General features: G+C 39.3%; 1 long non-coding RNA gene across 1 annotated transcript; it reads right to left on the reverse strand.

Annotated features, from left to right (window-relative positions):
* Positions 1-15,902: 15,902 nt before the first annotated feature.
* LOC131188501 (uncharacterized) lies at positions 15,903-25,902 on the reverse strand. Its single transcript, XR_009152788.1, has 3 exons — positions 25,765-25,902; positions 17,651-17,776; positions 15,903-15,964 (listed from the first exon to the last, which is right to left on the reverse strand). It is a non-coding gene; the product is annotated as an uncharacterized LOC131188501 (long non-coding RNA).
* Positions 25,903-72,089: the final 46,187 nt, after the last annotated feature.

Raw genomic sequence — 72,089 nt, forward strand, 5'->3', positions numbered from 1 at the left:
GACCTTGGAGGCCTTCTAGTCCAACTCCCTGCCCAGGCAGGAAACCCTACACCATCTCAGTCAGATGGTTATCCAACATTTTCTTAAAAATTTCCAGTGTTGGAGCATTCACAACTTCTGAAGGCAAGTCGTTCCACTTATTAATTGTTCTAACTGTCAGGAAATTTCTCCTTAGTTCTAAGTTGCCTCTTTCTTTGACCAGTTTCCACCCATTGCTTCTTGTTCTACCCTCAGGTGCTTTGGAGAACAGCCTGACTCCCTCTTCTTTGTGGCAGCCCCTAAGATATTGGAACACAGCTATCATGTCTCCCCTAGTCCTTCTTTTTGTTAAACTAGACATACCCAGTTCCTGCAACCGTTCTTCATATGTTCTATCCTTCAGTCCCCTAATCATCTTCGTTGCTCTTCTCTGCACTCTTTCCAGAGTCTCAACATCTTTCTTACATCGTGGCGACCAAAACTGGATGCAATATTCCAAGTGTGGCCTTACCAAGGCATTATAAAGTGGCACTAACACTTCACGTGATCTTGATTCTATCCCTCTGTTTATGCAGCCCAGAACTGTGTTGGCTTTTTAAACAGCTGCTGCACACTGCTGGCTCATATCTAAATGGTTATCCACTAGGACTCCAAGATCCCTCTCACAGGTACTACTATTGAGCAAGGTACCACATATACGATACTGGTGCATTTTGTTTTTGGCCTAAATGTAGAACCTTACTTTTTCACTGTTGAATTTCATTTTGTTAGATAGCGCCCAATGTTCAAGTCTGTCAAGATCTTTCTGTAACTTGAGCCTATCTTCTGGAGTGTTGGCTATTCCTGCCAGCTTGGTGTCATCTGCAAATTTGATGAGTTCCCCATCTATCCCCTCGTCCAAGTCATTGATGAAGATGTTGAAGAGTACTGGGCCTAAAACAGAGCCTTGGGGTACTCCACTGCATACTTCCCTCCATGTGGATGTAGTTCCGTTGAGGACTACACGTTGAGTGCGGTTGGTCAGCCAGTTACGAATCCATCTGGTGGTGGTGCTGTCTAACCCACATTTTTCTACTTTATCTAGTAGTAGGTTATGGTCTACTTTATCAAATGCTTTACTGAAGTCCAAGTAAATTATATCGACAGCATTCCTCTGGTCTACTAATTTTGTCATTTTGTCAAAGAATGAGATAAGATTAGTCTGGCATGATCTGTTTTTGACAAACCCATGTTGGCTTTTGGTTATTACTTTGTTTGCTTCTAGGTGTTCGGTGATTCGTTGCTTGATTATCTTTTCCAGAATCTTCCCCGGTATTGAGGTCAGACTGATAGGTCTGTTGTTTCCTGGATCTGTTTTTTTTCCTTTTTTGAAGATGGGAACTACATCAGTTCTTTTCCAGTCCTCTGGCAGCTCCCCTGTGCTCCAGGATCTTTGAAAGATATAGTTCAGTGGTTCTGAGATCACGTCTGCCAGTTCCTTCAGAACCTTGGGGTGTAATCCATCCAGTCCTGGTGATTTGAACTCGTCTAGGGTAGACAGGTGTTCACTTACCATTTTCTTCCCTATTTTAACTTGTGTTTCTAATCTGTTTTTTGTAGTGCTGTTTTTGATAGGTTGGATTGTTTTTTCCTTTTGTGTAAAGACAGATGCAAAATATGAGTTAAGTAGATCTGCTTTCTCCCTGTTGCTTGTCATCTTCTTGCCACTTTCTCCCAGCAATGGGCCAATTGTTTCCTTGACTTTTTTCTTGTTTTTAACATGTTGGAAGAAGCTTTTTTTGTTATTTTTTACTTTTGTCGCTAGCCTTTGTTCATTGTGAGCCTTAGCTTTCCTCACTTCATCTTTACAGGCTCGGGCTATTTGCTGATATTCTGCCTTAGTTATTTGCCCCTCTTTCCACTTTTTATATTTGTCCTTTTTGTCTTTCAATTTGTCAGATAGTTCTTTATGCATCCATGCTGGTTTCTTTTGAGATCTACTATTTTTCTTCTACTACTATGCTACTATGCTTACTTAGTTTAAAGATAGAATTGGAATATCACAATTTTTAAACTTAGGGACAGTGAAATGAAGGAATAGCAATCTATCTCCTTATTCAACGTACTAGTTTGTTATGTTTAATCATAATTTCATGGTATTCAATTTAAGAAATTTCTGCTTCCTTTTCCATTATTTTTTCAAAATAATCAATATAGTATTGATTATTCCAGGGGAAAAAATATATTTTAAAAATGTTAGAAGAAAAACAAACTGATTAGACTGAATCAGAGGTAGGTTTCAGCAGGTTCTGACCAGTTCTGGAGAACCGGTAGCAGAAATTTTGAGTAGTTCAGAAAACCAGTAGTAAAAATTCTGACTGGCCCTGCCCCCATCTATTCTCCACCTCCCGAGTCCCAGCTGATTGGGAGGAAATTGGGATTTTAAAGTATCCTTCACCTGGAGTGGGGTGGGAATGGAGATTTTACAGTATCCTTCCCCTGCCATGCACACCAAGCCACACCCACAGAACCGTTAATAAAAAAATTTGAAACCCACCACTGGACTGAATCATACAAAGTGATCATACAAAAATCATATAAAGATAAAAGAGCTAAGTTAACATAAGAGGGAAGGCTTTTACATTGGGCTCAATAGTTTCTTCCCTAACCCTAGACTTGCATCTCAGAGAGAACATGTTGAAGTTTCATTGCTAATAAATCATTTCTGAAGACAGAAAGAACTGTTTTTACGAAATTAAGGAACTAGCAAGGAATCAAGGAACTAGCAAGGAACTACCTGAGGAGAAAAGCATACCCTCATCAACACTGCCGGGGGAAGTCACTGTATATAAACAGGGAGAAAACCAGTGGTGGGATTCAGCCAGTTCGCACCACTTCGGGAGAACCGGTTGTTAACTTTCTGAGCAGTTTGATGAACTGGTTGTTGGAAGAAATCATTAGGGCAGAGAACCAGTTGTTAAATTATTTGAATCCCACCACTGGAGAAAACCCCATACTCACTAGCACTGATGGTATTACCAAGTTGGGTAATGAAATGTCTGCAAGCAAACAATCATGGTTAGAGAACACCAGCTTAACAGTTTTAAGGAAGTAAATAGAGAGGAAGCAGAGTTTTAAGAAGTCTGATTTGAAATGAATGAAGGCTATCAAAGTTAAAAATCACCATCTTGAGTGGATTTAATTATTAAATTAGATTCAACCTTTCATTTAGGAACATACTGTATGGTTGTTACTGCCCCTTAATTCCTGTCCTCACCCAGCAATAGACCCCTGGGATAGGTTGTACTTGAGAGACAGAAATTGATCCAGAGGTCCTGAGTAAGCTTCCATGATTGAGACTGGGCTAGAACCCAACCTTTGCCAATCCATTATCTTTATTGCTACAATATACTGGCTCATTTTATGTCCTCAGACAGAGTTGGCAGTTATATTGTTTCAAAAATAATGAAATTAATTCCCTGTGTATGATCTGGTTACCACCAATTCACTTGTTTACTTACAAAATATATATTCATTATAAACAGCAACAACTAAGGCAATTAATTGACTAAGCAAAGTTTAGAACAGGCACACCTATAATGCCCTATAATGCCCTGAAGATCAAAACTCTTAGGCATGTACTGGGCCCACTTCCTAGTAAAGGGTTCACTGCCAAATCTTTTTGCAATTAGAGTAACAGAGAGAAATGCCGTTTGTACATTGTTGATACAGTGTCCAATATGCCAGCTGATTTCACTTAGCAGTGGATGTTGAACAAAATGGCATTCTGTGACAAATCAATACAAAAAAGATGGGTCATTTAACACCATTTGCTGTGATTACTATTGTTAAGTTCGGGCAATGACGAGGCAGGAGACGATACAAGTGACAACAGCTCTTTGGTTTATTGTGATCCCAGCGAAAACCAACAGGCAAAACCCCTCTTTAAATAGTATTTTGGCTGAGGCATCAGCCAATCAGCAACGTGCATGTTCCCGCCCAAATTTCCCTCCTAAAGTTCAAATACATTACACTCCTCCCCTCCCAGAACGCATTGTACCACTATTTATATAGAATTTGCATGTTATTTTTCCATGTAGTCACGCAGGTAGACAGGGCGTCTCCTAATCCTTTCGGACCTGCACAATTCATTCTCAGGGAGTGAGTCGAGCTGGTCGGAGGGACTGTTTGTTCCTCCCAGCTCCTCCTCCGGGCCATCCGGCCCTGGATTATTGGCAGAGTAATTCCTGCTATTCTCAGGAGGAGCCGGTTGGCGTCGCTGGACTTCTTCATCCTCAGCTAAGTCATCCGATCACCTCGGGGTTGAGCTAGCTGTTGGTTCAAATATTGGGTAGTCAGGGTCTGGCTGTTTGGTTTCTGGGTTACTGTGTACTCTTTTTCGTAACTGATCTATGTGGCGTCTCCACATTTGGCCATCCCCCATGTCCACTACATAGGATTTTGGACCTGTTACTCCTATAATTGTTCCCTTTAACCACGCTGGGCCTTCACTATAGTTATGTGCCCATACTGGGTCACCGGTTGTCATTGCTCTGGTTTTTTCATTTGTACCTTGGTACCCATCAGGGGAGTATGTTGGGTTTAACCGATCTAGGGGGCACCTGAGTCTCCTACCCATCAACAACTCTGATGGGCTGCGGCCGGTGGTCACGCAGGGCGTTCTATGTTGTACTGCCAAAAAGGTATCTATTTTAGATTGCTAATCTCCTGTGCTTATCCTAGATAGTGCTTCCTTTGCACTACGAATGAAACATTCTGCAAGTCTGTTCGTCGCCGGGTGGAAAGGCGCAGAGAGGACATGTTGGATGCCCTCTTCAGCTAAGTACCCCTCAAACTGGGTGGCCGTGAATTGTGGGCCATTGTTGGACACTAGAGTGTCGGGCAACCCGTGTGTTACAAAGAGATGCCTCAATACTGTGATTACGGCTTCCGCTGTTGTTGTTTTCATGAGCAAAATTTCTAACCACTTCGAGTAGGCATCTACCACAATTAAGAAGGTCTGCCCATGGAACGGCCTGGCAAAATCTATATGGATCCTGGACCAAGGGCCCTGGGGTTTTTCCCAATGTCTTATGGGAGCTGTTGGGGGTAGTGGCCTTGACTCCTGGCATGCTTGGCATTTCCCCACCCGGTCGCTAATGTCTTTATCCATTAGTGGCCACCACACGTAACTTCTCGCTAGGCTTTTCATTCTTACAATTCCTGGGTGGCCCACATGCAACAATTCCAACACATGCCCTCGTAATTTCTCCGGAATAACCACTCTACCCCCCATAACAGACAATGCCTTTGTACCGACAGTTTCGAATGTTTCTTAGCAAAGTCTTTGAACCGATCCCCCGGTGCAGTGGGCCATCCCCGCTGCACCCAACCAATCACAGTTCGTATGATAACGTCTTTGTAAGATGCCCTGGTCACTTCCTTAGATGTGACTGGGCCAGAGTCCAAAGAGTCAATTAGTAAGACGGGCGTCCCTGGAGTCGGGTCTTCTACAGTCTCTTGTAAGGGGCATCTACTTAGAGCGTCCGCATGCCCCAACTCCTTTCCCGGGTGGTGGAACAGTTTGTACGAGTATGCTGCCAGGAAAATAGTCCAACGGATCAGCCTGGGCGATAGTGCAACCAGTGTCGGATGGTCTCCCGCCAAGAGTCCCAACAATGGTCTGTGGTCTGTGACTATTTCGAATTGTCGCCCAAATAGGTACTCGTGGAATTTTTTAACCCCAGAAACTATGGCCAGGGCCTCCCTGTCTAGTCGGCTGTAGTTTCTTTCTGCTGCAGACATTGTGCGGGAAAAATATGCTATGGGGGCTTCTGAGCCGTTCGGTAACCTATGGCTGAGAACAGCCCCTACCCCGTAGGGTGAGGCATCACAAACTAGCACTAGCGGCAGCATCCCATTGTACTGGATTAGGAGGCTATCGCTGGACAAGAGATTCTTAACGCTCTCAAATGCCCTAGCCTCAACCCTGCCCCAAGTCCAGACAGTTTTTTTCGCTAGCAGTTTATGTAGCGGTTCGGCTACTGTAGCCTTATTTTTTAAAAATACCGCATAGAAGTTTACAAGCCCCAGAAATGCTTGTAATTCTGTCTTGTTTTTTGGAGCAGGAGCCTTTTTAATGGCTCGCACTTTGCTCTCAGTTGGGTGGATTCCTTCTCTGTCTATCCGGTATCCCAGGAATTCTACCGATTCAACTCCTATCTGGCATTTGTTGAGTTTAACCCTAAGTCCCGCAGACCTGAAAATGCTCAAGACCTTCCGTAGTTTGACCCCTAACTTTTCTAAGGTTTCGGCTGACACCAGTACATCATCGAAATATGGGACTACCCCTGGTAGACCCTGTAGGAGTCGTTCCATCAGGTTTTGAAATAACCCGGGGGCTACGCTAACTCCAAACTGAAGTCAAGTGCATTTAAAAGCGCCTCGATGTGTGACAATCGTCTGCGCTTCAGCTGTGTCGTTGTCTACTGGTAATTGTTGGTAGGCTTGAACCAGATCGAGTTTGGCGAAAATCTGTCCTTGGCCTAACGAGTGCAACAAATGTTGCACTACTGGAACGGGGTATGCACTCTTTTGTAAGGCTTTGTTAAGTGTTGCCTTATAGTCAGCGCAAATCCGAACTGATCCGTCCGGTTTGACTGGGGTCACTATTGGTGTCTCCCATTTTGCATGGTCGACGGGGACTAGTATTCCTTGGCTTACTAGTCTGTCTAGTTCCCTGTCAATCTTTGGCTTTAGGGCAAACGGGACCCTCCTGGCTTTTAACCTAATAGGGGCTACCTGGGGGTCCAAATTGAAAGAGATGGGGGTTCCCACGTACTTGCCCAGGCAGTCTTGGAAGACGTCCTCGAATTTGTTCAGCAATTCGTCCTTCAGGCTGACTCCATTTCGGTAAACCCCTGTTACTTCCATGCCCAAGGCTCTGAACCAGTCCAGACCTGGCAAACTGGGTAGGCTTCCATCTACGATGGTGATCGGCAGGGTTTTCTTGAATTGTCCATATTTCACTCTGACGGATGTGACTCCTCGGACAGGGATTCGGTTTCCCTGGTAGTCTTGCACTCTCAGCTTTTGGGTTTGCAGCTGGCGTTTCGCGACGTTGGGCAGGTCCCTCGCGATGGTGTCCCAAGACATAATCGTAATTGATGAGCCGGTATCCACCTCCATCTTACATGACACCCCTTTGATGTAAGTCTTGGTGAATATCTTCTTTTCCAGCCGTGTCGATGTGTGGCCCACTCTTACAGTGGTCTGATTCAATTTCGCGCCTTTTTTGAACGGACCAATCCCTGGCCGTCTCGCTGGGACGGCGCCCTGCTGATTGGTCGGTTTGAATTTTTGGCGGGAAGGTTAAGGGGCTCGGCAGGCCTGAGCTATGTGTCCTTTCTTTTCACACCGCCGTCTTTGAACCTGCAATTCTGTCGTTGGTGTTGGCCTCCGCAGCTCACGCACTCGTCCCGGTCGCTTCTCTCCAGCTTCCCGGTGTGGAAGACCTCTTCCTCTTCTTCACCCTCCAATTCGGCCCGGATTTCCTCGCTGTGGACTGGCGTCGTTTTCGCCGCGACATTTGGTGTGTTTGGCTTTTGTAAGGTTTCCGCCACTTTGGTGGACATCTCGTGTGCCCTGGCCTCATCCAGGGCTATCGTCAGGGTTAAGTTGCTTTTCGACAGCAACCGCCTCTGTAGTCGGATGTCCCTGACCCCACATATGAGTTGTTCTAACAAAGAGTCCTCCAAATCTCTGTACTCACAGTGGTTTGTGGCTTTCCTTAGCACGGCCATATACACGCTTATCGATTCGCCCTCTTGCTGAACCCTTTGCCTCAACTCGAACCGTTGTACAAACTTTGATGGCACCGGCGTGTAGTGTGCTCGTAGTTTCGTCTGTAACGTTTGCCATGGCACCAACTGTACCGGCGTTGGTTCCGACAGCGATTCGGCGGTATTGAAAACTTCTGGTCCGCAGTGGCTCAAGAAGTAAGCACGTTTCCGATTATCCGAGACTCCTTGCAGTTCATTTGCTTTGAGGAAGCACTCGAAACGAGCCATGTATGACCCCCATTTCTCCTTGGCTGGGTCAAATGGCGCTGGCGGCGTATAGCTTGACATCGCTATGTTTCCGCCCTCAATACTTGCTGGGTTTTAAGGTTCGTTACTCCTTCAGCTCTTTTCCTAGTCTCGCTGCCTCAACATCCCACCTTCGTCGCCAATGTTAAGTTCGGGCAATGACGAGGCAGGAGACGATACAAGTGACAACAGCTCTTTGGTTTATTGTGATCCCAGCGAAAACCAACAGGCAAAACCCCTCTTTAAATAGTATTTTGGCTGAGGCATCAGCCAATCAGCAACGTGCATGTTCCCGCCCAAATTTCCCTCCTAAAGTTCAAATACATTACAACTATATTTGTTATCACTCATAAAACTGAAAGCAACATTTTTTCATTCTCTATATTTTGGGGGAGAGGGATTAGTGCCTTTGACACCTATAAAGACAACAGCATGGTGCCATTTGCTAAATCTCAAAGTTGGGTAGTCATTTATCTGTAAGAATATAGCTGGAAAATATTTAGGCAGCATCATCTTCTGATGATGGACCCAATTCTCATTTCACATTGATCTTTTTATATGTGCAACAGTTTTACACATGTAATGGGAAAACAGATCACAACACATAAGAGTGCATTATTGTAACAATTGAGCAATTAATGTAATAGTGGCTTTCTAGTTTCTGATATGTGCCTGTTCAAGCATAAACAGAAGCAAGGGATATGGTGTGTGTTTGATGGGATATGGTTGTGTTCCTATTAATGTACGATCCACTAAAAGAAAACAGGAGTGGCCCTTGGTCTATAATGTTTGACATATTAGCATGAATATGGATCCTATTAGCAGCGATATATATTCTTCCCAGTCACCGAAGTTTGATTTTTAGATTGTGATATTGGTATTAATAAAAGCAGAAGAGCATATTAAAGTCTGGTATCATAAAAAGTATGTAGAAAGAGACTTTTTGTAGGAACAATTATTCTCATCACCACACAACAAAGTTTACTCCTCTACATCTTTAGCAGGAAGATTTTATGCAGAGGTGGGCTGCTGCCAGTTCGGACCAGTTCAGGCAAACTAGTAGTTCCGACCACCGGCTGGGCCCGACCATCTGCCCTGGTGCTATCCCATCCTATATATCTCACTCTGGCTTGCTTGCCCCGCCCATGCAGCCCAGCTGATTTCTGCACCTCACCTGCTCTACTCACTGCAGCTGCCCAAGAAGGTGTGCTGGAAGTCGCGTGCAGGAAATTGTCGTGTGTTTGAAGCCCTGCGCGTGGTCACATTTTCGGTTCTGCACTAGGCAAACCAGTTGTTAAATTATGTGAAGCTCACCACTGATTCTATGTAAATATTCATTACTTGGCAACTGCAGCATCCAGTGTCTCATTGTATCACCTCGAGTGTAAGGATTTCAAGTGAATAATTTCACACACCCCTGTGTCAGTGATTAGAAATAGATAAATAATAACAACAGCTCTTTGCCTCATTTAAATAATGTCACATCATTTTTTTCAATATGAACTTAGATTGCATTAAATCTTTATACTGTAAGAGTCTATCCTAATCTAGCTACAGTTTATATCTTCGGAATACTTTTAGAAGAATCCATATGACACTTTAATATGATTGAATAAAAAATAACTTTTGATACACTGGAAATTAGGCTAGCAAACATTCCATTTTTGTGCAGTGCTCTGTCTGCAAACTAGCTAAGAACTATTTCATGACTTGCTATACCTCTATATAAGTGTGATTTGGAAAAATACAAATGTTGATGATTACCAGTAATTAAGACCATTAAGAAATGTCAGGAACCATATTTATTTGTGCATTTGTTGCTTTTTGAGGTTTGCTTGTCTGCTCCATTCATTGCCTTAATTCTTTTTCCATTACCAAAAGAGGAAAGAATTTACCAAAAAATGCAAATAGGCTTGTAGCCAAAATAGATTGTGAGAAGCTGTATACACAACATCCCTCTGGATGCAATCTCACATAACTCTTGTCCTGACAAAATGCTTCCAATTGACAATCTTGGAAAAGAGGCTGCGATGGAATTTAAGTACCTTGAATCTGAGAAAGGAGGCAGTCTCTAATTAAATCAAACTGGGTTCCGCTACTTCAGATCAACACTAAATGAGGAACATTGCAAGAAACAATACCAAGATGAGCATTATTTTGAACATAGTTTCTTACAACAGCCGCTTGAGTCTACTAGGACCCTTCAGTGGTCAAAGGATTGTATTTGATCCTAGAACTAATTTAACCTGAATGAAGTGGATGAAGAAGATCCTAGAGGAATTATCCTTCCAGTCAGATCTGGGAAGGGGTAGTGTGTCCATCTTTGTTCTTGAGCATTGTAGCATTGTATTGTGTTGATTTTCCTCCCTCCTGGGCCAGTTCCTGTCAAGGTTGATCAGGAATGAAATGTCTTTCTCCCTGCTTCTCTTCTACAAGTTCCTTCAAAGTTCAGTATTTTCTCCACTCCTGATTAACATCTGTATGAAGCCAGTGGACAAGGTCATTTGTCACCATAGGTGAGATATCATCAATATGCTTATGATTCCTAAGAGTACTGGTGAATTCAGTTCCAGGGACTTAACATTCTTGGAGCTGGTGCACTTGCAGCACTGATGATGTTCATGAATGAAGGTGAATATATATGTCCCAGTATAAAGTTTTAGGATCCAATTTGGATTGGTTACCGGAACAAGGGATTTTTCTTCTTCTGAGTTTTCGGACTTGTGCTGGAGCCCATCTTCAGAGAGAAGTTCCCTGAAGATGCACTCCAGCATGAGTCTGAAAGCTCAGAAGACAAAATCTCTGGTCCCAGTTACTGACCCAGATTGGATCCTGTAACTGATGATGTTGTCTAATTTGGCAATGAAATGTCTGCGAGAAAATAACTGAGTTAAAAGAGCATCCAGGACCCCTCATTTCAACCCTAAGTTACAGATTCTCCTCTATCAATCCAGCTATTTTTGGAGCCTGCTAAATGGCTGCATTGATTGACACATAAGTTGAACTTGTCTGCCTATTATGCTTCCTAGTTTCAGATTCTGGTTTTAAATTCTGGTTTTAACTGGGTTTTTGTTCTTTTTATTTTTTTATTGGTTATGTTGATTGTTTAAGTATGTGAATGAATGAATGAGGTAAAGGCCTCATTTTCTTCTTCACATCTCTAGTTAAAGGAATTTTCAGGTAGTAGCTTATTTGAAGGTTCTAATAATGGAGCGTAACTATTTTATATTCCTGAGCAAAGAATGTTATATTCTTATCTGAGACCATTCTGTGCAATTATGCATCCAACTTTGGGAAGGATGCAAAAGATCAAGGAATAAAGAAAAGGGTTTAGTTAGCTTGATCAGAAAATGTAATCATAGAAATCTATGAAATAACAGATGTTGCAGACAGATTCATGTTGGGGGAAAAAGAGAAGGTGTCAGGCCTGGAAACCATACTAGGCCTAAGTTATTGAAAAAGCTATTGGTTAGTGTGAATATGACTTGGCTAGAATTTTATTGGTCTGATTCCCTATGAAGAAATCATTATTGCAGTTCTTAATTTGTTGTTGGGAGGTTACAGATTATAAACATCTTTAAAAAAAACTTGTAAATGACACTTAATAATTCATACCAGCAAATAAAGTCAAGTTTCAACAGTAAATTAAAGTAATTATCTAAGTATTTAGTAATTAGTAGAGTGTGTTCATTTTTTGATATTACTGACAGAATTCATGGCTTTCTGGCTTGTTACAATTGACTTAGACTTTGTATTTATTGTAACATATACATCATCACAGATTTTTCATACTACCACCTGTTTGCAGATTGATTTATAACAGTCCAAAGGAAGATTGGAACTATCATCTGTTTTCTGTACTAGCAAAAAGTTCCTTTCCTAGCAATCCATCAGGATTCATTTTTTCCTATTCTTCAGAACATTTCTTCTGAGACAAGAGTGACAGATTCCCATGAGAGGTCATGAGGACACTTAATAATTTCCATCACATAAATGGAGGGTTTTCTTTCTGTAACATCTTCAATTCCATCGTCAATCTGATTTAGCTCCTTGAATCTCCTGTCCACAACAAGATAATCTAACTGCACTGCTATGGAAATTCTGAAATTCCTATCTGTATCACCAGCAACTTTCTCACATTTTAGAACTTTTCTGGTGACACAGATGGGAGGTTCAGAATTTTCATAGCAGTGCAGCAATCTAATTCCAATCCATATAATTCCAATACAGAGCAAACATATGTGCAGAAACATATTGAAAATAATGGGCTCAGTCAGTTATAAATAATGGATTCAGTTATAGTTACAAAGGATTTCAGTTTGTGGAACTGGGAAAGATCTATGCCTTCAACCTTTGAAAGCCATGACCAAACCTTAATTTCAAGCAAATTCCTATGTTTAACTACAATTATGTTAAAAAGTACTGAATCACTGAAAGGTTCAGCAAGCATTTTTTTCAGTTCTAGCACTGTAGTCTATTATTAGACAATAATATTATTAGTTTCTAAATGTTAGAAACTATTAGCATTTATCTTTAATCCTGCAGCATTATCGTACTTCCTGTGATGGAATGTGCTGGAAAAGGTGGGGGTGAATCCCAGCAGGCTCACCAAGGAGGTGACAGAGAAACTCAAATTAAGACATTGCAAAATCCTGAACTGGGGTGGTGGGGGAGGAAGAGGTTCAGAGTAGAAACACCCCAGAATCTCTCAGGTTATATCTACTGTATTAGAGTAGACAGACGTAGCTTTAGTTTGTCAAGATTCTGTCTATTAGGTGTAAGCAAATAAAGAATTGGACTTGATTATATTTCACTGTGTCAACTTTGGGTGTGGGCCTGACAGTTCCTGTCTTATTGGCTGGTAAATCAATCCAAGTAATCAGGTTCCTGATGATTAGCTAGCTAATCTATCATTGTGGTTTTTTCCCCCTTTTGCCTTTGAGACAGTTTTGACTCCTGGCAACTACATTGATAAGTTAATGCAATTTTCTAGACAGCCTTTTCAGAAGTGTTTTCCCACTGCATTCTTCCTCAGGGTGAAAGGGAGTGACTACCCAATCATTACTTAGTTTGTTTTCATGCCTAAAGTAGGATTAAAACTCCAGGTTTCCTACTTCTCATCCAGCATTTTAACCACTAGACCAAATCATCCTCATTTCTTTCTTTACCTCTTAAAAAGTTAATCCTAAATAGACATCCTGCAAATTAAATATTTAAGCTTCACCTGAATTAATTCCATGTTCAGGAATCATCTTCCTATCTAGAAGAAAATATTAAGAGCCATGGTGGCACAGTGGTTAGAATGCAGTACTACAGGCTAGTTCTGCTGATCACCAGTTGCCAGCAGTTTGGCAGTTCGGGTCTCACCAGCTCAAGGTTGAGTCAGCCTTCCATCCTTCCAAGGTCGGTAAAATGAGGACCCAGATCGTTGGTGGTAAACTGCTTAAAGAGGGCTGTAAAGCATTGTGAAGTGGTATATAAGTCTAAGTCCTATTGCTAACAATATACAATCACATTGAATAGGAAACCATAGGATAGGATTCTATCTATGCAGGCAGTAATAGATAGAATTGCTAATTGATAGCAATTCTGGGAAGGCTGATCTTTTCTCCCTTTTTGTTAGATTTCTCATTTTCATAGTCATGTGTTCTGGCTGGCTCCATTTCAAAACTGACTTGCATATTTGGCCAAACAGTGTGCAGTTGTATTGTATATGTTTTCATAAATACTATAAATGGACATTTTGGAACTGTGCAATACTTTGGATTTGATTTTTTTTAAAAAATCAGTTCTTTTCAGATGTGTTTATTTTAAGGAATTGGAGGCAGAACGATGTTTGTGTCCTATGCTGTTGTTTCTGAATGCTATGCAACATGACATTACATATTATATCCAGAATTTACCAGCATTTTTAATAGAAGTTTTCCTTAAACACATGGATCTCTTGTGTATAATTTCTAAGCTGCAAAGCAGGGGTCAAAATTCTGAAAAATGCAGATTTTTTTTTTAAAAAAAGAACATGGCACTCTCGGTTCTCTTTCATATTAGGGGTCAAAAACTTGGTCTAGTTCTCTAAAAGTCCTGATGGAGCAGTTCAAAGCATTATAACAAAGTTAGCCTTTTCTCTAGTGGTCAGAGATTCTTGTAAGTAATAAAATAAGCTAAATTTGAGGGTGAAGGTTCATACTCCAAGCATGTGGATTGGTTCCCAAATGTTTCATTACCAGGCTAGGTAACATCTTCAGTAGAGTTTGGGGGGTGTCAGTGTTTTTCTGTTTATAAGGGCTTCGTGTGGTCAGTAGCTCTTGTGATGGGTCAGGTGTGAATCTTCAGTGGGAGTTTTGTGATAGGTCTTGTGATGGGGAGATTACATCAGGTGAGAGTCATTGGCAGATGAAATGCTGATGCGGGGGGGGCTTGCGTGGATTGGTTGAGGGTTGGTGTTGTTGCTGGTTAGCTGTGCAGTTGATTTGGATTCTGAGGGGTTCGTAGGCTGGTTTAGTTCAATGTGTCTGTTGATGGAATTGCTTCTGGGGTGCCAGGCTTTGATAAAATCATGAACATGGCAGATGGTAGCATGGCTGATGTTTTTTGTGTTGCTCTAATAGAGCTGGTGCTGTTTGGTGTCGGTGTGAGTAGAGATTAAGGATTGGGATCCTAGCGTTTGACTGCCAGCCGGTGTTCGTGAATCCTGTTTTTTTAATTGATGTGATGTTTGTCCCACGTAGAATTGGTTGCAATTGTTACAGTTGACTTTATAGATTACATTGTTTCTTTTATCCTTCTGTATATTGCCTTTGATTCTGGATAACTCCTGGTGGAGTGTGGTTGTGGGTTTGTGGCCTACTGCTATTCCTAGAGATTGGAGGATTCTGGCTGTCATTCCTGACACCCCTTTTGTGTATGGTAGGATTAGTTTTTGCATAGTGGTTGTCTATTTTTTTTTAATAGTGGTTGTCTAAGTTTTGTGTTGAGGTTTAGGTGCTGTGTGTTAGAATACACAGATTTGGGGATAAGCTAAATTTGTGAATTTAAGTCTACCACTTTAAATAACTTTAGATAAAGGCAAGGAAGGACACTGAAATGTCTTTCTGAACCTACAGAACTGTCCTGGCACTACTTAATAGCTGAATCATAGTCCTCTTGATGATATTCATTTGTCATGTCAATGTGAGTCCAGTCTTGATGATTTATGTCTGTCTTGGGTCTCTCTTACAGTAATGAGGACAACATTGGTGGCATTATTAAAAATAATGTGTACTCAAATGAGAACTTTCATGCTTTTGAAGGCACAGCTCTGAAATTAGAAGAGAACACGTTCAGCAATTCCTCTGCTATGGGAATGACATTGAACAAACCGAACAGATAATGCAAATACATATAGCATTTGGAGTTACAAAGAAAACTGTAACTGTGTTTAAAGGCAGAAAAATCTGCAAGCGAACTATTATAATATGATTTAAGGAAGGACAAATGACCCTTGATGCTGAAGACGTGTGATTGAAGCCTGAAATTGCATACTGCTTCCCTAGCCCACTATGATATATACAATAGTTTACCTGGATTCTGTGCAGGGGTGAAATCTACTTACCTTCCCTTACGGTTTAGAAGTGCATGTGCCGTGCACGTCATGTGCGCATGCCAACCCTCTGGCATGCACAAACCCTTCTGTGCATGCACAGAGGGTAAAAACCAGGTTACCGACCAAGTCGGTGGCTGGAGCCTCAAGTCACCATTGCTGCTGGTTCTCTGAACCACCGGCCATCATCGCTACTGGCTCGGCAGAACCAGTCCAAACCAGGAGCATTTCACCCCTGATTCTGTGGCATGTTTACTTACACAGAATGCTTATGAATTCTCTGTATGATCACTCTATTCAGGATGACTCTAACTGACCAAGCAGAATAGGAACAGCAATGCTGTGGAGAAAGGTTTGGGAGAGAAATTTCATTAGAAATTTTATTAATTAAGTTTGGTCTTTCCAACCACCCAGTTGCACATGATAGTAGTCAATATACCGAGGGCTAAAAACAAATGGGCATGACAGAAGATGGCCCATATTTTATGTTTGTTCATTTGTTTTTGTTTTTTTCTGTATGGTTAACATCTGCTATTGCTTGACTCAGGCTAGAAGTTTTAGTGCTAATATTTGCTAGGTTAGCAAACAGCTCCACAGGTTTTCCTTCAACTATAATCCCAATCCAATGGCAAGGATTAACTCCACCAGGCCTATCCATCACTCAAAATAGCCTAGAGTGGCTACTTTCACTGGTATTGCCTACACTATCTCCCTCCCCATGTCAGTCATGGATAATAGAGCAAGATGAAGTGCACAAGAGCAATTTTAACTAGCATTTAGTATAGCAGCCATGACAGCCTTGGGAAAGATATTCAGTTGCTGTCATGCATGTATACCTACAAAGATCAGAATGGTGCAAGCCATTATATTTGCTGGAACACTCTATGGAAGCAAAAGTTGGACTTGAAGATGCAGGCTAGGAGGAATATTGATGCCTGTGAACTTTGACATTGGAGAAGACTTTCTGGAAACCATGGACAGAAAGCAAACAAACAGGTCATCAAGCAAAACCACTTGAGGTGCAAATGATCCAATTTTGGACAAATGATGCAAAGAACTGGTTCCCTAGAGAAGACTCTAATTCTGGGAAAGGTGAAAGGAAAACAAAGAAGAGGATGATCAGCAGCAATGTGAATAGACTAGTTAAATGGCAATTGATGCACCATTGGAAGACCTAGAGAAAATCTGTCTGTAGGGTTCTTAAGAGTCAACACTGACTTGATGGCACATAATCAGTGAGGTAGTCATTCAGCAATGGCATGCTAGTAGCATCCACCCCAGGATGGGAGAGAGGGAGGGGAGTGGCAAAATAGGCAAGATGGTGGTTGCAGAATCTCATTTAAAGTCCTGCCCGTTTTGTACATATGTCAATGTCAAACACACACATACAAAGGATCAGGATTCAATTCTGATGCTAAAAAAATGAAGATGAAACTTGAGGGGAAAACTGTGAAAGGCAGTCCAGGCAAGGCTTTGAGCACATCTAAATAAAAGAAAATAAACTAGTACATTCTGCAACACTTAGCTTTCCATCTAGACAGCTTTCTGGTGTTGATTTTCTTTTCCTAAATCTCAAAACATTCCTGGAGTGGGTGCCTTCTCTTCCCCAGAGCCACATTGTACTTTCTCCAGGAAGATTCCAAGATGAGTGCCTCTAGCATGCTCCTCTTTCTCAGCTAGTTAACTTCCAGGGAGGAGCAAAGTTGTGGTTTCAATGGAATTTAGTGAAATATTTTCCTCTGGGTTTCCTTACCAAAGATAAATATAGCTGGCTACGGACAATCGCGTGTGCATTCTGATTGAATGAGGATTTTAAAAATGTCTATTAGACATTGGGGGAAAAACTCTCATTTTCCCATTGTCATTCCATTGCAATGGCAACCATGTCAGGTGCAGAAACTGAAAGATTTAATTCCTATATTTCTAACGGCTACTGGATTGGGTTGACTAGTGGAATCCTGTTATGGTAGTATATCAGATCCCAGAGATCTTGGAAAAAACAATTTTTCCCAAATTCCCAAAATACCTGTAAGTTTATGTTGCTAAGGTTTCTGGGATGTATGGTATTCCTCAAGCCTCTCATCTGTGTCAAGGTTGTTGGCATCTTGGATTTTTCTCTCCCCACGAGATTACTGATATTACTCCTTCAAAACTTTGTGGTAGACATGAGAAGAAGAAAAAAGACAGATATGCAAGATTGTTTCCAATATCATTTCCATTATCAGAGCAGTGGGAATGGGCCCAGATTACTTAGACTTGTAGACTGTACCTAAGGAGCTAATAGAAGGATATGTTGAGGGATGTTCAGACTCCTCTGCCTTTGAAACATCAGGAATTAAAATAGGTTTAGGAGATTCCGTGGAACTGTTTTCCAGGGTTTTGGAATGGTGAAATACTCTTGCAAATCAAGCTTGTTGGAGTTTTACCATTTCAGTTTTTGCCATCCAACACATTGGCTACCTGAAGTTGAGAAGTGGTTGTTTAGGCTGAGGTGATACAAGCATTTCGTTTACAGCAGGAAGAAAATTATATCTCTCTAGAGTTACTGAATTACAATGCTCAGTGTTGATCACTATACTGGCTAGCAGTCTTACTCTGCCACACTGAGTGGGACTGCCAGGAATTGTAGTTTAGCAATATCCATCACATACAAAGGCCACTCTGCTCTCATTATATAGGAAATTTATCCTGGAATATAGCAGTATCAGTTTAATACACAATCAAACTCTTTCATTCATTCCCTCAGTAGATTTCTGAAACATTTGCAGAAAGAATGTAACAGTTAAAATATACAACCCCCCCCCGCCACCCCAGAGGTCTTTTTTTCCATCACTAGCTGCTGTTTCCATGGAAACAGATGCTAGTTTCACAAAAGTGGGGTAAGTACTTTACAATGGTAGATATTAATCACCACTACAATCATGCTATTTTAAAACATTATTGCTAGCAAAGGAAGAAGAGCTGTTTTTTGTTTTTTTAAAAAAAAAGATTTTTAGTGATTTGCACCCAAACTAACCCATGGCCAAATCTTATTTAAAACATTTGGATTAAAAAGATGTTAATCAGGTACATAGCAAATCAATATGAACAGGTCAAAACCTATAAGTAGCTGAATAGTGTTATACGCATGAAAATATTCATCCCACATAGTCAATAAACTGTAAAATTAAATAATCACCTCAGCCTTTTGATTAAAAGACCAAAGAGCTGAGCGGAGATTTGTTAAGTATTCTTAGAAAATTACTCTTAAGCTTGAAATATCTGTGTATCTTTTGTTCATGGTTGACAGCTCTGAAGAATGCCAATCCAACGTAAAAGTATGTATACAGACACAGCAAGACACACATCTGAAAGAGATTCACTGGAAAATGTGACCTGTTGCTTGGTAGAAAACCACTATAAACGACGCTATAGAGCACTGCACACCAGAACAACTAGACACAAGAACAGTTTTTTCCCGAAGGCCATCACTCTGCTAAACAAATAATTTCCTCAACACTGTCAAACTATTTACTAAATCTGCACTACTATTAATCTTCTCATCGTTCTCATCACCAATCTCTTTCCACTTATGACTGTATGACTGTAACTTTGTTGCTGGCAATCCTTATGATTTATATTGATATATTGACCATCAATTGTGTTGTAAATGTTGTACCTTGATGAACGTATCTTTTCTTTTATGTACACTGAGAGCATATGCACCAAGACAAATTCCTTGTGTGTCCAATCACACTTGGCCAATAAAAAAAAATTCTAAATTCTAAAATTCTAAATATCAGCACTGCATTTCCAAACTTTCAACCACTAGAATGTCAGTCATTTTCAGGCTCTGTTTTGTTTGGGCCATGTTGAACATTATTCTTCAAATAATTCTTCAAAGTTTTGCTATCTGACTTCACAACTGGACCACATATAGATGTACTAATTTCAAAATACACACTTCTGTGACTATGGAGATTCTCAGTCATCCAGGTCATTGTTGTCCCAAAGGTGCTTTTTCAAGAGGCAATTGGATTTCTTGTTTTTCTTTGAAGACATTTCACTTCTCATCCAAGAAGTTTCTTCAGCTCTGACTGGATGATGGGGAATGGAAGGGTTTATGCTCCTTACAGACATTGAGTCATTGAGGCCACTTGGAGATTTATCTGTGTCATCAGGATCACCTGAGGAGTGCAAATATGTGTGGAGCCTTCTTGGAACAGCTGAAAGGACTGTGTTGTACTGTGTTGTACTCTCTAAAAGAATGCAAATGCAAATGACCAGCTGCCTATAAGGAATATAAAGCCTTCCATTTCCCGCCATCCAGTCATCCATCCAGCTGAGGAAGCTTCTTGGATGAGCAGTCAAATGTCTAAAGAAAAGCAAGATATCCAGGTGCCTCTTGTAAAAGCACCTTTGGGATACACACTTCTATAGTCATAAATATAAGCCACAGGTATTGTTACATGTTAGAAAAAATCAGTTTGAGAAACCCTTTAAATAAAATATTAGGTTTAAATGATTTGATATCTATGTTTAGTGTAGTGATTCACAGATCACTGGGTGTCTTCCATGTCATTTCTGGATTATCTAGAAAAACAGAATAAGAGTTGAGTTGCTCAGTTTGTTGAGTTTTGGGTAAAAAGATCTAGTGATGATTTTTGTTTGTTTGTTTGGAAACTGTACAATAAGTTTCTTTTTCTTTGGCTGGGGAAAAAGAAGAAGTGCAGTCTCAATTGTGTTTCTCCAATTTCTTAAGTCTCTTAGGACAATGTACTCACAAGTGAATGATGTTCAGGAATTTCTTATTTTTTTCCCTCAACACAAGGAGCCTTTAATATAAAATATTGGCTTTCAGCATTTATCTAGACATCTAGACTGTTCTGGATCATATACTGCCTTTTGAAATCAGAGCAGCAGTTTTCATCAGGAGCAATAAAATATGAAACCCTTTTTAATCCGATCCTCGTATATATCTTATATATCTTTGAGAGACAGAACATCAATAGTCTTAACTACCTTTAGCATAAAGAAAGAAACCTGTTGAATTCAGTGACCCATTTGCTCAGACTGAACTCTTGAATGACTCATGTTATTAGTAGATGGGCCATAATCAAAAGTCAGTGAGGTCAGAGTCCAATGTAGTTAAAATTACTCCTTTCCTGCTACCTCCCTTTCCTTGTTGTCTTTCTGCCCTCTCCTTATGCCTGATGAGCTATCTCAGAGAGAAAAAGTTACTCTTGAAGATGGTTGAATAGATTTTTCAAGTCTTTGAAGGATCACGTGAACTTAGTCTGAAAGCTAGGCATCCCTAGGAAAAAGCTTGTCTACCCCACAGGCCTTTAAGCCCCGGGACACAACTGTATAGAAATCGATATGATTTGAAGAAAATCCTCTTAAATAAAGGGTTTTTCCTTCCATTTAAAAATGTCCCCTATTGTCAATTTCAGAAATGAATACAATCTAGAGCAGGGTTGTCAAACTCGTGACAACACATTGTTGTCATGTTAAATGTCACAACTTTTTCCCCTTTTGCTAAACTGGGGATGGGCATGGCCAGCACATTCTCCATCTGGCCCATGGACCACAAGTTTGACACCCCTGGTCTGGAATGAATTTTCTGCAGTCCAGATCTAGCATCCAGCTGCCTTTCAGCTGTAATGTCTCCCATTATCCATGGGATGTCAGTTTGTCATTCCTTACCCGGAAGCATCAAGGCTGGGTTTATTGATTGGTTGATTGATTTGTTGCAGTCTTATTCAAACACATGCACACACAAAAAGGTAGGCAGACTTATTTAGATTCGTTTAAAGGAAGATTTTATGGAAATTTAAAAGAGCTATGTTAAACAATTTTTTAAAAGTCTTCAAGTTGTACAATGTAACATCGTGGACCACTTTAATAACATTATTTTCAAGATTCGTTTCTATTTTAAAGAAAAGGGTGAATCATCTATGTGATCCAACTGTGGACCCAACATGTCATTTTCATCACTGACCTTTGAATTTTAGTTTTCAGTGAAGTGAGCTATTCTAATTAGAATTGGTCTTTTGTGAATAATGTTTAAAAGTAAGAGAAGCAGAGAGGGACAACTATTTTAGAATGGCTTTCTCAGTATAGAAATTGATCTTTTAAAGGGCAGTCATGTTTTACATTCAATTATGTAAGCAAAATGTCTCTCCAGTACTGAAATTACTAGTGCAACCATTTCTAAACCAGAAGAGTTGACACCAGAACAGAAGAAGCTGGTTCTAAGTCTTCTAGGTGAATGTTTCAACTGTACTCTGTTTTCTTTAGAGGTGTTCATGACAGAGTTTAGTTTTTCCTTTAAATTACTACTAATGTAGAATGAATGCATATATTCTGTTTTTGAAACCATAGTATTCTTACTTCTTCTCCTTTGCTTTAATTGCCTTATTTTTCCCCTGCTGCCTGGAATTTTCATACTTCGCTGACCTAACAGTTTGAAATCTTCCTACTTAAGAGCTACTTAATATTTAACAATTGGTTGAGTTTCAGTTATCTTTCTTTCTTCCCTTACATTTCCTGAGCATCTCTCTGTGATATGTGGAAGCTATTGTAAATAAACCTGTCTATGCAATGGATAATTACATGTCTCCCCTCTCATATCCACAGCCATGTTATCATGACTTCAAAACCCAGCAGTGGTCAGAGACACACAATAGCTGTGGAACCAGTGGTTCTGAAGGAGAGATTGAAGACCTTTCAACTTGAGGTTTCATAAATCTTCACTTGAAATCCTAGTACCTGATTCTTCAGTACCACGCTCTGAACCTAGCTATACCTATGAATAATAACATCTCCCTCCAAGAACTCTAAGGGGACGCGGTAGCTCAAGGGGCTAGGATGCTGAGCTTGTCGATCGAAAGGTTGGCAAATCAGTGGTTCGAATCCCTGGTGCTGCCGTGTAATGGGGTGAGCTCCCGTTACTTGCTCCAGCTTCTGCCAACCTAGCAGTTTGAAAGCACATAAAAAATGCAGTAGAAAAAATAGGGACCAACTTTGGTGGGAAGGTAACAGCACTGCATGAGCCTTTGGCATTGAGTCATGCCGGCCACATGACTATGGAGACGTCTTCAGACAGTGCTGGCTCATTGGCTTTGAAACGGAGATGAGCACCATCCCCTAGAGTCGGGAACGGCTAGATGTATGTGCGAGGGGAACCTTTACCTTTACCAAGAACTCTATCAGTAGAGCTGGGACACCGTAGGGCTCCAGACCAGGCAGCTAGCTTGTAAGGAAGGGATAAAGTCTGAATATGAACTCTGGTTCCCCAAATGTGGCAAGTCTCAGTCATTGTGCAAATTGCTTATTCAGAACCAGTTCAGAACCATTTCTGCCATGAGTATAGTACTGTGCTTTTCATCTCAGAATCAGATCCATGTAACCTTATTGTGCATTACAAACAGAATCCTTTTATTCTGTCTAAAGCAATGTAGTACATGTAAAATGAATATGAATACTGGTTCATTCTATTGAATATGTATGACATCTCTAATCAAAATTGCTTTCTGTCTGTGTGTATTTTAACAGTGCATACATGTTCATCTGTAATGAAAGAGGTGAATGACAGGCTCATTTCCCGAAACCTCCATTATTGGTGAAGATGAAGCAGCTACTACCATCAGGAGATTAGGATAGGCGGAACACTGAATCTAAATATTCATCCACCACTTTCCTGATCCATCACTTGGAGCATCTATACTACAATGTGCTGAAGGAATTAAATTCCCTGGAACAGCTTGCCACCCTGCTGGCCAATCTAATATTCTCATGCCCAAGGACTCTTCAAAATGTTGCACTGTTGCCATGTCCACTTGACAATCTGTCATGGGGTGAGTCAAATGGGAATGATGTCTGTAGGACAGCCAACTGCATTTTGGTGCAGATTGAGTGATCCTACTTGAAAAAGAGAATATGAGAGGGAATGGGATGAGTGGTGGATTGTAGCTGCAAGGGGAAGGAGAGAACGTGTTTCACTTCTGGTAGCGAATCTCCTTCAGTTCTGCTGACTAGATATGGTTAAAAAGCACACTATGAAATGTTACCAAAGACAAATGTAGTAGGCAAATAATAAACAAAGGAATTTAGAAAGCATGAGGAAAGCTAAAATAAAGCTGCCTTTTCACTGAGCTTTAAAACTGGAAAAACTAAGAGAGAATCAAAATTCAAAACTCCTTAGCAAAAAAAAAAAAAAAAGCTGCTAGTTGATTTGGTGGCACAGGACAAAAAGCATAAAAGTTAATTGAAATTGTGATGAGGCAATTGAAAAAGGGGAAGCTGAAATATTAAACAGAGGAAATGTGGTATAAACAATAACATTAAACCACTCTGAAAATATACCCCAAATTAACAAATTTCAACAGAGTGAAGAAAGGTTTTTCTTTAAAGTACTATTTAATCTGGGAGTCTATTACAACTATATAGCACCCAGAAGAAAATGGAAAGATCTGTTTCTGAAGTGAACTCTCTGGAATAGAGCAGAGGCCTAAAGTGAACTGGTTGATCAGTTTAAATTTATGGGAAAATGGCTTCCAGCCATTGGCCAAGATTGCCCCCTTTAGGTTGCTTGCCTACAACGCTGTGAGGAGACACCAGGAGAAACATGTTCCTTTCGTGCAACTCTTCAGCAAGCTATCTGAAGGTTTTCATCTTTGGGTCTCGCATTCCTAACTGACAAGCTCCCTCAGAGCTGGACACACACCATTCAAACCATCTTTGTCTCTGCTTTTCTTTCCTGTCAGAAGAAATTATTGACATCGTCTCTATAAGGTCTACTTTTTTTCCCCAGACTAATAATTTTTGAGTTTTCTATCTTCAGCATTAAATCTGATTGTCATATCTCTTAGGATCAGGTTCTCTCTTAGCCACTCAACTCGGGAAAATAAGAACATTCCCTCATGCGCACATATTCATGGCCAATGGTAGTCTGATAAAATTTGCTCAGAGAACGGTTTCTCACTGGTCTCATCCTGCTATATAGTTCACTGCTTTTTCAATCCTCCTGTTCCTTCATTAGTTTATAGCCTTTTTCTTCAATAGTACTTTCTCTGCTTATTTTTCTTTTGCAAAGGTAATACCTATTAACCTATCTGCATTCTATGAAATTATCAGCAGACATATGGAGAGTTGAGAATTGCCACATTGTTGTCCTGGCTCTTCAAAAAGTCTCTAACAAAGGAAGCTCAATGATGCTGAACAAAGGTGGTATACTTGACTTTCTTAGAATACAAGGTAAAGTACTCTTATGAATTGGTATCTACTTATATATTAGGAAGTATTAATAAAAATATACAGATTTAGCCCTAAAGGAATATAAAAAGTGGTTTCCCCTAAGCTCCCCAGAAGAGTGGGCAAATCCATGGTTTTATGAGAGATCCAGGCAGCATTCGAAGGAATATGACAAGGATTATGAATTGGCAAGATGCTATTATCGTTCAGTGTATGCAGTGGTGGGATTCAAATAATTTAACAACTGGCCAGGGGGAATGACAGGCAGCACTCAGCCTCCTGCATCCCCAGGGAGCAAAAACGGGCTGTGGGGGGCACTGCCCCCACCCCTTGTTTTAGGACTAATAGGCCTCCCAACAGCCTATTGGGAGCAAAAACAGGCCAGGGAGCACCGCACCCCATTTTGGGCCTAGTACGCCTCCCTGCACTTACCTGTGAGCCAAAACGGGGTGCATGGGGACTCCTGGAAGTCGAGGGGAGGGGAGGGGTAGGGCCAGCCAGCAATTTAACAACCGGTTCACCTGAACCAGCCTGAACCACCACTGAGTGTATGGATTGAGCACCCTCAGAACACAAAGTTACACTAAAGAAGCCTTTGGACTACATCAACTCTACAAATTTTTTTAGGTTGTTTCCATTGCTAAAAATAAAAATAAAAAAAAGAGATGGGGTTTCCTTTAAGAATAATTTAAAAAGACTGGATCATTGTTCTCGTACTTAATTTCCAAGTTTTCTTTCTAAAAGTCTTGCTTTTATCACGTGGTGCTGTAGGAGTCTTTGGGAAAAAAATAAAAAACAGTGTTAAAAAAAAAAGCACTGAACTCTGAACAAAAATCTCCACATGATCTCTCTCTTAAGCTGCCCTCCCTTTATTTCCTCTGACAGGCTTTTGTTGCACATTCCTACCTTGATATCCCATTCAAAATTCCATCCTCATGATGTCAAAGATCTTCATCCTTCTCATTCAGACACCAAATATTTATCCAGTTGCCATCCAACATCCACTAAAATGTTGTAAGTGCCATTGGCAGACCGAGCTGTAAAAGAAATGTTGAATTGTGAAAAAAGGCAGAAGAGTCCTTGGTGAATTGTTAGTAAAGGTCCAAAGGTCAAATATTTTCTGTCTGAAAAAAAGGGGGAATACATTTTTGACCTAAAATGGAAGGACTCTCTCTGTCTCATAGTAGTTATTTTTCTTGCTAAGGGAATCAGAAATATTTCATTTATTATACATTGTCATTATGACAACAACAACAAATATTCAGAAAAGCAAAGGAATTTCACTTGGAGTTTTTTGGGACATTTAAGGTCTGAGAAATCAATCCTTCCAGGCATGGGAAAGAATAAATTGTGTTACCCTTCCCTTCCCTTTGTATCCTTATCCTTGCTTTCAAATTGAGCTGGATTCCAGGTGACTACATGAGAATGACCATATTATTATTTTTTTGACATAAAGCAATTTGCCATTTACTTATTTATTTAGTTAACTTGCCACCTATCTCATAGCTCAAGGCAAGTGAGCAACTTACAATGTAGATACCAAAGCAATTATAAATATAAAACCAGAATAAAATTACAAAAAAAAATTAAAACGAATGAAAAAGTATCATGAGTTTAGAATGGAGAAGCAATAGTGCCTTCTCTGTTACTGTACCTGCCACCTCCAGTCAGCAGCTTCTTCTTTGGGGGCCCAATACTGTTAAGGCCTTTTCTGAAGGCCAGGGGGCCATATCTCTCTCCTGGGGCAAGATTTTCCAAAGGGTGGTGACTGAGGCAAAAAAGGCTCAGACTGTTCTTCAGATATGCTGGACCTATCCCATAGAAGGATTTAAAGGTAATAACCAAAACCTTGAATTGGACCCAGAAGCAGACTGGCAGCCAATCTTGTTAAATATCTCCTTGTTTCCCAGTCTGGGAAAGACATTGGAACATCTTTCCAGATGAAGTTATCATCAGTTGATTCAGGAGATTGGTCTAACAAACACCCATTTACTTTCACCCCACTGGATAGTTTATTTCCAACTCCTGCCATCTTAAAACTCTTAAAACTTTCCTACACCAGCCTTATAACAGGGATTCAAATAATACAGAGACTTCTCATCCAGGAATGCATAGAGAAGGAAGAATATGGGTAATCCTTGTCACTGAAAGAAGCTCCAATAAAGAAAACAACAAAGCAGCTTACAGTTTCCCCCTTGAAAACATTGGCAATATTTTCCTCCCCATAACAGCAGAAATTTTTCTATAAATTTTTCTATAAAATTTCTATAAATTTTTCTATAAAACACACACACACATGCTCACACACTTTGAAAACAAACAAAAAAAACTAATGATGGAACGAATACAAAGTGAATGTATGTATGCATGTGTACATATTCATATTCATACACACACATTCAGTAAAAGGAGGAGGAATTGGGAAATTTCAGCCCAGCTTTAATTAAACAAGCACAAACTAATGCACAAACTCAGAGACCTTTTTACCTTTAAATCTGTAAGTGCACCAGCTTTTTGCTGTATCCACTGATGCCTTGATGCCTTGAATCAAGGAAGGAACAGCATTTCTTGTAATAGGCCAGCAGTGTTGAAGTTTTTCACAGAAAATGATGCTGAACACTTGTGGCTCTGGGCAGCATCTGCATTCTTGCAAGAACTATGGAGCATATGAATGTGGGGTCTGGCACATATTCTTTGGTGGCTAACATTAGCCTCCAAGACCCCTGTGCAATTGCCATGACCCAGAGAATGAGTAGCTTTCACATTTAATGGCCACTATATACAGAATCTCAGCAGGACTCATTTACAATAGAAAGATTCTTTATGCTTTATTCACACAATGTATTTCAACTGTTTACTCAATTAATATTTTTCTTATACATTTTTAACCTTTAATTTGATTTGCATTTTAATTTTAATTACATTTCCTATAACATGCTAGTCCACAGACATACTCACAAAAAGAAGTTCAAATCACCAAGTACAGGTGTCCATCATTACAAGCCAATGATAACATGTGTCATGGTGTCCTTGTTCAAATGGCATGACCATGTGGATCTATGACAATTCGCTATGGCCAACTCACCATAGCCAACTTGCCAAAGCCTACTTGCCATGGCCAACTTGCCACAGGACAATTCGCTGTGGGACAAGAATAGAATAGAATAGAATGGAATAGAATTTTTATTGGCCAAGTGTGATTGGACACACAAGGAATTTGTCTTGGTGCATATGCTCTCAGTGTACATAAAAGAAAAGATACGTTCATCAAGGTACAACATTTACAACACAATTGATGGTTAATATATCAATATAAATCATAAGGATTGCCAGCAACAAGTTATAGTCATACAGTCATAAATGGAAAGAGATTGGTGATGGGAACTATGAGAAGATTAATAGTAGTGCAGATTCAGTAAATAGTTTGACAGTGTTGAGGGATTTATTTGTTTAGCAGAGTGATGGCCTTCGGGAAAAAACTGTTCTTGTGCCTAGTTGTTCTGGTGTGCAGTGCTCTATAGCATCGTTTTGAGGGTAGGAGTTGAAACACTTTATGTCCAGGATGCAAGGGGTCTGTAAATATTTTCACGGCCCTCTTCTTGATTCGTGCAGTATACAGGTCCTCAATGGAAGGCAGGTTGGTAGCAATTATTTTTTCTGCAGTTCTAATTATCGTCTGAAATCTGTGTTTTTCTTGTTGGGTTGCAGAACCGAACCAGACAGTTATAGAGGTGCAAATGACAGACTCAATAATTCCTCTGTAGAACTGAATCAGCAGCTCCTTGGGCAGTTTGAGCTTACTGAGTTGTCGCAGAAAGAACATTCTTTGTTGTCCTTTTTTAATGATGTTTTTGATGTTAGCTGTCCATTTTAGATCTTGCGATATGATAGAACCTAGAAATTTGAAGGTTTCTACTGTTGATACTGTGTTGTCTAGTAGAATAGAATAGAATAGAATAGAATTTTTATTGGCCAAGTGTGATTGGACACACAAGGAATTTGTCTTGGTGCATATGCTCTCAGTGTACATAAAAGAAAAGATACATTCCTCAAGGTACAACATTTACAACACAATTGATGGTCAATATATCAATATAAATCATAAGGATTGCCAGCAACAAGTTATAGTCATACAGTCATAAGTGGAAAGAGATTGGTGATGGGAACTATGAAACGATTAATAGTAGTGCAGATTCAGTAAATAGTCTGACAGTGTTGAGGGATTTATTTGTTTAGCAGAGTGATGGCCTTCGGGAAAAAACTGTTCTTGTGCCTAGTTGTTCTGGTGTGCAGTGCTCTATAGTGTCGTTTTGAGGGTAGAAGTTGAAACAGTTTATGTCCAGGATGCGAGGGATCTGCAAATATTTTCACGGCCCTCTTCTTGATTCGTGCAGTATACAGGTCCTCAATGGAAGGCAGGTTAGTAGCAATTATTTTTTCTGCAGTTCTAATTATCCTCTGAAGTCTGTGTTTTTCTTGTTGGGTTGCAGAACCGAATCAGACAGTTATAGAGGTGCAAATGACAGACTCAATAATTCCTCTGTAGAATTGGATCAGCAGCTCCTTGGGCAGTTTGAGCTTACTGAGTTGTCGCAGAAAGAACATTCTTTGTTGTCCTTTTTTAATGATGTTTTTGATGTTAGCTGTCCATTTGAGATCTTGCGATATGATAGAACCCAGAAATTTGAAGGTTTCTACTGTTGATACTGTGTTGTCAAGTATTGTGAGAGGTGGAAGTATGGAAGGGTTTTTCCTAAAGTCTACCACCATTTCTACGGTTTTGAGTGTGTTCAGTTCCAGATTGTTTTGGTTGCACCACAAGGCTAGTCGTTCGACCTCTTGTCTATATGCGGATTCGTCATTGTCTCGAATGAGACCAATCACTGTTGTGTCATCTGCGAACTTCAGTAGCTTAACAGATGGATCATTGGAGATGCAGTCATTGGTATACAGAGAGAAGAGAAGTGGGGAGAGCACACAGCCTTGGGGGGCCCCTGTGCTAATTGTACAGGTATTTGATGTGATCTTGCTTAGCTTCACTTGCTGCTTCCTGTTTGTTAGGAAGCTTGTGATCCACTTACAAGTCTGTTCCGGTACCTGTAGCTGGTTTAGCTTAGTTAGAAGAATGTCTGGAATGATGGTATTGAATGCTGAACTAAAGTCTACAAAAAGGACCCTTGCATAGGTCTTTGGAGACTCAAGATGTTGTAGGATGTAGTGCAGAGCCATATTAACAGCATCATCTGTTGATCTATTTGCTCGGTATGCAAATTGCAAGGGGTCTAACAGTGGATCCATGATGGTTTTCAGGTAGGAAAGCACTAGCCTTTCAAAGGTTTTCATGACTACAGATGTTAAAGCAACTGGTCTGTAGTCATTCAGTTCCTTGATGGTGGGCTTCTTCGGCACTGGGATGATGGTAGAGCGTTTGAAGCAAGAAGGAACATAACACATCTCTAGTGATTTATTGAAAATATGGGTGAAGATGGGGCCAATTGGTCAGCACAGACTTTTAAGCAAGAAGGAGTTATCTTGTCTGGGCCTGGAGCTTTTCCTGGCTTTTGTCTGTGAAATAGGTCCTGCACTTCCTTTTCTGTGATCACTAGGGGTTGTGAACCCAATGAAATGGGGTCAGTTGTAGGAGGCTTTGCTGTTGTTGGTGTGTCTGAGATGGGGGTTGTGGAGATAGGTGGCTGTAGTTTCCTTTCAAACCTGCAGTAAAACTCATTCAGGTCATCTGCCAGTTGTTGATTACCTTCAGCCTGGGAAGGAGGTTTGCCATAGCCGGTGATATTTTTAAGAGTTTTCCACATGTTTCCTGGTTCATTTGCTGAAAACTGATTCTTTAGCTTTTCAGAGTAGCTTCTTTTTGCTGCTCTGATCTCCCTTGTTAGTGCATTTCTGGCCTGATTGTACAGCATTTTATCACCTTTTCTGTAGGCTTCCTCTTTGGAATGTCGTAGCTGCTTAAGTTTAGGTGTGAACCAAGGTTTGTTGTTACTGTATATTCGCAAGTTCCTTGTAGGTACACATAGGTCTTCACAGAAGCTGACATATGATGTTACAGTATCTGTGAGTTCATCCAGGTCTGCAGAGGTATCTTTAAAAATATTCCAATCAGTGCAGTCAAAACATGCCTGTAGCTTTAATTTTGATTCCTCCGTCCAGGTCTTCACTGATTTAATTATTGGTTTTGTGGCTTTAAGTCTTTGCCTGTAAGCAGGTACAAGGTGAATCATGCAATGATCAGAGTGTCCTACAGCTGCACGTGGTAAAGACCGATAAGAGTTACACTAACATCAAAGAAATGGTGGAATAGTATCATTAAAGAAAGGTTGCAAAAGGAGAAACAGAATTAAATGTGAATGACCACAATTAAAATAATTTTATGTGTATTTTGACAGATTAAATTGAATTGTTAAATTGTCCTGCAGTGAGTTGTCCCACAGTGAGTTGGCCATGGCGAGTTGGCCGTGGTGAGTTGATCACAATGTGTTGGCGGTGGCAAGTTGCCCCATTCCGTGACCATGCAGTATCTAATAGGAACATGACACAAGTGTGTGTAAAATGTATCATTTCCATGATAACATCAGGATGTAGTATAAACCCTCTTCTCCTTGCAAACCTTCATGCCCACTACTGCATATATGACTACAAGTAATTGATATGTAACTGATCTGGATAAAACATGCTGTCTGAACCTAGCCTCAAACATTTCTTCTGTTGTTGAAGTAGAAATAAAACTTAGGCAGCCACCCCATAACATAAATTATATCCCCATGGACACAAATGCTATATAAACACACACATACAGTCTGAAGGCAGCTTACAATTCAATGAACAGTAAAACATTGTGATAAAGATGCAGTTATAAGGTTTTCCTAAAGGTGAGGGTCAAATATACAGTAAATCATTGGGAAAACTTTTTGTCACTCTTACCTACTGGATAGCCAGATTTCCTGAAATGTGAATAAAATACCTTATGCCACCAGACTCCAAATTTTGGGCTTAGACAATTTTGAACTATGCAGACTCCAATCTGACCTAAGCATGGTACATAAAATTATCTGTTACAATGTCCTACCTGTCAATGACTACTTCACAACAGAGTTGGAAGGGACTTAGGAGGCCTTCTAGTCCAACCCCCTGCCCAGGCAGGAAACCCTACACCATCTCAGTCAGATGGTTATCCAACATTTTCTTAAAAATTTCCAGTGTTGGAGCATTCACAACTTCTGCAGGCAAGTCGTTCCACTTATTAATTGTTCTAACTGTCAGGAAATTTCTCCTTAGTTCTAAGTTGTTTCTTTCTTTGATCAGTTTCCACTCATTGCTTCTTGTTCTACCCTCAGGTGCTTTGGAGAACAGCCCGACTCCCTCTTCTTTGTGGCAACCCCTGAGATATTGGAACACTGCTATCATGTCTCCCCTAGTCCTTCTTTTTATTAAACTAGACATACCCAGTTCCTGCAACCGTTCTTCATATGTTTTATCCTCCAGTCCCCTAATCATCTTTGTTGCTCTTCTCTGCACTTTCTAGAGTCTCAACATCTTTTTTACATCGTGGCGACCAAAACTGGATGCAATATTCCAAGTGTGGCCTTACCAAGGCATTATAAAGTAGCACTAACATTTCACGTGATCTTGATTCTATCCCTCTGTTTATGCAGCCCAAAACTGTGTTGGCTTTTTTAGCAGCTGCTGCACACTGCTGGCTCATATCTAAACGGTTATCCACTAGGACTCCAAGATCCCTCTCACAGGTACTACTATTGAGCAAGGTGCCACATATACGGTACCGGTGCATTTTGGTTTTTTTTGGCCTAAATGTAGAACCTTACTTTTTTCACTGTTGAATTTCATTTTGTTAGATAGCGCCCAATGTTCAAGTCTGTCAAGATCTTTCTGTAACTTGAGCCTATCTTCTGGAGTGTTGGCTATTCCTGCCAGCTTGGTGTCATCTGCAAATTTGATGAGTTCCCCATCTATTCCCTCGTCCAAGTCATTGATGAAGAATCAAGATCACGTGAAGTGTTAGTGCCACTTTAATAATGCCTTGGTAAGGCCACACTTGGAATATTGCATCCAGTTTTGGTCGCCACGATGTAAAAAAGATGTTGAGACTCTAGAAAGATTGCAGAGAAGAGCAACAAAGATGATTAGGGGACTGGAGGATAAAACATATGAAGAACGGTTGCAGGAACTGGGTATGTCTAGTTTAACAAAAAGAAGGACTAGGGGAGACATGATAGCTGTGTTCCAATATCTTAGGGGCTGCCACAAAGAAGAGGGAGTCGGGCTGTTCTCCAAAGCACCTGAGGGTAGAACAAGAAGCAATGGGTGGAAACTGGTCAAAGAAAGAAGCAACTTAGAACTAAGGAGAAATTTCCTGACAGTTAGAACAATTAATAAGTGGAACGACTTGCCTTCAGAAGTTGTGAATGCTCCAACACTGGAAATTTTTAAGAAAATGTTGGATAACCATCTGACTGAGATGGTGTAGGGTTTCCTGCCTGGGCAGGGGGTTGGACTAGAAGGCCTCCAAGGTCCCTTCCAATTCTGATGTTATGTTATGTTATGTTGAAGAGTACTGGGCCTAAAACAGAGCCTTGGGATACTCCACTGCATACTTCCTTCCATGTGGATGTAGTTCCGTTGAGGACTACACGTTGAGTGCGGTTGGTCAGCCAGTTACGAATCCATTTGGTGGTGGTGCTGTCTAAGCCACATTTTTCTACTTTATCTAGTAGTAGGTTATGGTCTACTTTATCAAATGCTTTACTGAAGTCCAAGTAAATTATATCGACAGCATTCCTCTCAAGGTAAATATAACTCAAGGTAAACTGCTTCAAACTCGATTGCAGAAAATACGACTTCAGCAACAGAGTGGTCAGTGCCTGGAATGTACTACCTGACTCTGTAGTTTCTTCCCCAAACCCCCAAAACTTTAAGCTTAAACTGTCTACTGTTGACCTCATCCCATTCCTAAGAGGTCTGTAAGGGGCGTGCATAAATGCACCTGTGTGCCTACCATCCCTGTCCTAATATTCCTTTTTTACTTACTCTTTTCATGTATCCAAATTATGTTTATATTTTTACCTGTTATCTTATATATGATTGACAAATAAATAAATAAATAAAATTCCCAAACAGTCCTTTCTTGTGCAACCTCCATCCTAAACACACTTTACTTCAGTGCTCAAATCTATTGTTCTCTTTACATTGACCTTCTATGATTTAATTTGACCCTGTTCTCCTTCATCCAGCCCATTACCAAGGCAAAATAAAGGTAAGGGCTGCTGATTGCTTTCCTGAAGTTGGGTGGTAGAGAAAAGCAAATCTGGGTGTCATTATTATATTGTGTCATCAGTATAAGGATGTGTGTCATGCATTGAGAGCACCCTAGTCCAAAGATCTGAATGACCTCTTCCAAAGATTTCATAAATAGCAAATGGGATCAGGTAGAGCCTTGTGGGACACCATAGGTCCAATAAATTATGGGCCGAATTGCACATATAGTTCTGTGCCTATTTCAATATAAAGTAGGATGTGATTATCCCATATGATAACACTGTTGTTCTTGCTGCTCCTGTTCTCCATTTTGGGAGGAGCATTCATTCATTTGCATGAAATTCATGAAAGGAATCATGATGAGTATAACTGATCATCTATGTATTTAAAAAAAAAATCTACTAACAGAAGCTAGTGGCAATAAAAAGAGCAGAGAGCACTTCATTTAGTAAGTGTTTACACACTGCGTATACTACTTTATCATGAGAATTATGCAAATGAAAAGAATCTTATGCAAATAGTAGGTGTGGAAATGGGATTTATATTAAGCACTTTGCTTAAAGGGAGTCTCGGGACATAGTCTCAGGGGATGCAACTTTTCTAAACATTTGGGATGGCATATTTTTCACATACCCTGAGAATGATCTATAGTCTAAACACATGTTATTTAACTGGAATGTCAAGTAGCAACAATCTATATTAAGCTTTCCAAATGGCAGTATTTACTGCTTAAGAGCTGCATAAATATACACCAAAAGGTCATATTTGTTGAACATTAAGTATGAGTGTCAAACGTGTGTGGAATATAAGCTGAAGAAATTATTGTTGTGGGTATCTTGCAACATGAGAAGTTTGGAGCAGGTTGAGATGTGGTCTCCTTTCCCCTCACCCCAGATCAACTCCTCATTGAAAGGTGAAAACATAGCAAGAAACGGCTCCAGTCCCATAACACTCCTGCTCAGAAAAAGAACTGTAAAAACAACACATTCAAATTGTACTTATATGTATAGAGATGTTAAATTTTGCTCAGTTTGTTTTCTGGCTTCATTCACGTTGTCTTCTTTCCATCATTAGTTTCTTTGTTTGTTTTTAAAGTTCACACGTGCATGTCTCCTCATCTACACATTTACATGATACCGCAGAATAGAATCCAAAAAAGTGTGAAGATGAGAAAAATAATTATATTTTAGTTAACATATTGGCTTGGGAAGAACAAGTTTGGTTAAGTTCACATTTAAATGCAAATTAAATAAGATTGTCCATCAAACCTGATAGATTTCAGATGGTTGAATTTCTACCAACAAAGTAAAGTTTTAAAAGACTTCTTAATCTAGTTTATGGTAATTTGTACTTCAAAGTATATATCTGTATTTCTATATCTCTCCACTTCAGGATTCTCAATATGTTAAAAACCCCATTCATTTATTTCTTTATAGGGAAATAAAATGTGCAATAAGATCAGCACAATGTATTCTTTTGAGATCTGTACTGGCAATACTGAGAGCTAGAGTCAAATTCCCATTAAGCCATGAGCAATTGACTAGGTTAACTTGGGCCAGTCAACTTAAATCTACCTCACAGGATTGTTATGAAAATAACTTTGCAAAATAGTGTTAGGGAGAACTCACTACATTTGGTTCCTTGGGGGAAAGGCAAAATAGAACAATAGTAGCAGTGGAGTTATTTTTCCTATATTGTACCATCTAATATTCTATTAAACTGAAGATATTCTAAAGTGGAGGTGTACATAGGAGCAGGAAATGATGAAAGCTATCTCATGCTGTCATGTGGCAAGCTCCGCCCCTTTGTATGCATACTCTGAAATTGAGTACGATTCTGTGAGGATTAGAGCTTACAGCAAAATGACCTGATACTCTTTTACCCATTCCTCCCATTGCTTTTCTTTTGATGTCTTAAAAATAGCCTCCAGTAAACAGTCATATACTATAATAACATAGTTCAACCAAGGCAGATGTCTTTTAAAAAATACCAAAAGTAGCTTATGGCTACTTTTATAAAATTTGAAACACAAAGGACACAATTGTTTTGTATGTGCTAAAAGCTGGGTCAGAAAAAAGCAGAATTGCTCTTGCCCTGTAATAACAGTCTTGTTGCTGACCTACTAATGTGGGTCCTGCAAAGGCTGCTGACTTATTTCAATCATGGAAGCAGTTGGATCCATGAATACAAATTTCAGCTGATGTGGACTGCAATGCTATCACTGCTTTCACAGATATATGGAGTGGAGAATTCACATGTTAGGACAAAACCCTTGCTAGGGACCGTCTCCTACCACATGGGTGTCAAACTTGCCATGTCACGTTGCTGTCATGTTTCGCTGCATTTTTCCACTTCACGGAGCTAGGATGGGCATGGCCTGCACGTGACAGTTTGACACCCCTGTCCTACCAGAAAGAGCTGGTTTAGCTCTCTGGTAAAATGAAAACTGCTATGGGAGGAAAGCCTAAGCTATGGAGTTCCAGGAAAGTTGGAAGCAGAAAGAAGAAACCAACAGCTAAATTCCTCCATGGGCCTTTAGCAGAGAGTCACTTTTCTACTGGGCATCTGAGAAAAGCAGTACATTGCATGAAATACAATAGATGAGCTGATTTGTTGCAGTGGAAAAAAGGGAGAAGGATGTCCTTTAAGTAGCACCATCAGTGTCACTTCCCTGGAATCTAAAGTTAATTTAATCTGGAGAATCTGCAGGTCCAACCCAAGATACATTTTTTTTCCATAGTGAAAGAACCAATCTAAAATGTGAATTTAGCTTACATTTATTCATTAAGTTCAATTTGGACACCAACCAATTCATACTGACACTCTGTAGTTCACAAAGAGTAAGAACCAGGATGAGATCCAGGAGTGGTAGGTAAGCAGAAAACAGAAATAAGAACATGCCCAAGAGGTCCCATCCATTTCACATCAAGACCTGGAAAAGCAACCAAGTCTTCAAGGCTTTGCAAAATGCCGACAAAGTACTGTGAGTCCCCGAAAATAAGACTGTCTTATATTTTTTTGAACCCTGAAATAAGCGCTTGGCCTTATTGCCATGCGCCCAAAAGCCTGATTGGGCTTAATATCAGGGGATGTCTTATTTTTGGGGAAACACAGTAGAAGTCATGTGGATTTCAGGACGGGACCACATTTAAAAGTGTGGGCACCATGACAGAGAATCCTGAATGTGTGTTTCAAAAAGCAATTGGATCTTCTTAGTTTTTTTTCCCTTGAAAATGTTTCATTTCTCATCCAAGATGAGAAGCGAAACATTTTCAAGGAAAAAACTAAATCTAGTTGACTTTTAAAAAGCACTTTGGGATAGCCATGACATGAACAATTGAGAATCTCCAAAGACATCATGACAGAGAATGCACACTTCCTGGGTCTTCATAGAAGACATTGGTTAATTGAAGGGACCTGAAGCATATCAATTCTTCCAGTACCAGGTGGGCAGAAATTATAAGAAATAATTGGTTAATCAAATAATTTGGCCTTGTACCATGCTGGGAGCCAGTTTGCTATAGTGGTTAAAGCATCAGTCTAGAAACTGGGGTTCTAGTCTAGCCTGAAGACAAACAAGTGACCTTGGGGCATCACTTTCTCTCAGCCTTAGGAAGGAGGCAATGACAAACCACTTCTAAAATCTTGTGAAGAAGACTGTCCAGGTAGTCACCAGGAGCCAACATTGATAGGAAGGAAGGAAGGAAGGAAGGAAGGAAGGAAGGAAGGAAGGAAGGAAGGAAGGAAGGAAGGAAAATATAGGGCTTTATAGTGTCATAAAAAGCATTTTAAATAGAAAGTGCAGAGAAGAGCAACAAAGATGATTATGGTGCTGGATGCTAAAACATATAAAGAATGGTTCTTGGAATTGGATATGTGTAGTCTAATGAAAATAAGGACTACAGGGGACATGATAACAGTGTTCCAATATCTCAGGGGCTGCCACAAAGAAGAGGGAGTCAAGCTATTCTCCAAAGCACCTGAGGGCAGAACAAAAAGCAATGGATGTGAACTAATCAAGGATAGAAGAAACCTAAGAAGAAATTTCCTAAGAGTTAGAATGGTTAATCAGTGGAACAACCTACCTCCAGAATTGTCCAACACTGGAAGTTTTTAAGAAGAGATTGGACAGTTGTCTGAAATGGTATAGGGTTTCCTGCCTATGCAGGGGGTTGAACTAAAAGACCTCCAAGGTCCCTTCCATCTCTGTTTTTCTATTCAATTCTATCTGGACTAGCAACAATGCAGATCACTGCAATCATTCCCTAATCACTTTCTGATGCTCTCTACATAGGATTGTCCTTGTTCCATCTGGAAGTTACAGATGGTCAAAGTTCAGTGGTGCATGTAGTTCTTGATACGCTATGTTTTACCAGTCTTGTGAATTGCATGAGCTGCACTGCTTCAAATTGTTCTTTCTGGGAACAATTCAAGTTGTTGGCTATACAGATAACCTTGATGGAGATATGCAAGATGTGTTGCCAGGGCAACAGAGCATGAAACATATTTTAAATCCACAACAGACAAATAAAAATAGCTCTCTGATTCACTGGAGTATACGAAGGAGGAGGTTCAACACCATCCAACCTGCAAAATTATATTAATATAGCCAATTTCAATAACAATAGTTTTAGCTTTCCTGAAAGCTGATTTCTTGATCTAGTTTTCCTAATGCAGCTGATATAGGGCCAGTTGTTAGTGGGACCACTATTTCCTGAGGCTATCTGCTTGTCCAGCTAGGTTGAATAAGGTGGATGTAATCTTGGTCCCTTTTAAGAGAAGTAGTCATATGGTAGGATTTTGGAAATGCACCTCTCTTTGTAGCTGCCCATGTCCTTATGGAAGAGTTTCCTCTGAGTTCCAGAGTCCTTACATCCAAGGGCCAGGCTAGAATGGAAGTGAACTTAGAAATGTGGATGATAGAATTGAGGAAGTATGGATCTTCTGGCGGTGATGTCATCATGGAGTAGGCAAGGGAATGGAGCTCCATACCCAAAACCCGAAATTTCTTTGCCAGGAGCCCGTTAAGGGCAACACTGATCCCAGAGAGATCAGCAAATTAAGGAGGAAACTCTGAAGACACTGTGAGGAAAAGCAATCACCCGAGCAGATAGGAGAAACCCTCTTAAATCAGCAGACAAGAAATCAACCATTAAGGCCGATCTGGAACAATGTCAGCTGCATGAGCAGGAAGCAAAAAGTGGGAAACTACATTTACGTTTGGTGGACAAGAAAACCCCCAGAAAGGAGATGAGAACTGCTTTGTGGATTGGAGGCGCAGAAGGAGTTAGGCTCTAAGGAAAAGGGCAGAATCTGCCCAGAAAATAGTGGCAACTAAAATGGAGTAGAGCAGAGTGACAGAGTGGAATGAGGATAGCGCAAAAAAGTGAAGAGCCCAAACAGTAGACTGCCCACAGCGTGAAGGAAGAAAGTTAATTGTGATAGGACTGTAAGAAGGAGTATAAGATGCACCCAGATTTTCACCCTCTTTTTTTGGTGAAAAAGGTGCATCTTATACTCAAAAAATATGGTATACACGGGAATTTATAATAGCGTACATGGGTAGAAAAAATAAGGATTACAAGAAGAACTCAAAACAGCAGAATTTGAATTACAGAAGGAGCCCAAGAATAGTAAAAGAAAAGAAAAAAGAGAAACTATAAAAAATAAAATTAATTTGACAACACAGGAAGAAATAGCACAGAAAATTAAGATGGGGAAACAAAATTATTTTGAACACATGAATAAAACTGGTTGTTGGTTAGCATTTAAACTAAAAAAGGAAAAAGGGAAAAGAATAATACACCAACTACAAGATGACAGTGAGACTGTACAATACAGAACGGAAGAAAAAAAGAAAATAATACAATTTTTTTTATAAAGCTATACTCACAAGAGGATATAGCCAAGGGAAAAATTAAGCAATACATAGAGACAGTAAATATGATTAAATTACTTAAGAGCAAAGGGAGATGCTAAATGGACCAATAACTTCAACAGAATTAGGGGTTGCATTAAAAAAACAAAAAAACAATAAATCACCAGCTCCAGATGGAATCCCCATCGAGTTATATAAAAATGTACAAGAGACATTAGAATGGATAATGCTGGAAACATTTAATGAGGTCCTTGAGGAGGCTAAGTTACCAGTAGCATGGACAGAAGCACTCATTACCCTTATCCCTAAGGAGGAGACAGATCACCAACAAATCCAAAACTATAGACTGTTTCACTATTAAACACTATTAAACACGGACTATAAAATATTTGCATCGATAATAGCAGAGAGAATCAAAAGAATCTTGAACAATTAGGTACATTCAGACCAAAATGGATTTTTAACAGGACGACAGATAAAAAACAACATGAAGATAATAATGAATACTTTGGAATTATATGAAGCACATCCCAAAAAACAAGTTGCACTGGTTTTCCTTGATGATCAAAAAGCATTTGACAATTTAAATTGGAAATTTATTATAATACAATTAAAAATTATGAAATTTGGGACAAAATTCGAAAGGATGGTAGAAAAAGATCTATACCAAGCAAATAGCCAAAGTAATAATGAATTTTCACAGGATAATTTGACATAACCAAAGGAGTAAGACAAGGATGCCCACTTTGTCCTCTTCTATTCAATCAAACCTTAGAAACACTCCTGATAAAAATTAGGAAAGACCAAGAAATAAAGGGTTTAAAAATTAAAAACGAAGGAAAAAAAAACCTCCAAGCATATGCTGATGATTTGGTATTTATATTGGAAGACCCATTGGAATCTGGCCCTAAATGGATTCAAAAAGTAGAAGAATTTGGCGAGGCAGCAGGGTTTAAGGTTAATAAAAATAAATCCAAATTAATAACCAAAAATCTTACAAAAAGACAAGAAAGTGAATTGGAAGAAAAAACAAAAATTCAAGTAACTAAGAAAATAAAATACCTGGGGATTTGGTTAACAGCTAAGTGTTCCTCAATTAAGGAGGACAACTATGATAGAATAATACAACAAATAAAAAAAGATCTGGATAACTGGAGAAATTTACCACTGTCATTTATTGGGAGGATCACAGCTATCAAAATGAATATACTGCCGAAAGTATTCTTCTTATTTCAAGTTATACCAATAAAACCAGGAAAAACATTATTTAACGACCTAAATAAATTAACTACAAAATTTATATGGCAGGGAAAAAAATTTAGGATCAAATTAAAACTTTTACAGGATACCAAAGACAAAGGTGGTTTCATGCTCCCAGAGTGGGAAATATATTATCAGGCATCTGCTCTAATTTGGCTAAAAGATTGGATGGAATTAAGAAATAAAAGGGTTTTAGCTATAGAAGGACACGATCGGCAAGCATGCATTCCAAGGGGTGAAAAAATAAATACATAGATATTTTCAAAGGCATATACTAAGGAATGCTTTTTTACAGACCTGGCAATTTTTTTAAAAAAAAGCATTATATAAAAATTCCAAAGTGGTTATCCACAATGGAAGCATTGAAACATCCAAATTTAATAGATATAGATAAAGTAATTAGATATAAGGATTTGTTGAATGAAAAGGCAAATTTGAAAACCAAACAAGAATTAGAACAAGACCAGGGCAGGGAGATAGATTGGTGGACATACACACACATTCAGTCTAAATACAAAGAGGATATAAAACTACACAAATTCCAAAATGAACAGCAAGAATTAGATAGAATTATACAAGGACTGGAGGAAAAATTAATCAGCAAAATATATAAATACTTATTGAGATATAAGATGGAGGATGAGGTCATCAAGGAGACAGGGATAAAATGGTCAACAAATTTCGGATATACAGTAATATAGAATTGGAGAAATGGGAAAAAATGTGGGAAACAAATTTAAAATTGACTATGAATGCGGCATACAAGGAAAACCTGTATAAGATGTTTTATAGATGGCATCTCCCACCGGCAAGGCTTGCCAAGATGTTTCCAAATACCTCACCAACCTGCTGGAAATGAAAAAAGTTGTATGGAACATATTATCATTTATGGTGGATGTGCACATCCGTAAAAAAATATTGGAAAATTAGAAAATGGTTGGAAGAGATAATTGAGCAACACATAGACTGAAAACCGGAGTAATTCTTACTGGGAATATTCTCCACAAAATACACTAAAGAAATACAATACTTATTATACACAGAATTGGAAAAGCAACTATATACCAAAAGAGGAAGAAATGATAAGAAAAATCTTGGAATGTGCGGAGATGGACAAATTGACGAAAGAGATAAAAGAAATGGAGGAAACAGAATATTACCTAGTATGGAACAAATGGTACGATTGGTTGGGGAGTTGAAATGGTAAATAAGAATGATTGGGAAAGCATCATAAAGTGGATAATGTCAGTAAAATAATATATAGCTACAATATTATGTGTGAAGGATTGCATATATGAATAAGGAATAAGGGGACTATAAAGATATACTATGTATATGTAAAGAAGAGTTGGGGGGAAATGTAAATGATAGAAGAACACCAATTTGAAACTGTTGTAAAAAGGAAATATATGTTTTATGTCTGTGTTTGTTTTCTTTTTAAAAGAGAAATAATAATAAAAATTATTTAAAAAAAGAATTGAGGAAGTATGAAGGTTTTTCTGTAAGGGTTTTGTTAGTGCTGTTTCTTTTCAATTTTTACTGCTTCTGGTTATGAGTTGCCTGGGATTATTGTGTATAATGCAGGCATCCATATAAGTTTTATAAATCAATAAATATAATCATCCAGAGCCTTTTGAATATGGAGGCGGGGAAAACAGGATCTCTCTCTCTCTCTCTCTTTGTCTCTCTCTAGCTCTCCCTCTCTATCTCTCCCTCTTTATATATCTGATTAATTAAATATTAATTAAATAATTGATTAAGATTCAACTCTCAATGCAGATTACCCTAGTTGATCAAATTATTTTGGTATTGGGGTTGAAAATTTAAGAATTATCTCCTCCTGAAATCTAAACATGTTTAATGTATCCTCAGTTTTTTTTGCTTTAAAATCAATTCTGATCCTGCAGGGGAAATCTAGGGCTAATCCCCCTTTTCCATTAAACTTCTGAAAATAAGAAGGTCTCTAAAAGAGGGAAGATTGGGGTAGGATGTGAAATTCTTTGGATCTGAAGGATGTATGACCTGACTATTTTCCTGAGAAAGAACTCCACTCTATGTAATGGTTGGGCTAAACCACATAAGCTCTGAACCTTTTTCTTAATGAAGAAGTAGATAGAAAAGATGGTGAGGCGAAAAAAATTCCAGAAACCATGAAGACATTGAGTGGATTGCAAAGTAGCATAAATCTAGGCTTTGGTCTCATACTTGGCTGGGGAAATGAGTACATTCCACAGTTTGAAATGTATGACCAGGAGGGAGAGTTGACAGCTTGTTGATGTTTCACAGCTTATGTTGCATTTTGAATCTAAAAGACAAGTTTGCCTCAGAAAGGCAAGGACACTCCTCGGTTACAATGCAGGGAGTGACCCACATAGCCACACAGTTCACACTTCCAAGACTAAAAATTCAGTATGCAAGCTACATTTCCGCAGTCCTTTGATGACAGTTTCAGCAACTGGTCTAGAACTGCTACTTCATTACAATTTTGCATCCAGTTTCATGGCAGCCCTTGGAGAAATTCACAAAAGGTCCCGAATTCCTATGCAGGGTCACAGGCACCGCTGAATATTGCAAGACAGCTGTCTCTTCATACATGCAGGTGTCTGTATACAAACTAAAATTCTTACTCAGAATGCATCTCTCTATTTTTCATTCTCCGGCAGTTCCCTGTTAAACGTACAATATTATACTGCATTGAGCAATTTAAACATAAAACCCTGATGAGGTACATGAGAAAAATTCTATGCCTTTAGAATGGCCATGAGGGAAAAGAATCTGGATCTCGATCAACACTCTGTTTCAAGCTTGTTTCATTTCCCTACATTTGGACCTGTATATCATGGTACAAATGTTCTTAGGCTATGATGACCTAATATTTTGCTACATAAGGAAAGGGAAGTGGACCTTCAGACTTTTCAGCCTTGCACCAACTACCGTATTTTTTGGAGTATAAGATGCACCTCTCCCCCCCAAAAAAGAGGGTGAACACCTGGGTGCATCTTATACTCCGAATATAGCCCCACCCAGCTTCTCAAACGAAGGTTTCAGAGGCTGAAAGAAGCTTCAGAAAAGAAGCTCCCAAACAGAGCTTCAGAAAAGAAGTTCTCAAACAGAGCTTCAGAAAAAAAAGCCCCAAACAGAGCTTCAGGAAAAAAGCCTCCAAACAGAGCTTCAGAGGCTTTTTTTTCTGAAGTTCTGTTTTGGAGGCTTTCAGAGGCAGAAAAAAGTTTTTTCTGAAAAAATTTCAGAAGCAAAAAAAAAAAAAGCAAAAAAAAGAGGCACAGAGCTCACAACAAAGGAACCTGTTGCTAAAATTCACCTCTGGGAACAGCTGATTGGGGGGGCAATCAACCTGCCAATCAGTTTTTTTCTTATTTTCCTCCCAAAAAACTAAGGTGTGTCTTATACTCTGAAAAATATGGGTATTTCCTTACTCCAGAGTTGGATAACTTCTTCTGGGCAGAAGGCCTGCAAGTGGCTGTGGCTCAGGGTGACTTGTGTGCATGTCCAAATGAATGTGTGGAGATGTACACGGAATGAATTGTAGGCACAGACAGACATTTAGATGGCTCCAGGCAATGTTTACTACTCCATTCCAATAATTCAAAGCACATGAGACTGCTGCACAAATTAATTTTTTATGTTTTTGCCTGCTCTCCTCTTCTCCGGCTTTCCCCATGTATGCTTGTTGCAGCTTTGTTTCTCGCAACTTAGCAATAGAGAGGTCGATCAGTGTAGAAGAGGTGGAGTTTTTTTCAGCCTTAGTAATTTTAAGATGTGTAGATTTCAGTTCTCAGAATTTCTCAGCCAGCCATGCTGGCAAGTCTATATATCTTAAAGTTGCAAAGTTGAAAAACTCTAGTATAGAAATTCAAGTGTAACTCTTTGTAACTTTTGTTCTGTATACATGTTGGACTTAACTTTCATGGAACCAGGTGCAACATCAAAAGCTGGGTGAATGGCAAAAAATAGTGGGTACAGATTCCCCTCCTCTGCAGTCTAAATGGTGTTTAAAGCAGGATATCCAGTTTAAGCATCACTTTATAACCTCATATTTGGCACTAGCACAGCCGAGGCCTTTTCAGGACAATCTAGATAGGCAATGACTAATGTTGAACCTTTTTCTCTCCATTCTGTTCAGACATTGTCCAAGAATCAGAAATTGATTGAATGAAATATTTTTTTTTTTAATTCTTCTGTCTCTGTCTGCATTTCTTGGCATTGTGCAAATGATGCCATGATACTTGAGATGGTGCCTACAACATAACTGCAGCTTCTCCTAGGAGCCATAGTGGTGCGGTGGTTAGAATACAGTATTGCAGGCTAATTCTGCTGACTGCCAGCAGTTTGATCCTCACCACCTCAAGATTGACTCAGCCTTCCATCCTTTTGAAGTCAGTAAAATGAGGACTCAGAGTGTTGGGGACAATATGCTGACTGTAAAAACTGCTTAGAGAGGGCTGTAAAGCACTATGAAGTGGTATATAAGTCTAAGTGCTATAATCTATTTTTGCTTTTTTTGTTGCTTTCATTTTAGTTTTAGGCTCCTAGTTTATAGGCAAGGGACAAACAGCATCAGAGAAAAGTGTTAGAGAGGAAAAATGATGAGAACAGAACTGATTCCCTTCTCACACCAAATGCTTCCATCCCTGCTTTGCCCATCAACTCCAAAGGCAATAGAAAACATGTGTGGATTACAATACAGTGTGAAAGTTTTCTTTAGGGGATTTATGGGGAATGAATATTCACTGGGTAAAATATAATCTATGAAACACTTTGGTCAGGTGTTGGTTTGTTTTTTATTTTTTGCTCTAAATAGAAAAGTAGATCTCTTATGCAGTACTAATCATTTAGATTAGTACTGCATATTTAGATATTAGGGGCTACATCAAAATTTTGTGATTTTGATTTATGTAATGGAAATTTCTGCTGCTCTCCTCTACCTGCACTTTTTTGCAATAATATAATTTTAGCTATACACCAAACAGAGTTCCTCTGTGAGGGAGATGGGCAGTTTTAAAATTTGATAAATAAATAAATTAACCATATATCTTGGAAGTTCTCCAAACTTCCGGATCAGGTGGGATAGCTGCAAAGGGGAGGAATAGCAATAGCAATAACAATAGCACTTAGACTTATATACCACTTTGTAGCCTCTCTAAGCAGCTTATAGAGTCAGCCTATTGCTCCCAACAATCTGGGTCCTCATTTTACCAACCTCAGAAGGATGGAAGGCTGAATCAACCTTGAGCCAATGAGAATCAAACTGCTGGCAATCGGCAGAAATAGCCTGCAATACTGCATTCTAACCACTGTGCCACCACAACTTTAAATGATCCAGTCTTCAAGCAATACCTACTGAATTTAACAATTATAGTATATTTCCCTCTTCAAAATGGCAAACTTCTTATTGCAGTAGGTTCCACAGAGAGGCATCATTCAATGACTGGAGCTTTAACATTTATAGTCTATTATAAGACATGGCTCATATTCAGCAAATTCACCTAACCCCAAGATAAGGTCAATCTCCTTTAGGATGCCCAGCCTGAGAATCAGCACTTGTTTTGTTTAATAGTTGGGTTAGTCTTATTTATTCTGCACTTTCATGTCTGCTAAGAACATAGATATTAATAGACATACACCATATAAGTATCTGTTGATTTTGTTTAACTGTAGTTGAAGGAAAACATTGCAGAATATATTCTGGAAGTCCTTCCTTCCTTCCCTCCCCAATCCCCCCAAAAATTATAATAACTGCCAGAACTTAACTTAAAAGGCAAGTCATGTGATCAAGGTCATTATCCCAGATAACCCCAGACAAAATTCATTAGGCTACACACAATCATTTTCCTCCTACCAGCAAAATGCAGTGTAATGTGTATGTGACTGAAATTCCAGATAGTTCGATAGCTTTCAGTTAGAGAGGTATTTCTGGGAAACAAAAGAGATATTTTCACATTATTGTACTGAGCCACAGTCTGACTCATCTCTCTCTCTCTCTCTCTCTCTCTCTCTCTCTCTCTCTCTCTCTCTCTCTCTCTCTCTCATATATGTGTATGTATGTGTATGTGTGTGTGTGTGTGTATGAATGAAACACTTCTAATTCAGCTGGAGATCAGAGACCTGGTGTTTGTGATACTGTCACTACACAGCTCAAGTTTTATTAACAGCAAGGCAGATTGTGTGGTTTCCTGCAAGGTCAAGCTGATCAAAACTACTTCTTTCTTGTGTGCATCTACCATGAGTCAAAACAGGGACTCCTACCTTAGGGATGCTGAGGTCACATTTAGCTCAATATCTGGGTCTAGGACAAAAATCAAATGTGATTTAATGTAATTTAAATTTAATTAAAATTAAATTACATTCATTAAACACCATTCATATGATTACTCCCACATCTTTAATAAAGCTGCCTTTTCGTCCTACTGTCTTTAAATGATTATTGTCCAGAGGCTGCACTCAACAATGTAGGGATGAGAACAGCTTATCCATCTAACAGCCCCTGAGTTAAGCGGATGTCCCCCTCCTTCTGACATTTTTAAGGGTTGGAGTTAGGGTTCTGTTCTCATAAAAAAAGGAAAAGAACACTGCATACTTTCTCATTGCTGAAAGAAAAAAAGAAAAGAAAAAAATTGCTTGTATGTCTTTGAACAAGCTGTGCAAAGCGTTTGAAGTGGGGGTGGGGGTGGGGTATAGTGACCAGACGTCCCGCTTGGTGGGACAGTCCTGCTTTTTAATAATTTGTCCCTCATCCTGCGGCAATTCCAAAAAGTCCCAATTTTTTTTTGTTTCACTCCCATTCTGAAAATAGGAAGCGGCAACGCAAGAGGAGGAGGCAGAGAAGGGGGAGTAGCGGAGAAGAGAGTGCGAGAGGGAGGAGAGACGCCACTTGACTTCACCCGAGAGGAAGAGAAGAGTGGAGAGGAGAGCCGAGGAGAGCCGAGCCTGCCTGGAAGAGCGGAGAAGCAGCAGCCGCTCCTCCTCCTTCAGGCAGGTGGCAAGACTCAGCGCGCACGCGCAGCCCCCCCCCAGTCAATGGTGTCCCGCTTTGCCACCGCTGACATCTGGTCACTTTAGGGTGGGGGCTTTACTGGTATCTCCTCAATGCTTAAAAGAAGCTGTTGGGAAAGAGTTGAAATTATCTTCATGCAAACATTTGTGCACAGTTCTGTATGCTTTCATATAAGATGGAGGCAAACGAGAAGGCCTTTGAAGCTGCTTTACTGAGACTTTTCAATGTGACCTCTTTAAACCTTTAAAAAGGGATGTTCCAAAGTACTGTATATATCCCCCCCCAAAAAAGAGGGTGAAAATCTGGGTGCGTCTTATACTTCGAATGTAGCCCACACAGCTTCTCAAACAGAGGTTTCGGAGGCTGAAAGAAGCTTCAGAAAAGAAGCTCCCAAACAGAGCTTCAGAAAAAAAGCCCCAAATAGAGCTTCAGAAAAGAAGCTCCCAAACAGAGCTTCAGAGGCTTTTTTCCTGAAGTTCTGTTTTGGAGGCTTTCAGAGGCAGGGAAAAAAAAAAGCAAGGCACAGAGCTCACAACCAAGGAATTTGTTGCTAAAATTTACCTCTGGGAACAGCTGACTGGGTGTTCTGGGAGGCCAATCCACCTGCCAATCAGTTTTTTTTCTTATTTTCCTCCCCAAAAAGGTATGTCTTATACTCCAGTGCATCTTATACTCCGAAAAATACGGTACTTCTTTGGCATGGTTTGAACAGTCCTAATGCACGTCTCAGGATCAGAACTTCTAGCCTTCTGCAACATAATAAGTTTAGTCATATTTCTACGTCAAACATACCTTTAGGAAAATATACCTCCAGTTTAAACATACCTCATCTTTGGCAAACCAAAGGATTATTTTCACATTTTAATAAATAGTCAAAACCCTAATTCATGGCTAAAGCTTTTGACTAGTTATCTTCTGACATGGGAAGTTTAAGAGTTCCTTTCTTGTTTTATCTAAGCCCTGTGAAGAAGGAAGGAAGGAAAAACTAAACTGGATATTGCCTTATAAGAACAGAAAACAGAAAACTAAGATAGTGTAGAGGCTTTCAATCATGATCTTGGAGAAAATATAGATATAACATAGATTGGTTAAGCATTAGCTTCCTTTGGGAAAACAAGGTGTGAGAAAGAAACTCAGGACTGCCCCACCTTGACTGTCTTTAATGTAAGAGGAAGGGGGTAGAAATGCTGTCAGGTTTTCAAGATGCTGTTGTTATAACCTACTCCCATAAAGTAGAGTTCCAGAAGTCCTTGTAAGTGCTCCTCAGCCTGCTGCAAAGGACTGAACAAGCACTATCTATTTCTGTATTTATATCTATATCATCTATATTTATATTGTCAATATAGCTTTATCAATATTGATAACCCGTAGGACTAAGTAGCCATTCTTCAATAAATAATCCTGAAACTCTATCTTTGGCCTCATATTATCTATTCCTATTATTGTTAGTTGTGATGTTGTGTCCGACCCATTGTGACCCCATGGACAACGTTCCTCCAGGCCTTCCTGTCCTCTACCATCCTCTGGAGTCCATTTAAGCTCATGCCTACTACTTCAGTGACTCCATCCAGCCACCTCATTCTCTTCTTTTGCCCTCAATCTTTCCAGCATTAGGCTCTTTTCCAGTGAGTCCTTCCTTCTCATTAGGTGGCCAAAGTATTTGAGTTTCATCATCAGGATCTGGCCTTCTAAAGAGCAGTCAGGGTTGATCTCTTCTAGGACTGACTGGTTTGATCGCCTTGCAGTCCAAGGGACTCGCAGGAGTCTTCTCCAACACCATGGTTCAAAGGCCTCAATTAATAATTAATAATAATTGGTATTATTAAATAAATATTTAACTGATTATAAGAAAGACAAAATATAATACCTTCCATACATACACCTAAGAAATCATACTATGGCAAAGAATCAAGAAAAGAGGATATAACTTCATTTTAAGCATTCTATATTTATATTTTTAGAGTGACGACAGCGAAATTTTAATCTATATTTGTTCATCCCTAAAATAAATTTAGAAGAAAGAATGCCACTTCTCAGCAAATGAAACCCACAACCTCAATTACCATGTCCTTATCAAATCCTGAGCAAAATGAAGATATAAGGAGATCTATGGACAGCACAAGTATAAAATAAAAAAAAAGACAGAACTCAATAAAAGAAATTTAATATCAGCAACATATACTGATGGTATAAAATGTATTAAAAATAACTACAACTACTAAATTAACTATAGACGCTATGAATGGTGTTCCTGCCATTCTTATTCATTTGCGCTACCAGAATAGAGACCTAGAGATGTTAATTTGTTTGGACCTCATACTAGAAGCCTCCTAAAGGAGACTTAAGACAATGTGTTATAATGTCTCTCTTCATTAGGATTAGGACCACTATACAACTATTAAAAAAATAGAGCAAACCCCACTCCTTTCTAGCACTGATGATATTACCTAGTTTGGTAATGAAATGTCTGCCCAAAAAAACCAAAAAACCTAAGTTCAGAGAGCATCAAGGACCCCACAGTTCAACCCTCAACTACAAATATTCTCTTCTATTGGTACTATACAACTGTTTACTACTACTGATCACTAAAAGTGCTGTAAATATCTATGCCTGATGAGTTCCAACAAAATAAGATACAGTGAACACAAAGATAGATAGATGATAGATAGATAGATAGATAGATAGATAGACAGACAGATAGATATAGATATAAGATATATATCTTACTTTCTATATTTACATTCAACATATTTTAAAATATGCAGCTAAAGAGGAAGTATCAGGACAGCAAAATTCTGCTGGTAAAATAAAAGGTTGGTGGGACTCATGACTAGCAAGAGGACCTGGAGAAGTAGGAAGCTTGAAGTTTGCATTCTTTTTGTGATGTTTTAGTTGAGTGTAATAAAGATATTGGCCAACTATGAGAGACTAATGTTTTATCTAATAGATCATGTGACCATATGTGAATCCAAAAAGAATTTCAATTAGCCACAAAGAGTGAAGAATGCCTACAGAAGAAAATTCTTAACAGCGTGAAGTTGGATTATATGAACAGAGGGCTTATTTTCCTCCAACCACTCATTATGACTCCATAATTTGACCCAAACGATTACACATCTTTGTACCATCCATGATAACTCTCTCTCTCTGTCTCTCCCTCCCTCCCTCCCTCCCTCTCTTTCTCTTCAATTTCAAATCTTTATTGTCAGTGCACAACATAGGTACAATGAGCATGTTTGAACTCCCTCAGTGCACCCCTCCCAAAACAATATAACTCAAAGTGAAGACAGAAAATCCCTAACCCAATAAATCATGTTAACAAAACACCCAGTCCTATTGCACCAGTGTAAACATGTTACATGTTGCGCCGGCCCTGCAAGTCCATCGTACTACGTAGTTATGATGTTATTTTTCATTCAGGAGTCTGACAGCCCATGGATAAAAATTGTTCTACAGCCTGTTTGTGCAGCTGGCTATGCTTCTGTATCTCCTTCCTGATGGTAGGGTGAGAGTCATCCATGAGAATTTTCCTCACTCTTCTAAGGTAGCAAGCCCTAGTGATCTCATCTAGTGGTATCAGGGGACAGCCCATGATATTTTGTGCTGTGCTCACCACTGTCTGTAATGTTTTTCTATCCGCGGCTGTCAAACCAGCATGCCATAATGTGATGCAATAAGTGAGGATGCTTTCTATTGTGAACCGGTAAAAGGAGCTCATCAGTTGTTCCACCCTGTTTTGTATTGATATATATATATAGATATATAGATAGATAGATAGATAGATAGATAGATAGATAGATAGATAGATAGATAGATAGATATAGATATAGATATAGATTGATAGCTCGATAGATATAGATGATATAGATTATTTAGATGCAGATCTAAGGTCTGTAAAATTTTTACCTATCAAGAGATCTTGAGGCTGTCTAAGGAGCTGTGAGAAAATGGCTTTTATGTATGCAGAGCTTATGTCCCACAATGTTAACTGAAATATAACACCAAGGGCATTTAATTTATTCAACCAGCAAAAATCATCTTAATGCTAAGTAACAAATCACTTGGCTGTAAAACCAGGCTCAGTTTTGGAACCTTTCTTCCTCTTCCATATCCCACATTTTTGTGCCTTCAGGCATGATGAAGAGAACAGAAAAGTTTGAATAGCATAGCATAGCATAGCATAGCATAGCATAGCATAGCATAGCATAGCATAGCATAGCATAGCATAGCATAGCATAGCATAGCATAGAATTTTTTATTGGCTAAGTGTGATTGGACACACAAGGAATTTGTCTTGGTGTATATGCTCTCAGTGTACATAAAAGAAAAGTTACGTTCATCAAGAATCATAAGGTACAACACTTAATGATAGTCATAGGGTACAAATAAGCAATCAGGAAACAATCAATATAAATATAAATTGTAAGGATACAAGCAACAAAGATACAGTCATACAGTCATAAGTGGAAGGAGATGGGTGATAGGAACGATGAGAAGATTAATAGTAGTGCAGACTTAGTAAATAGTTTAACAATGTTGATGGAATTATTTGTTTAGCAGAGTGATGGCGTTCAGGAAAAAAACTGTTCTTGTGTCTAGTTGTTCAGGTGTGCAGTGCTCTATAGATTTGTTTGGAGTTGAAACAGTTTATGTCCAGGATGTGAGAGGTCTGTAAATATTTTCACAGCCCTGTTTTTGACTCGTGCAATATACAGGTACTCAATGGAAGGCAGGTTGGTAGCAATTGTTTTTTCTGCAGTTCTAATTATCCTCTGAAGTCTGTGTCTGTCTTGTTAGGTTGCAGAACCAAACCAGACAGTTATAGAGGTGCAGATGACAGACTCAATAATTCCTCTGTAGAACTGGATCAGCAGCTCCTTGGGCACTTTGAGCTTTCTGAGTTGGCGCAGAAAGAACATTCTTTGTTGTCCTTTTTTGATGACGTTTTTGATGTTAGGTATCCATTTTAGATCTTGTGATATGGTAGAACCTAGAAATTTGAAGGTTCTCTACTGTTGATACTGTGTTGTCTAGTATTATGAGAGATGGAAGTATGGAAGTGTTTCTCCTAAAGTCTACCACCATTTCTACGGTTTTGAGTGTGTTCAGTTCCAGATTGTTCCTGTCGCACCACGAGGCTAGTTGTTCAACCTCCCACCTGTATGCGGATTCATCATTGTCTCGAATGAGATCGATCACTGTTGTGTCATCTGTGAACTTCAGTAGTTTAACAGCTGAATCATTAGAGATGCATTCATTGGTATACAGAGAGAAGTGGGGAGAGCACACAGCCTTGGGGGGTCCCTGTGCTAATTGTACAGGTATCTGATGTGATTCTGCTTAACTTCACCTGCTGCTTCCTGTTTGTTAGGAAGCTTATGATCCACTTACAAGTGTGTTCAGGTACCTGTAGCTGTAGCTTGCTCATTTGTGCCATTTTAATTAATCCTAATAATGATTTTACTGAATTGAACCTTAATCTATATTATGAGGCTGCCAGAAAACAAACTAAACCAAACAGAGCACTTGGCTCAAGAATCCAATATATAGTTATTTATAGTTATTTCATGTTAATGCTTATATATACTGTTATGACAAAATAAATAAATAAAAATAAATCAAATTGCATATAAAGTGGTAGACCAGCAATGTGACAGCAGATGAGTCAGTCTAGATATTTTACAATATTATTACACTATTCAGTGGTTTCCTTAAACAAATGGGGTGGTTCTGGGTAAATCAAGAGAACAAAAGTTTATCAAAAAAAGAATATCATTTTTTGTACTTCCATCTGCAGTTTTTTAATAAAAAATCCTGAAAAGAGTAACTGCATTTTTATTTAATGGCTTAACTAACAACTTCAATCATTAAGACATTTTTCATGTTGACAGGAAAAAACAGTATTAACAGTGCAAGCTTTGATTAGCAATACCAACATAGATTTTTGAGTTAAGTATCAATATGCATCAAAGGAAATGACTTTCCATTTCCACCCCCCTCCCAGGTCTGTCATATTATAAGACAACTGGTGGCTGCAATTGTGAGATAAGTCCAAATCTGAAACAACTTGGAATTGGAACAAAAAAAAAAGAGATAATTTATTGATGGCTAGAAACTGATGCAAAAAGCACATATTTATCAAAGAAAAGTGGAATAAGTGAACCTAAATATACACAAATACATGAACAAAAATTATATTTCAAACTGAACTGCATAGCATCTAACATACTCATTTCACATTTTTTTAAAAACATATTTTGGTAATAGTAGTAGCAATAGCATTTAGACTTATATATTGTTCCATAGCACTTTGCAGCACTTTCTGGGTGGTTTACAATGTAAGCATTATGTGTACATTGTCCCTAATAATCTGAGTCCTAGGAAGGATGGAAGGCTGAGTCAACTTTGAGCCCTGTCAGGATCAAACTCCAGACTGTGGGCAGAGTTTGCCTGCAATATTGAGCCACCAGGGCTCCTAATGTTTCACAATTGTAGAAACAATTATTATTCACAATTATTATTCACAATTGTGAAAACATTCTTCAAGATGGCGACCAGCAAGGATGCCCTAGAGGATCGCTCTCTGTAAAAGAGCGAAAGCTCTTGAGGAGAGCCGTCTCGGTTCCATCTCCGAATCGCCATTGAGATCGATGAGATATCCAAATTGTGCTGAGATATTCAGAGATCGTTAAGATCTCTGAATCTACAAAGCAAGCAAGCGGCAGGGAGGCTAGCTGGCAAACTGAGCTGACTAGGGGTAAAAACCACCGAAGCCCTTGTTGCCGCTGCCGAAAGCCCCAATAGCCACCGAGTGCCGCTGCCACCGCCACCGCCAAAAGCCCCGAAAGCCGCTGAGCTGATTGAAAACTGACTGAAAGCTGCTGAGCTGATTGAAAGCTGTGCCGCTGATTGCCACTGAGCCGCTGATTGCCACTGATCGCCGCCGAGTACCGCCGCCGAGTACTGCCGCCCCGACAGAGCTGCTCTGCCAAAGCCCTCAGGTTTTCCCTCTGCTGAAGATAAAGCCCTGCCCTGCTTTACTGTAGCTGGAGAGTTCCGAGGAGACTCCAGTCTCCCAACTTCTATCTGTTTTTTAAATTTCCTGCCATTGTGACCGCGCTGAAAGAGCTGCTATAGTGACTTGGACTCCAATCCTTCACACCAATTGCAATACTGGTGAGTCACCTATCCTCTCAACCACCTCCATTCCACCCTTGAATCACTCTATTTGTCTTCTCTACTGATAAGATGAAAAGTTAAAATAACTCATCCTCATCCATCTATCTATCCTCCATCTTCCATCTATCCATCTATCCACCCTCCATCTTCCCAATACTGCCATCTTGTGGGAAAGAGAGGAAAGAGAGAGAGATTCTAAAATCTTACCTAACCATTTATTATCATTAGTCTAAATACAGTTAAATTAACTGTTAAATATAAACAGAACATCAATCATGCCAAGCAGAAATTCCAACAAAAATACAAAACGCTCTCGATCAATAGATGCCACTGCAAATAATGATCAATATGAACCAAAATTATGCCATAATTGTACTAATACTATATCTGAAAACCTAAATTACACATCTGATAATACTCAAAACATGGATACAACTATCAAAACTCAGCAAAATATCATTGAATCTATTCAAACTAACTTAGAAAAAACTATCACTAACTCCATTCTAGCAAACATAGAAAAAACTGTCATTAACTCCATTCAAACAAATCTAGAAAAATCTATCATTAGCACCATTCAAACAAACTTAGAAAAGAAATTACTAGCACACCTTGATACACGTTTCACAAACCTTGAAAAAAAATTAATGGAAAAAATAAATGGAAACACAACTGATCAAAAACATCTCCCAATCCAACAATCATTACCTTGTACACAAACTAAACCACAAACATCCACCAATCAACCAAACAATGTAGCAATATTAGTAAAAGATACAATTGAGAAAGAAAAAAAGCATCAAAACACCATATTTGGACTAGATATTACAAATGAACCAGATATTGATAAAATATGTAACATCATTTCAAATTACAAATTATCAACCTTCAACCCTAGTGAAATAACCGAAGTCTCCAGAGATGGACCCGAATTCAAATACAGTGATGGTTCATTAGCGCCTAAATTCTGTAGAGTCATATGCAAAAATGAAACCAGTAAAAGAAATTTCATCTATACTATAAACACAATCGCCGGAAACAACCTCAGCCTCAACAAACTTAGAGCTAGACCAGAACTATCATTCCTACAACGTATTAGATCCCGTGAACTTCGTTCAGAACTCAAACGACGGCAAAAAGAAGGAGACACTAACCTTTACATTGATTTTATGCTGACTGCATAAAAAGAAAATCCTAGAATAAAATCTCCATCACTCAACCACACTTCAATCAAAACATCCAACTATCATCAATCAAGGCATCCATCCATCTGACAATCGAAATATCCATCCACCCGTTCAATCAACTGTCGATCACCCAACTAACCTCCAACCACCCATACAAAACCTCCATCCATCCAATGATCAATCACTCATTGCCCAACCAACCTTCCTTCAACCACCCGTTGTACATAACCCTCAATCAACTATCAATCAAAACTAGGTATACACGCCCCTTACCTCTCCTACATCAAACACTACAGGTCTCAAATGTAAATTAATAAATGCAAGAGGTATTGTAAACAAATTACCCGAATTTATCCTCTTGTTAAACAATGGTACATTTGATATTATATTTGTTTGTGAAACATGGCTGAACTCATCCCTGTTTCCTTTCATTATATCCAATTAATATAGTTGTTACTTATGCTTATATATATATGCTTATATATTATATAGTTACTTTCATGCTTATGCTTGTATATACTGTTGTGACAAAATAAATAAATAAATAAATAAATAAAATAAAATAAAATAAATAAATTAGAAAACTTAGAACTCCGCCGACTCCATCAAGACCTGTGTTTAACACACAGAATCATCTATAAATATTGCAATGTGCTTCCTGTTAAAGACTACTTCAGCTTCAATTGCAATAATACAAGAGAAAACAATAGATTCAAACTTAATGTTAGCCGCTTCAATCTTGATTGCAGAAAATATGATTTTTGTAACAGAGCTGTTAACGCTTGGAACACATTGCTTGACTATGTGGTCTCTTCTCAAACTCCCAAAAGCTTTAACCAAAAACTGTCTACCATTGACCTCACCCCATTCCTAAGAGGACTATAAGGGGCATGCATAAGAGCACAAAAGTGCCTACCGTTCCTGTCCTAATGTTCCCTTTCATTATATCAAATTAATACAATTATTACATACTTTTGCTCATATATATGCTTATATGATATTTTGCTGATTTATGTTGATGTTTGTGTATACTGTTGTGACAAAATAAAATAAAAAAACAATATATAAACTAAGAGAATTTTATTACTAGAACTCATATTTTTGCTGAAGACTTAAAACCGCCAAGACTGATCTATTTTCATTTTGTGTAAGCATATCCAAATATCATGTTTTCAAAAATAACTTGCAAATCTTTTTTCAGCAGATGTAATAATACATACTGGCTATCTGAAAATCTGAAAATTATTTTGGTACTATCTAAAAGTACTTCAAAAGTCTTGTGGCATCTTGAAAATGAATACATTCATCACAACATTAAGTTCTCATGGACTGCAGTCCATTTTATTAGGTAACAATAATCCCACTTCAGAAAATATATTTATACTATAGCATATTTGTTAGCCTTTATGGTGTCTTAACTTTCTATATTGGTTTTGTTTTGATGGACAATAAAATTAACGTATCTTGTAGAAGAGTTAGGCCACATAAATGGATTGACATTTATCTTCAAAAGTAGGTATTGCTAAACACATGCACATTATTGGATTATAATCCAATAATGACAGGATTACATCTATTATAATTCAAATGACTATCTATTAAGGAAAGTGTATGGCCTTCTAACAGATGCAGTAGTGCAAGAATTCACATAGCATCCCACCACCATTTAATTAAGATAAAAAGAATTCCATGCCTCATCTCTGAGAATGTCATTAACATTTTATTTTCCACTGAAAAAAGAACACATTAGAAAGCATCTTCTTGTCTATCAGATTATATAAGAGGATGGCTTTAAAAATGTAGAAAATAGTTTCAGCAAAGCACATTGTTTGCAACAACAGAGCTTCTCTGTTTCAGCTCATTTGGACCATAAATGAGCAAAGTTTCCTTAGAGCAGGGGTCTGCAAACTTGGCTCTTTTAACACTTGTGGCCTTCATCTCCCAGAGTTCCTCAGCCAGCAAAGCTCTGGAACTCTGGGAGTTGAAGTCCACAAGTCTTAAAGGGATCAAGGTTGGAGACCCTGCCTTAGAGCAGGGGTCTGCAAACTTGGCTCTTTTAACACTTGTGGCCTTCATCTCCCAGAGTTCCTCAGCCAGCAAAGCTCTGGAACTCTGGGAGTTGAAGTCCACAAGTCTTAAAGGGACCAAGGTTGGAGACCCTGCCTTAGAGCAGGGTTCTGCAAACTTGGCTTTAAGACTTGTGGACTTCATCTCCCAGAGTTCCTCAGCCAGCAAAGCTCTGGAACTCTGGGAGTTGAAGTCCACAAGTCTTAAAAGAGCCAAGTTTGCAGACCCCTGCCTTAGCGCTAAGCAACTAGAGACCTTTCTACTGAAATAAGATATAGGTACAAATGGAATACTAATGATACAATAATAATCTGATACAGAAAAGTCCAAACTTTCTAGAAAATAGGAGCTAAGAACGCCTGGTATTCTGCCAAGGAGCAAGTTTTATTTTGGGGCTAATATAACTTGGCAGATGTTGTCTGTCCCCCAATCCAATAACTGATTCTAAAAGTTCATTTTCTAATGCAATTCATGCTAAACAATTTGCTTTCAAATTCCTTTCCTGTGTAAGGGACAGCTTCCAAGAAATCAAGTAAAATGTCAAATGTCGGAACGATCATGCCATTTTCTTGCTTATTTATTATCAAACATCTTTATCTCCTTCTTTCCCAGAAGTTCAACTCAGCCTGCAGCATTACAAAAAATAACATTGCTAATGTTTTTCTAGCTTCCAACATATCTGAAATCATAAGTATTGGGAATGGTATGAAGAGGCATAAGAAATTTTCAAATCATAGATCTCACTTGGCTTCCAATCTCCATACTTCCTGGTAGCCATTCTTTCATGGTAAACAAATTCCTTTTCTGATGCCACATCACTTAAATTCCCCTTTGCTTTCTCTACCTAAATGATCCCCTTTTTATTACTGGATCAAATCTCAAATTCTGTTCTCTCTACTCTATTTTTTTTTTCTTATTCTTTCATTACTTACCGTGGATGTTTGGCATGCTTTGGTCCTGCTGGGAATTGTCATTACCCCCCAGCCTTGTCCTAGGCTTATTCATTATTCTCCAGAGCTGCTATGTTGCATCATTTCTACTTTATTCTAGCTAAAGCTACTACATTACTAAAACATGGGAAAGCTTAGTGATTTTTATGAATCTTTGATCAAATGATTACAGGGGGTGGAGAATTCTGCAATAAAACTGCTTTAACGTTTTGTCTTTCATTGTGGGTACATTAGTATGTATAGGGTGCATAAATCTAGAATGCAGCTTTTTTTTTTTGTTGGGAGCTTATTTGAAAATGCAAGTTAGAGTCTGATTTATTTAGTTTGATGTTGGGATATTAGTTGATGCTATTTCCGAGCACAACTTTGAGTTATATTTGTTGTATATGACTTACTCTTGAATTTAGATAAGCTATTCTGTTCAACTATACATAGACTTTGCCATGCATTCTTGAGTGGCAAGTGTCCTTGACATGGGTATATGTGATGGAAACATATTGGTGCTGCCTGTTTGAAAAGTGTCCTTGAGATGCGATAACACAGTTGACTAGATAAAGCTTTGATAATAAAACTATAAGTAGCGGTAGAGTTGACAGTTTGGTATAGTGGTGAAGGCATCACTGAAAGAATGTGAGTTCTAGTCTCACCTTAGAGACAAAACCAGCTGGGTGACCTTGGGACAGTTACTCTCTCTCATCCCTAGGAAGGGGGCAATGGCAAATCACTTCTAAAAAACTTTGCCAAGACAACTGCAAGGACATATTCAGGCAGTCTCTGAGAATTGGACATAAATGGAAAAAACAGCAGTAGAGCCAACATACCTAGAAATATTAGGGGGCAACAACGAGACCAAAACATTTAAATTCTTTACTACCATCTAGTGGTCATCTGTATTGGATCTTTGGAAATTACAAATGATAGCATAGAAAAATCAAAGCAACAAGGCAAAAAGACTCTGACCATCCTTTTAGAGAAGAGTGTCAAACTTGCATCCTCACGGCAGTGTCACGTGATGTATCGGGACTCCCCCGCCCTCGCTAAACTGGGCATGGGTGTGGTCAGCACGTGATCTGGCCCACAGGCTACAAGTTTGACAGCCCTGTTCTAGAGGATATGGTGGAATTATAATAGAGAAATAAGTGATGAATAAAAAATATATATCTGAGATTGGAATCCTCGCTTTCATTCACAGAGGCCTATATTTTTCATAGCATATCTGTATTTATCTGTATCTTCTAAGAGACAGAAGCTTAAAGTTCAGAAGATCACATAACATTTATTAAAGATGTTAATGTGCTCCAAGAGTTTGGTCCCAGGGTGCCCAAGGGTGACATCTTCTAGGTGGAATTTGTCCAGTCCATGTATGCACATAGAGAGGCATGCACAGATACTTAAGAGAGAGGTTGGCTCCTACAAGAAATGAAGGAAAGTGGGCCTGCAGGCAATCCTTCTCTGTAATGTGCTCCAGGCTTTGGAAGACATTGCCTCTGGATATAATGGCTGGTATTACATAATACAGTGGCTAGGTTCCTGTTGTGACCAAGGCCCAAGTAGTGATTACTAAATACAATTCAGTCCTCAACAAACTTATTTTATTAAAACAGCTGAGAATTAATTCATTCTCAGCTTCGTCCAAAACCAAATTCTTAATAACCAGTCCCTCGGCTTTAGTACCAACCTTTGATGTCTTTGGCAACCTGCCAAAGGCTTTTCTTGGCAAAAATCCCACAAAGTTCAAGAGACGCTGACAAGAAGCACGGAAATCAATGTTGCTTTCCTACAAAGAACCCAATGGCTCATTGCTGCTCTTTTATGCCTTATGGGAGTGGCCAATCATCTTCTGGCCTTACTCCCAAGTTGTCCTTTTTTCTTCAGCTGCTCTTGCCTTCTGGCAGCTCTTCGCATGCATGCATTAGGAACAGGCTCCTCCTGTTCCTGTTCCTGTTCCTCTCTGCTGTCCACCTCTGGAGGCTCCAGAGTCCGCGCATCGCTCCCAGATCGCCATGGCCCCATCTCTGCCTCCTATGCAGAGCCCTTGTCCAGGCCTTCCCCTGACTCCAGGCCTGGCCCATTGCAGAGCCCTTGTCCAGGCCTGGCCCTCCCCAGCCTTTTCACTGTCTGACTCCTCTGCCAGGTCCGCAGGCTGCTGGCAGACCAAAACAGTTCCTGTTTGTGGTTTGGATTGGATAGCCATATTGATTTCTACTGTGGTATATGATGGTAATGGTTATTTATCTTGTAAACTTCAAGGCTTTATCTGAACTAGATAATACAAAAGTATCTGTAAGTAAATAAACAAGTAATAACAATTCTGAATCTCTCAGGTTTTTGTCCTCATAATGGGAAAAAAGAAAGGAGTCGAATATTTTCCCTGTAAGAAGCTGGTTGAAGGAGACAGCCTAGAATCTCAGTCTTTCAATTAAGGGAAACAAAGCAGAGGCAATGAGAGGACAAAGCTTCTTGATTACTTGAATCTTATCTACCTTTAATGCTCAGTAAGACTAAAGAGTTGATGTTTCTGAAGTAGATCTTCACAGCCTCTTCAGAAAAATCTGGATCAAAACAATGATTGGGTCTATAAACAACAAATATGAGCCCTGTTGATGCAGTGGTTAGAGTGCAGTACTGCAGGCTACTTCTGCTGCCTGCCAGCTGCCTGAAATTTGGCAATTCAGATCTCACCAGGCTCAAGGTTGACTCAGCCTTCCAGCCTTCTGAGGTGGGTAAAATGAGGACCCAAATTGTTGGGGGTAATATGCTGACTCTGTAAACCGCTTAGGGAGGGCTGGAAAGCACAATAAGTGCTATTGCCATTGCTATTATATTCTGTACTTAAAATAGGTAAAGACTCATACTTAAGGAGCCCAAACTTTTTGTCATTGGTTCCACTCATCACAGGAAATACCCCGCTGGAATTACAAAATTAAGCAATACAATCTAAGCTGCAAAGGAAATGCTAGCTATGGTCATCGGGGCAGCACTTCATGCAGATCATCAGGATGGTGCACATTGGCTATTGGGAAAAAAAGAAGCATCCTAAAACACGCGGCAGAATCTCAGGAGGAGCAGATCACTATCCATGCCTGTAGGAACATTGTGATTGTGACAAAAGTCTGAGATTGCTAAGGTGAGTTTGTTTATGTTTTTCACCTCTGAACACTACAAAATTGGACCACTGCATGCAGTTATACAAATGTGGACTTGTTTGGGAATTAGCATACTTATTCTCCTCTCCCCCGCCCCCCATAGATCAGACTATAGTAGAACAGCAGATGAGTGTGAGTTTGGTGATAAAACTGAAGGTGCAACTATTGCCAGATGTTTGGATTACATGCTCAGCAGGATAACAAAAAAGTTCTATTCCTTGTTTTTCCCTTGCTTTGCTAATTTGTTCTGGGTCCTAATAGGCTGCAGATTCTCTAGTAAGCAGGGGCCAACCTATTTCCCAATTAGAAGTTTGTATCTTGTCTCTTGCATCTCAGCTAAGTACTCTTCCATCAGGGCAGCTTCATATCCAGCTAATTTTCCAATCTTCCTAGTCCATCTTTGAAAACAGTGTGATAAAGCCAGCAGTAATTACCTAGCAGTAATCAGCCAAGCATAGCAACCGGTGCAGTTTCACAGATTGCTGGTTGGACTGAAGCTGGGGAAGTCAAGTTCAAGCAATTGATGCTCAAGGCAAGATATCTGGATGGTCAAGTTACCCTTTCGGCCTTGGTTCCCCGTGTGAAAGATGGAGCTGTAAACAGGACAATGACTGTCATGTCTGCAGCATAACAAAGAGGAGGATTAGATTTAGAGAGCAGCCTCTGCCCAAACCAGTGCAAAGAGTATGATGAATACAACCCAGATGGCCTTTCTACTAATCTGACCTTGTTGATATGATAGAGTAAAGCGATATTTGTAAAGTAAATCTGAAAGCCTCTCCTCTTCCAGAATGCTAAATGCCTATCGAAGAACCTGAACTATCAAATGCAATAAAAGTGTTTAAATTCCAATAAAGCTCCAGGTGAAGATAGTTTCCCCACTGAGCTTTAAAATTCTTTCAAGCTCAATTGATTTCAATTCTTTTTGTTCAAAGGCGATTTAGAGGTGCTGGGAACAGTCCCTTTTTTTGCTTTGTGAAAATAAAGATGTTTTCCATTGCTAGGGGTGCCCAAATGGTTAACCTACTCTCCCCCCGCCCAAGGAAAAAAAGAGTAAAGATCTGCTAAGGATTACCTGTCCAATTATGTTTTTCCAGACATTGCTCTAATAGACAATTGCATGAAGTCGTCCAAGATAGATTGGATTGTAAAATAAAGTGTCCAGGTTACCATATGAGAATCTGCCCAGGTTATTTAATGCAAAAGGAGACCTTCTCGTGCCCATCCACCTGTGCCCTTCCCAGCTGTTTTAATTTTCTATTAATTCTTCTCCTTCCATATGGCAGCATCAGAGTTCTGCTTATGAGAGAACACAGAGGACATGGTGAATGACAAGGCTGAAGAGGAATGAATGGAGGGACTGCCAGTTGCCTTGTCAGTAATGTACCAAAGATACAAGGCATGGCAAAATAAATCTACCGTACCAGGAATGATGTTCTAATGGGGATAAATATTGCTGGCAAGGTGACAGAGTCCACATCATGGTTTTTTTTTTCTTCAGTGGACAACCAATTAACAAAACACAACCTGCCAAATTCAGAGAAGGAAACTGCTTTAAATTCAGTTAAAATTCATATTGACAGTTGTGCTACCAAGAATTAAGGGAGCCCTGAACAAGACATTTTGGGTCATAGCATATCACTGGTCTTTTCCCCCTAACTGTAGAATTGCAATTGTTACCAATATATAACAATAGATTTAAAAGTGGAATGTGTCCCCTTATTACATACCGCTTCATAGCAAATTGATTGATAAAGTTGCAGATTGAGATAAAGTTGCAGATTGAGTTGCAGATTTCACAACAGGTCTGTTGAAGAATTTGGGCTATCGACCTTTGCCCAGGACAACAAGCCTTTATACTTGACTATCAAATAAAAATAAAATGATCAAGTGATGTAAGAGCTAGCAGCCTGTCAAGGAGAACAATTTGCTTGCCCACTAAATACACTAGAAATGAGGTCTGCTAATATGGGTGAGTTCTATTAATCCACTTTGAAGATCATCAACACTTTCTCAAAAGAGTTTTTTCTTTTCCCCTGATTGTGCTTGTGAGTGCCTGTTGTATTCCAAGCAACTGCTATCAGAAAAGGGAGAGTGTAAAAAGAGCAGCAATAGCATGCATATGGCAAGTCACATAAAATATAATGCATTATAAGGTCCATGCTAAACTCCAGATGCAGACACTAGGGTATGACAATGCATATATGAGTTTTTTAACTCAAGACCCTTTCTCTGTTTTGTTTACAGCTCCATAAACCATGTTTTATTTCCTGTCACACAGAGGGATTTACAACCTGAATCTGGCTGATTTTGAAATGTTCCGCCACAAGTAGCAATCCTGTGTAAAATATTTTCAATAGTTGAAGTGTCCCCTACGCCCCAGGTGCTAATTCATCACACCTTTGCTAATATTACTGTTCAGATTCAGATTTGTTTCGCTGCAGAGAACACATGGCAACAGATTTTCTAAGGCAGAGTTTAGGACTCAGCCTTTCTTTTTTTCTCTTGCTTTTTCCACTCACTTTGAATAGAATAGAATAGAATAGAATTTTATTGGCCAAGTGTGATTGGACACATAAGGAATTTGTCTTGGTGCATATGCTCTCAGTGTACATAAAAGAAAAGATACCTTCATCAAGGTACAACATTTATAACACAAATGATGGTCAATATATCAATATAAATCATAAGGATTACCAGCAACAAAGTTACAGTCATACAGTCATAAGTGGAAAGAGATTGGTGATGGGAACAATGAGAAGATTAATAGTAGTGCAGATATTTTTTTTTAAATTTGCATTTATATCCCTCCCTTCTCCAAAGACTCAGGGCGGCTTACATTGTGTTAAGCAATAGTCTTCATACATTTGTATATTATATACAAAGTCAACTTTTATTGTCCCCAACAATCTGGGTCCTCATTTTACCTACCTTATAAAGGATGGAAGGCTGAGTCAACCTTGGGCCTGGTGGGACTTGAACTTGCAGTAATAGCGTTAATAACAGACTGCTTTAGTCTGTTGAGCCACCAGAGGCCCTTAAGAGGCCTCTAAAGAGATTTAATAAATAGTCTGACAGTGTTGAGGGAATTATTTGTTTAGCAGAGTGATGGCCTTCGGGGAAAAACTGTTCTTGTGTCTAGTTGTTCTGGTGTGCAGTGCTCTATAGCGTCGTTTATATAACATTCATAAAGCAGGCATGGCCCTTTACCTTATCCCAGCCCCACCCCTCCGAATGCAACTACTTCACATTTTCTCTTCCAAATTATTTCAGTACATACTGGAAATAACATGTTAAATAACTAGTATACAAGCAATAAGCTACATATGTCGAAAAAAAAAGAGCCAAAAATTAACTTGACATTTTACAGGATTCTAATCAACAAGATAAGAGACACAGTGGCTCAGTGGCTAAGATGCTGAACCTGTCAATTGAAAGGTCAGCAGTTCAGCGGTTCGATTCCCTAGTTCCGTGTAACGGGGTGAGATCCTGTTACTTGTCCCAGCTTTTGCCAACTTAGCAGTTTAAAAACATGTAAAAAAATGCAAATAGAAAAATAGGGACCACCTTTGGTGGGAAGGTAACAGCGTTCTGTTCACCTTTGGCGTTTAGTCATGGCAGCCAAATGACCACGGAGACATCTTCAGACAGCACTGGCTGTTCAGCTTTGAAACAGAGATGAGCACTGCCCCCTAGAGACAGGAATGACTAGCACATATGTGTGAGGGGAACCTTTACCTTTACCTTTAATCAGCAAGGTTCATTAGTGCCTCCAAACTTTAACCTTTATTACAATACTGGTTGCCTAACATGAATTTCAGAATGTTTCCTTATCACCCAGTAACACCTATGGAAGAGTTAGAAAATGTTGATTTATCATCATTGTCTGTCTGTCTGTCTGTCATCTATCCATCTGACTATCAACTGACGATGTTACCTAATTTACTGTATTTTTTGGAGTATAAGACGCACCTTCTCCCCCCCCAAAATGGGGTGAAATTTGGGTGCGTCTTATACACCAAATGTAGCCCTGCCCACCCACTGGCCCCCACCCTTTGGCCTCTCCCTCCCAGCAATTTACCTCCTTGCAGCAAGCAGCAAGAAGAAACAGCCCATTTCAGCTTCAGCACAGCCTAATTAGCACAAGTTGATTGTCCCTTGGATTGGCCTCCTGACTCTCAGCTGTTTCAGGCTGAAGGAATTGCCATTGCCTATTGCTGCACGGGTCTCTGCTGCTTGCTGCAAGGAGGTAAATTGCTGGGAGCATATATTTTTTTCTTGTGCTAATCAAGCTATGCTGAAAATGAAAATGAAAGTAAAGCAGGCTATTTGCTGTTTGCTGCAACAAGGTAAAATTGCTGGGAGACAGAGGCAGATTTCTTTTTCTTGCTTTCCTCACCAAAAAAGGTAGGTGCGTCTTATAGTCCATAGTGTCTTATACCCCAAAAAATACAATAGGTATTGAAACATCTACCAGAAAGCAACCAAGCTCAGAGGCACCAACCCTGAGCAACAAATATCCTCCTTTATTGCTATCTATCATCTATCTATCTATCTATCTATCACTATTCTTTAAAAAGTCTAATAAAAACAAAAATGCTGTTGTTTTAACCATTTACTTGTGTCTGAGTCTTGGTGAGTTTATAGGTAAGTGTTCTCCATGCTACCCTGTCAAGCACAGCTTCTTTCAATTGTTGTATGTTCAGTTTTTGTATCAGATTTGATGTTATCAAGTCATCATGTTCTTTGCTTGCTCCTTCTTCTTGTTCCACTAACCATTCCTAGCATCTTTCCCTTCTCCAATGAATTTAAAAATTAAAATGCTAAATGCATTTACCTCAGTGGCAAGCCACTTGTAACTTCAAAAGCTTATCATGACTTTGAATTGTAGTTCTTGGATATGTGGGATAGTGGAAGAATTTAACTCTTCTTTTCTGGATTGAAAAAATGCTCTTCAAAATGCACTGTTAACTCAGTTGCTGATAGTAATATAGGTGTGTAGAAGGGTGGTTGGATGTTTACCAGGATTAAACCTTCCCTGTAAAGACATTACTGATCCTATACAAAATTACTTATTAATAAAGGCTCAAATTGTAGGCAATATTTAGTGACACAGGCAGTTAGAGCTTTAGCTTGTGTTATTTTGTCACATAAAAGAAAATCCAGCTATGCCATTACTAATGAAGGAACTGGAAAGAATTTCAGATGCCATGTTTTGCATAGTTTCCCTATCCTTTTTTTCTAACCCAGTATTAGGTTGTAAAGAAATAATATGAAGGAAGTCCGGATTCTGTCCTTATGTCGGTCAGCACAATCATTCTCCAAAAACTGAATAGAATGGGGTTAGATTTGGCATACTGAGAGAAATGAGTAAAAGAAAAACTGAGTTTGTAAATGATCTAAATCCAGCCAGGGTTTAAGGGGAGGGGGGAATCCCATCACCCATCTCCTTCCACTTATGACTGGTATGACTGTAACTTTGTTGCTTGTATCCTTACGATTTATATTGATTGTTTCCTGATTGCTTATTTGTACCCTACAACTATCATTAAGTGTTGTACCTTAGAATTCTTGATGAAGGTATCTTTTCTTTTATGTACACTGAGAGCATATTCCTTGTGTGTCCAATCACACTTGGCCAATAAAGTATTCTATTCTATTCTATTCTGTTCTGTTCTGTTCTGTTCTTAAAAATATCTCCAACTCATCTCAATGGGCAATTTTTCTCAACTTTGGCACTTTTAAGATGTGTGGATTTCTACTCCCAAAATTTTTTACTCCCAAAACTTTCTACTCCCAAAATTTTCCAGCCGGTGTTCCCAGTTCCCATTTTTCCATCCTCCTGGTCACCTGATCCAAAAGAAAGGATATAGATCCCATTCTATAGCTTCACAAAAACATACAGTTGCTTCCGGTAAAAGCATTGGAAATGATTCCAAAAGCCATGTGCTGCATAATTTATCTCCCTTATTTATGCAAAAAAGCATGTACAAAATGACTTAATACAACAGTATATCTGCTGGTTCATTATACCAATGAACTTGTTATTTCAAAACTGATGACTAGACCTATAGTATGTAGATTGCAGGATATTAGCTATGTCTCATCCTGTAATCACTGATGTTCAGCATACTGTGTGTAATATTGTAAGAGCCAGTGAATCATCATACAAGCTATCACAGCAGATACCCTTTTTGTCAATTTAAATAATTAGGAGGAACTGTCTGCATGTTAGGAAACAAAAGAAGATAGAATCATTAGAGATGGAAGCTCATTGTGATTCTACAAAGAAGGAGCCACACACTTTATTATTTATGTATCCATTTACTCATTTATTTATTTAATATCCCACCTTTATTCCTTTAATAAACAACTCAAGGCAGCAAACATGCCAAATATTCCTTCCTCCTCCTCCACAACAACAATCTTGTAAGGTGGGTTGGCTTGTGAGAAAATGACTGGTCAGACTTGGGCTTGCATGCCCAAGACAGGACTAGAACTTAAAGTCGCCTATTTCTAGCTTTACCCGTCACTCTTCCAACCTAGTCACTGATATGAAGTTACTTTTTTTAGGTTTGGCAGCCAAACCTACAAAAAAAAACATGCACAGATTCCAGTAACATACCAAGCATCAAAGGGATAAGATATTACCTAAAATATTTTTATCGGTGAGAAATATATTGCTAGATTTTTATTTATCTTTTTCCAGGAAGTACAGATACATATTTGTTCTGCTTAATAGACTTAATAGATATACTGTATTTTTCGGAGCATAAGATGCACTGGAGAATAAGACGCAGCTTAGTTTTTGGGGAGGAAAATAGGAAAAAAAAATTGCCTACCAGGTATTCATCTGGCTGGCATCCTTAGTCTGGTCAGCTTCAGCACATTAGTTTGCTGGTTTTGAGTACATGCTTGCGCTTTTTATCCCCTGCTTGGGGATAAAAAAACAGCTTCTAAAGCACAGCTGATCTTTGGAGAGAGAAGGAATGAGAAAAGCAGGTGAAGCTCAGAAGATCTCTTCACTCACTAGCGCCTCATTAGGGCTGAAAAACAGATTCTAAAGCACAGCTGAGAGGGAACAGCAATGAGAAAACCAGGCAAAGCATGGAGATCGCTTCACTCACAAGTCCCTCATTAGGGCTGAAAAAAAGCTTCGAAAATGCTACATTCAGAGTATAAGACGCACCCAAATTTTCAGCCTCTTTTAGGGTGGAAAAAGTACGTCTTATATTCCGAAAAATACGTAGTTTAATTGGGTTATTGTGAGTGATCAGGTGAAACTTCTAGATCATACTTTGAATGTTGATGGTGTACTCTTGGAAAGAGGGAGCAACACTGATGATGCAGTGAAAGAATAGAATAGAATAACAGATTTGGAAAGGACCTAGGAGGTCTTCTAGTCCAACCCCCTGTTAAGGCAGGAAACCCTATACCATTTCAGACATATGGTTGTCTAATCTCTTCTTAAAAGCTTCCAGCGTTGGACCATTCGCAACTTCTGGAGACAAGTTGTTCCACTGATTATTTGTTCTAACCATCAGGAAATGACTTCTTAGTTCTAGGTTGCTTCTCTCCCTGATTAGTTTCCATCCATTGCTTCTTGTTCTTCCCTCAGGTGCTTTGGAGAATAGCTTGACTCCCTCTTTTTGTGTTAACCTCTGAGATATTGGAGCACGCTATCATGTCACCCCTAGACCTTCTTTTCAGACTAGTCATATCCAGATCCAGCAGCCGTTCTTTATATGTTTTACCCTCCAGTCCCCTAATCATCTTTGTTGCTCTTCTCTTCTTTCTAGAGTTTCAACATCTTTTTTACACAAGTGGTGACCAAAACTGGATGCAGAATTCCAAGTGTGGTCTTATCAAGGCATTATAAAGTGGTATTAACATTTTATGTGATCTTGATTCTATCCCTCTGTTAATGCAGCCTAGAACTGTGTTGGCTTTTTTGGCAGCTGCAGCACACAGCTGGCTCATATTTAAATAATTATCCACTAGATCTCCAAGATCCCTCTCACAGGTACTACTATTGAGCCAGGTACCACCTATACTATACCTGTGCATTTGGTTTTTCTTGCCTAAATGTAGAACCTTACTTTTTTCACCATTGAATTTCATTTTGTTATTGAATATGGCAAAAGTCATGATTAGAGTAATCTGAATATAAGTAGTCCTTGACTAAAAACCATTTGTTTAGTGACTACTCAAAGTTGCAATGGCACTGAAAAAAGGGATTTATGACTCATCCTTGCACTGACAACCATTGGGACACTTCAAAATTTGGACTCTTGGCAACTGGCATGCACTTACGACCTTTGCAGGGTCCTGGGGTCATGGGATTGTAATAAGTGATCTTGCCTGCCTGCTTCTGACAAGCCAAAGCAATGGGAGAAACTGGAGTTCCTTAATGACTGGGTGATTCACTTAACAACTATGGTGAAATCAGGCAAGACTCGCTTAACACCCTGCTTAGCAATAGAAATTCAATTGTAATTATAAGTCAAGGACTACCTGTAATGCCCTCCAAATAATACTGGGAGCTAAACAGTAAAGTTATACATAATATGGATATATGATTTACTTTCGGCCAGAGCTGGTACTTCAAAAAAATAACCTGCAACAGTCCTGAGTCAGACATAAAGTTTAAGAAGCCCAGAAATGTCTTTTTTTTAACTGACTGGCATTAGACATCCCAACAATTGAACTACAATATTTTTAAAACCTGTTCTGTCCCCCTCGCCTCAGTCCGAGCGATGGCTTAATTAGCTGGCACTATCAGCTCTGGCAGCAAACTAGTGAGCGTATGCCAAGTGTCTCTGTTATCTCCCTTGATGCCGATGAGTCAACAAACAATACTTCAGCTTTAGTCAAGCAGTTGATTTGTCTGCTACGAAGAGGCATAGCAGCCCTTGCTGCTTTTATATCATGTGGGGTGTGGCTCCATGACTCAGCACTTCCTAGGCCTGCCCCACCCCTGCTTCTGTTGTTTCCGCCTCTCCTGCCTATGAAACCTAGGGTCCAGCCAGGCCTGATTGCCATCAGCTGGGTCTGGAGGTATGGCCTGGGGGGGGGAAGAGTCAGGGGACGGAGGCCTCGTTATCTCCTCCACCTGGCCTGCCTCTGGCTCCTGGAGCTGAGCCAGGGAAGCCGGTGCTGATGGCCCTTCCCCCTCACTTTCCAAGTCACTTTCTGGCAGGGCCCCCGGCTTGGGGGGCACAGACACAACAAAACCCTTATTAAAGTAACAGATATAGACCC

Source organism: Ahaetulla prasina, chromosome 1 (genome assembly GCF_028640845.1).
Source record: "Ahaetulla prasina isolate Xishuangbanna chromosome 1, ASM2864084v1, whole genome shotgun sequence".
Lineage (NCBI taxonomy): Eukaryota > Metazoa > Chordata > Lepidosauria > Squamata > Colubridae > Ahaetulla > Ahaetulla prasina.